This window comes from Notamacropus eugenii, chromosome 1 (genome assembly GCF_028372415.1).
Source record: "Notamacropus eugenii isolate mMacEug1 chromosome 1, mMacEug1.pri_v2, whole genome shotgun sequence".
Taxonomy (NCBI): Eukaryota; Metazoa; Chordata; class Mammalia; order Diprotodontia; family Macropodidae; genus Notamacropus; species Notamacropus eugenii.
The window spans coordinates 607,015,932-607,069,677 of NC_092872.1; the positions used below are offsets into that span (position 1 = coordinate 607,015,932).

Genomic DNA, 53,746 nt, shown 5'->3' on the forward strand with positions numbered 1-53,746 from the left:
CTTTGAAACCTTTAAACCATTCAAAACTTTAAAATTCTATCATTTGCTAGGCACTGGTTTAATAGTAAATTTCCTTATTTCTCTCATTTTTATAAGAGATGTGAGAAATTCAAAGTGGCACAAAATGAATCTAAATTGAAAATTGATTGAGGATTGGAAGCCTACCAGTCAACTCTTAAAAACTAACCCTGGCATATTGACCCTGATGATTTGCATAAAAATGTTTGTAACATTTTTTGTTCTTTTTTCCAGGTTTTGATAAAGAGGAAGAAAAAGGGAAAGAATGAGAGTTGGCTACTCAGAGTGTTGGGGAAAAGACAATGATTGTCTGATTGGTCTTTTTGAATTTTGGAGGAGCTTTCCTTTCCTTTTAAATATCTCTGGAGATTCTAACAGTTGTCCTGCTCACATGTATGGTGTTCTTGCAGTTGGAGAGTTATCCTTTTCTCCTGGGGATTTCACTTCACTTTCCTTTGCCTATAAATATATGTCTATTGTACTGGAATCTCTTTTTTGTTTATTTTTTTTTTAGTCACCCTCTGGTTTTTTTTGTAAGATTTTCTTAGAAATTATTTCCTTTTATCTTTTTTTTAACTGGTTTTTTACTCATTTCCTACTGTGCTGTTTTGAGGTGATGGAGGAGAACTTGTGCTTAGATGTGCCCCCTCACTGGGTGATAGTAATATAAGTGATGGTGGTGACTATGGGTGTGACATGTTGAATACCTTGTTCTTTGCAGTCACTAACTCTTTTTTGTTGCAAGAATGTGTTTTCTGGTGGTCTTGGAAGCTTATCTGAAAATAATGGTGATGTAAAAATAAAAGGCATAAATTAAAAAAAATTGAAGGGGATAAGTGGAATAGTGATGAAAACAAATATAAGGTCGTGAGATTTTAGAATTAGAAAGGATTATCTGGTCCAACCTCATCATATTTCACATGTGGACACTTCATCACTTAGTGGTTTTTCCTCTGAATGAATGAGAGCATTTGCTGTCTCTCAATTTTTTGTCTTTTGCTGATTATCTTTTGGTTTTATAACCCAAGGATGTTTGGATGCCATTGCTTAGGAGGCCATAGGAAGTATAGATTGTTTAATGAATTCTTATCCCTATACTGGCCCCTACTGGCGCAACAAGATATTGGAACAACTGGAAGATAAAATTCCTTGGGCAATTGAGTTTGACAACTTACTCTTAGATCTCTGAACCTTCTTTTCACAAACTCTGACAACGATCCTGGAAGTTGAACAGGAGAGTAGAATGTGTGATGGTAATTACTGCAGTACAAATTATCTTTTAATTTCACCTTTATCCTGGCCAAATTCTTTCCCATTGTCATTTAGTGATCTAGATTTGTACATGGGAGGAGCTTGTATATGACTGGGCAGCTGGCCAGATGTGTAAAAGAAAGAGCCCAGAAAGCAAGATCATGTGTCCGTGAGAAAGGGAGGGTGGAGCACTGGGCGAGGCGGAGCCTAGCTTCTGTCTGGTATCAGAGGAATAAGATTTCCATTGAAGCAGCCAGCTCCTGGGAGGTGCCTTTTTTTTAAAGCAGGTACAATGCCTATCTTGTAAGCAATATACACATGCATACACCGTGGTATAGTCTCTGGAAATGACCAAAGAGACTGTCTGGCAGATTCAGTCAAGGCTGACGAAGAGAAAAAGATCGACAGATAAGGCAAAGGATAATTGGGAGTTATGAAGGTTGAAGCTACTCTGTCTCTTTAAGAAGTATGCTTGTGATTTCACAGACTGTAAGTAAATCTTGGTCTTTTTAAGAGTAACTCTGTGGTGGGATCGTTACCTCAGGAAAGTGGGATGGGGTGTGGACCTTAGAGTGAACTATGAAAAAGGTAGTAGGATGGCTACGGATGTGTACCATTCTGCTTTAAGCATAAGATTGTTATGCCTTTTTGTAATTTTAATGAAGTCCTTAGAGATGGAGATGAGAAATGGCAACTCTAGTTTTCAAATGGGAAGAAAGTTATCAGATGTTTAGGGAATAACACACATGAAAAAATCTATCTCCCATAGTCTTTCTTTAGCCATAGTATTCCCTGAAATCCTGATGGGAGTGGATGCTCTTGACTTTTGTTTTCATTTAGTGATCAAACTAGTCGAAAAAGACCTGGGTAGCAAGTTTTTTCAAGTAACTTCTTGGAGTCATTGCTAGAGCCAGTGTACATAGATAGAGGGCACACAACATAGCAGCAAGTCGTAGAGGTGGCTGTGAGTACTGTCCATAGAGGCCATATGAGCTGTGTATAGAGGATACAGATGATACTTCAAGGGTGAGGTTGGAGATAGATAGGCAGAGCAATTGTGATGTCACAGGTTAGGCAGAGAAGAGGTTATGAAGTCAAAAAGGAAATGCCATTGAACAATCAGAGGTTAGGCTGTCTGGAGGTGGAAAAGGCAGCTGCCTAGGCAGATTCAATGCCTTTTGCCAGGGGGAAGAAAGTCGCTAAGATTAGCAGGGCATATCTGGTTTCTGTGGTGGACTTCTATGGTTGAGACCACCTTACCGTGAGGATACCCACCCAGCTTATAAAGGAATGGGAAAATTACCTACCTCCCCATGATGGGAGGTCTAAATATTCTCCAAACCATGTAGAAGAAAGCTATATATATATATATATATATATATATATATAAATATATATATGTAAATATTCCTTTATCCCTATTCTTTTTAATACAAAACTCATCACAGGAAGATAGCCCCTATCCGTCTAGTCCAAACTATAGAATATTCCTCCTCCTTCTCTAAACATGTAGTCATCATCCATGATTTTTGGTACAGGTATCTGGGGAATATGCAAGTAGAGAGAAAACAAGCTGAGAAGATCACTACTTACTCCCCTACCCTCCTACCTCTCCAGATGCAGTGGCCTCCATGGCTATGATAAGTTTCCTGTTTGTGACGGTGATGTACGTTGTCCAGCACCTGATATTTGTCAGTGACCGCATGGACCTGGACACACTGGCCCGAAGCCGACAACAGGAGAAGGTAATGATGGAAGAGATGCGGCAGCTAGAGCTGGAGTTTGAAGAGAGAACCCAAGAGGAGAAGATGCGGCAAACAGTTTGGAAAACATTGGAAATTGAGGAAGAAAAACAGGAAGAAACTAATGAAGAAAAAATCATCAAGGAAAACAATGTAGCAATGGAAGATTTAGAGAAGACCCGGGCATTCCAGTCTGAAGGCCCAAAGGGACCACTAGGCTGGATGCTGGGGAACCTGTGGAATGCAGGGCTCTTTGGTCTCTTTCTTCTCTTTGAGCTTTTCCGGCAGAATATGCAACATGAACCAGCTTTTGACTCCAGCAGTGATGAGGAAGAGGAGGATACCGTTGGGGAGACTGTTACCACATGCAGTTGGTTATCTGACTTTCCTAAGCAGGAGGACTTGGATTTCTTTTTTGAGCAGAACCTCCAAAATACCACCCGTGACTTACCTAGTACTTGTGAATTTGTGGAGAGCTTTGTGGATGACCTGATAGAGGCCTGTCAGGTGCTGGGCCGGAGGGAGATACACCCCCAGTTGGAGGATTGCCTAGGTGTAGGCCCTGCCTTTGAGAAATGGGGCGTTGGTCAAGATGCTCACAGGTTTGAAGTACTGGTGCCTTTATCAGCCCCACAAAGCAACTCATTCCACCTAGAGATGAGAGCCCCGGAATCTGGTCTGCTCCGTTGTGGTCGAGTGTTGGTGGAGTCAGAATGCGTATGCAAACGAGAAAAGCTTTTGGGTGATGTGCTATGTCTTGTCCACCACTGGGACCATTCTTCAGGTACGGGCAAGCCTGCCAACTCCCTGAAGTCCAACTTTTGTACTGGCTCAAACCTGGATGTATACAAGAGCCTGTACTGGTTCCGAAACATAGTGGGGAGTGCCTGGGCTCTAGTGGCACATAAGTATGACTTTAAGCTTAGCCTCCCACCTTCAGTCACATCATGTAAACTGAGGCTGGACTATCGTTCAGGTCGATTTCTCTTAATCAACTTGATCCTGGGAGTGCAAAGGGATGACTCTCTGGTTTATTTTGTGAGTCAGTCACCTGAACATGAGAAGCTGACTAGTTTGGACTGGCCTGAGTCTTTTGCAGCCTGTGAGCACCTATTCCTAAAGCTGGTTATGCGATTTGCCCCAGAAAAGACTTGCCATCTCAAGTGCCTCCAGATCATTTCATACCTCCAAAGTCTCAAGGCCCCGCCCCATGGGTTACATCAACCCATTCTCACTTCTTACCACTTCAAGACAGCTCTCATGCACCTCTTGTTACGGTTGCCTCTCACTGACTGGAAGCCTGAATTATTTCCCCAAAGGCTCCAGGACATCCTCTGGTACCTTGGCCGTGGGCTACAGGAGAGATGTCTTTATCACTTCTTGATTGGAAACACCTTTCTACCCCTTACCATCCCAGTCCCCAAGAACTTTCGGAGTGCTAAGCCTGTCAATCTCTTTCGGCACCTCGAACTGGACTCTGCGGCACATTCAAAGGCAGTGACAGAGTTTCATGACCTTGTGACCCAGGTGAAATCTTTGCCCGGCTTACCAATATCTGGTAGGGTCATGTAAAGGCCATTAAAAATGGAATTTCTGATTTTCTGGGCTCTCATAGAGTCTGTTTTTCAGATGTCTTGCAGCCAGTATCTATGCCCCTTGACTTGTCATGAGGCTATGTAGATCATGATCCTGGGCATAAGGAGCAGGAGCAGATGCTTCATGAAAAGAGGGTATAAGCTATCCAGCACTAACTAACCTAGACTGTGGCTTCTAAGGTTTTTCTACTGACATAAGTCACAATATAACCAAAAGGAGATCAGAATGCCCAGGCACACGTGACCACATGTTGTTGCAATTGAGATCTAGAAAGAAAATAGGTTCTAAAGCTAAACTGAACATTTGTACTGAAAAAGGGGAGAACTTGAGAGAATACCCATTTTAGCTTGTTCCTGTTTATGCAGCTTACTTAGTTTTCCCTTTGAACTGATTCCCTTATGTGAACAGATCTATTTAACTTGTGCTGAAATTGATCACATTCTGTAAAGTGTTTTTTAATCATAAAGCACTGTATAAATGGGAGTTACTTGTTATTGGAATAATTCTTTAGCATCACTTTATCCCAAGCAAATTGCTGTCAGCTTTTTTATTTCAAATTCATAGATTTTAGGGTCCAGTTTTTCCTGAGTGTTCCCTACTTTCAATATCTCTAATATGGAACCAAGAAATAAGACATTTTCTTCTTTGTTGCATTTTTCAGTTATGACTCCCAGTTTTCTAGTTATTATATCTCTGACATCACCAGTCCTAATCAAATCATGTATTAGCATTGATTCTTCAACACTTATAAAAAAATCAGAGGAAGGCTTCTAGACCATTGGAGTGATCATTTATTGGGAATTTATGGAGATGTAGGCAAAATTCAGGATAATAACATATGAACAGGTTGTGATCTATATATTTGGAGGAGAAGTAGCCACACTATTGTTGAAGTGTAAGATTCTGAAATTAATAATCTACCCTACAGCTAAGATAATTTACTTACTTTATTTGAGGCCATAGCCTGTATCAGATAACTTTTCCAGTGCTTAGAAACAATAGAGAGTGCTTAAGGAGGATCTTTTAAAAACAGGGTTACTAAGACTAATAATTGCTGTGTAGTGTTATTAATGAAGGAGAACATCTCTCTCAATTTCAAGAGATAACCAACAATTTCCATAGAGATACTGAGGAAGAGCTTTTTACATAGAAAGAAACTTTAGTCATTAACCTTTAATACATTCGGCTTTTCCTCAGATTGGCAGTTCTTTCAGTTTGTTTTAATTCAGATTGAAGAATTATCTGAACATTGTGGTTTTTCAAAAGTGAGGTCATTAAAAACCCAGGTTTACTTACAGCAAAGTGTTGGTTCTAAAGATGTTATGGGTTTGCTTTTGCCTTTTTGAACCTCAGGTATTAATTTATGTAGGTTTGTGGGGGGAATGAATGAGGGTGGGGGTCATAGTCAGAGATTGTACATGCTATTTCTTCCCCTCTATTATAAAATATTCTCCATGGAAATGTGGTTGACATGACACTAACACTACTGCAGGGTATCAGATGTTAGCTAGCTTCCCTGGGACTATAGTCACAATAACACAAAATAACTCAAAATGTTTGTCAAAGTCCAATGCTAACTCACATTGGTCTCTGTAGTCCAAGGGTAGCTCTTTTTTTTTGTTCGATACCCTCTCCAATATGCCAGAAGTTTCTTTGAAGTTACGAAAGTTTTATGATGGTGGAAGATAATTGTGTTTTGTTGTTTTTTTTAAATACACACACACATATACTTGTTCGGTAAAGTTCAAAATAACTTGTGTTTTATTTTTGAATCAATAAAGCAAACTTATTTTCTATACAAATCTGCATCCTTTTTGTACTAAACATGCCTAACTTTAAATACTCCCAAGTTCCTCCCAGCCTATCTTAGCCCATGCTGGCATTTCACAATATACTTTATACCAATCTGCCTTGTGGATATTTCCTAATGGGGATGGCCAGTGGCCAGGAAAGAGCAAAAGTTAAACATAGCATATTGTTATTGTGCCATGAACGATTTCTGTGTGCCGCAAACACATAATCTCTGCAAAATTAAAAGGCCGAAGTGACCACAAACAGTATTTATAAAAACTATCAAGTATTGGTCCATAGAGAAAGAGTGAAACTGGTACAGTATTCTAGGTAGTTATTTCCAGTCTAATAGGAGCCATGAAAGAGATTGTAAATTTGTGAGTGGGTGAAGGAAACAAAAGAAATAGTCATCAAAGCTTGGGTGGAACTGAGGGTGTGGAAAGGGGTACAGGAAAATAAAAAGATGAATAGAATGACATCTTTACCAACAGTTTTAATGATAAAGAGCATAAAGCTTTCCATCAGAAACCAAAACCAAAAAAAAAAAAAAAAAAGCCCTAAAACTTTTAAGGCTCTAAGGATTTATCTGTAGGATACAGTTAGTCTCTTATGAGTCACTGGTTATAATTCCATCTAGAAAAGTCACAAGGTGTTACAGAAAAGAGCCTGGTGAGATTTTTGGCTTCCAGTTAATGTTATCTGTCATTACCTAGGCTGTATGACTTAGGCAAGTCATTTAGCCCTTTGTTTCGCTTTAACCATGTAAAATGGGGATGATGTCCATTTTAACTTTGAAAAATTAAAAGTACTATTATGGTTCACACACACTATGAGAGAGGGCAGTTATTATCTGGTAGTCATGGGAGATGTGAATTGTTGGTTCTTAGATTATCACTTAACAGAGTAGGAATTCCTCAACATGCACAGAACCAAAAAATATTTGCTTGCCAGCCAGGATGAATGCAAAGGTGTTTTCAAAGTTTTCTCATACAGACTCAATTTTTTATGTCATGAAATACATCATCAAGATAGACAGAGTTTAGAAGCCAAAAATGACACTGCATGTTATCTAAGAGCATCCTCCACGTAGCTTAAGGATATTTCATGACTGAATTATTCCATTAAAAAAGAGACTAAGGTAGGGTTTGCTGGAGACCTTCCTAAAGAGCAATATTTGTGGACCTGGCCTCTCTGCTACTTCCTCTTTATACAGAGGTATTGTGTTTCAGACATTAATGATAAATCATCGTAACCTCTTTGTACATACTTTAGCCCCAACCAGCCAGAAACAGATGTGGCATTCCAAAGAGACAAAGACAGAGAAACAATATGCAATGAGAATACTGTACACTTGGGTATTGAACCATTCTTAGAGATGCAAGAATGACCAGGTAGTTAGGACAGGACAAAAGTATGACCTTAGAATCTTGTATTGTTTCACTTAACCCCATCATGGACTCTAACTCAGGCTTTTCCAAGGCTTCTCTAATGCTATCCCAATTCTCATCATCCATATCCTTCGTATTCGGCTCATTAGGGGACAATGGAGTGGGGTAGCAAACAGGAAACTATATGTTCTAAGGCTAGGAAAAAACAATAATCCTCTCTTTCCCTAAGATAGTCAAGTATCAGAACAGATTAGCCAAATATCACACTCTACACATGAATTACATTTTGGAATAATTACTCCAAAACATGGTTAAAGCAGAAAGTCATACTAGGTTTAGAAAGGCTTAGCTAAATGAATATAAATGAGCAGGAAGGGACTTTAGAAATAATCTGGTCCAAATCCCTCATTTTATAGATGAAGAAACTAAAGTTTAGGTCCTAGAAAGATGAATTGAATTACCCAAGGAAAGAAACAATGGACTCTCAATCCTAGGCCTCTTGATTCCAAAGCCAGTCAGTGAAGAGGGTTCCTCTATGGGGTTAAAGATGCTCAGAACCCCACTTTAACCTTTTGACATCAAAGTCATGGCAGACAACTTAGAACTAGTTTTGTTCAACCAACATTTATTTAGCATCTACTCTGTACAGATGTTAGTCAGAAAGTCAATAAGAGGCTGTCAAGCACCATGTACCAGGCACTGGGCAAAGTTCTGGTGGTGCAAAGAGTTCACATTCTTATCAGGGAGAGAACATGAAAATAATTATGTACATGTGAAAATAATTATGTACATACAATATACAAATAGTGTAGATAGAAGGTCATCTAAGAGGGAAGGCATTAGCAGTGGGAGAAACCTAGCAACCGCTGTTGGAGAAAGACTGGATTTGAGCTAAGTCCTTAAGAAGGCCAAGCACTTAGGGGAGACAACATTTAGACAATATGAGATCTCCGACTTTAAGGAGTTTACAGACTAACAGTAGGAGTTGCTGAAGTTCTGAGTGAGGTGTGTGTGTGTGGGAAGGTTGTCAGGGACCTTCACAGAAGTCATACAACAGGGATTCTTAACTTGGAATTTGTGGGGAGATTTCAGGGGCCCCAGGGAAATTAGATGGCAGAAAAATTGTCTTTATTTTCCTTAACCTCTGAGGTTCAGCATTTTCCTCAATTATTTTAAAACATAAGCACTTAGCATTGTGTCTAGCAATCTAATAAGTGCTTAATACATGCTTATTGACTGAATTATATTATTCTGAGTCCATAGACTTCATCAGGCTGCTCAGGATATCAATGACACAAAATTGAGTATCTAGGACCTCCTCCCTTATCCCATAATTATCACATATTTCCCCCTTCCTGACTAATGAATCCTTCATTTTTCCTAATCCTCCTTTATTCTAGTGCCTTCCTTTTACTTCCTATTTATCATATGTACATGTAGGCATATATATACATAGTGTATGCACACGCATATACCTGCACATATGCATGTGTGTGCATATGTTCTGCATGCATATATATATACATATGATAAACTGGAAATAATCACACACAAAACCGGAAAATACAAGGATTATATATACATATATACCTTGTTTGTATATAACTATTTACACGTTATCTTTCCCTTTATGGGTATGTACACATACATGCAGATATCACGTGTATTTGTATGTTGTGTTTCCTATATATAGTGTATATATACGCATAGGTCATGTTTGCATGTCTTCCCACATCTGCGTACGTGTATATTGTTAGATAACTATTTGCATGTTATCATCTCCCCTATATGTGTATATCTAGTGTGTGCGTTCATCCTTCGTTGCCGAAGAAGACCATGCCATCAGAGATGTAATGACATGACTTGCCCTTGACTTTGCTCTGAGTGAGGGAGGGCTGTGCAGGTCACCAGCCTCCCTTCTCCCCCAGAGCCATCTGAATCCAGGGACCAGATACTCATCAGGATGACTGGAGATGACCCAGGATGGCGCTGCCTTCTGTACCCTGCTGGAGCCCGGCTCGCTCGGGGTGCGGGAGCTCGGCTCGGGGTGCCGGAGCATGCCCCAAGTCCAGGCAGGTCCCCAAGCCCAGCACCATGGACTCGAAAAGAGGAGTAACGGTGGCAGCGGCGGGGTTGGCACCACTGAGGTCACAGAGCGCTATCTAGGAAACTCGGCTTCAAAAACAGCCTCGCCCCGCCCCTCCTCCCAGATCAGCCAATCCCGAACAGGTAAAGGGTCTCGAGTCACGCCTCCGGACGTGCGTCACCCCCGCGGCCGTTACACCGAGTCGGCGGGGCTGGAGCGCGCGAGATTTCAAATCGGTCCTGGGGAAGGAGCGGCGTTGGACTAGATGGGACAAGTCGATCTGGGTAAATGAGGGCGTCAGGGAATGAGGCTGGGCCGGAGTGTTCGGCGCAGAATGGAGGAGCGGGGGAAGCGGGTTCGTCTGCGAGCCTGCGTTCCGTTAGGGCTCGCGGATAGCCTGGGCTAGGTCCGGCTGGGAGGCAGGCGGGCGACTGGAGCGGGAGAGGGTGAAGGGGAGCCCTCTGGGTGGGTGTGGCCGGGCGTGGTCAACCAATCGAATAGCTAACATCTGCCTGACGTCATCGGGAAGCCCGCTAACCCTGGGACTGGGCCCTGGGAGGCCACGCTCGCACCCTTTGCGCGGGGAGCGTGACTACTGGAGTTCTGACTTCTGCAGAAAGCCTGAGCTTAAAAAAAAAGTTTTTTATTTTACCAGAAAGGACTCTTCGTCCAGAAAAGCTCTGTTTGTCTGAATGTATGCAAAGCCAGGAGGGGGCGAGGAGGGAGGAGGTTGGGGAAACGAGAGGCGGGGGCGCCGAGAGAGGTCTGGGAGGAGTCTGCTGCGGGAGCTGGTCTGCCCCGGCGGGCTGGGAGGGAGCCGCAGCGTCTCTCCGGGAGCTGAGGGGAGCGTTGTGCTCTGTCGCCTTTGCCCACCTACGAGGCAGCTCAGGCTCCTGGGAGCAGGCTCTGTGTACCCGCCCTCCCGGCCGGCTGACCTCACCACACTATTGCCTTCTCCAGGCTTTTGCAGGGGTTGGCAGTTTGCTGCTTCCTCCTCACCTTCACTAGGCCCGGAGCCTCCCTAACCCCAAAAGCCCCCCTCCTGAACGGTGTTAAATGCTTCTTGAGCCTGGAGTTGGAAACCTGAGTTCAGATCCTCAGAAGCTTCCTCGCTGTGGGGTCCTGGCCGAGTCACTTAATTTTTGTCGGACTCAGTTTTCCTCATCTGTCAAATAAGGAGAATAATAGCACCCACCTCCCGGTTGTTTGTGAGGATCAAATGGGAGTAGTTTTTTTCAAGTGTTAACTAAATTCCGTATGCTAGAAGCCTTTCCCTCCTGTTAATTGTTTCCTGCGCTTGTTTGCTTGTTTTCCCTCCTCCTTTAGACTGTAAACTCCTTGAGGTCAGGGACTTTCTTTTGCCTCTCGTATCCTCATTACTTTTTAAAAAAAGATTAATTGATTTGTTTTCAGTTTTCTACAATCACTCCCGTGTATCTTAGATTTTTTTCCTCTCCCTCCCACTCTTTCCCCCCTTCCTCCCAAGAAGGCTTGTAATCTTATATGAGTTCTACACATACATTCTTATTAAACACATTTTCGCATTAGTCATGTAGCATAGAAGAATTAAAATGAATGAGAGAAACCATGAAAACAAAACAAAACATAACACAAGAGAAAATATTCTGCTTCATTCTGTGATCCAGTTCCATAGTTCTTTCTCTGAATGTGGAAGGTATTTTGCCTTGAGTCCATTGGGAATTTTTTTAGGTCCTTGCATTGATGTGAAGGGCTAAGTCTACCAGAAGAATTCCTCGCACACTGTGGTTGTTACTGTATACAAAGTTCTCCAGGTTCTGCTCTTTTCACGCAGCATCAGTTCATATAAGTCCTTGTAGGCCTCTCTGAAGTCTTCCTGTTTATCATTTCTTATAACACAATAGGATTCCATTACATTCATAGACCACAACTTGTTCAGCCATTTCTCAATTGATGGGCATCCCCTTCATTTCCGGTTTTTTGGCCAACACAGAGTGCTGCTATAAATATTTTTGTACATGTGAGACCCTTTCCAATTTTTATGATCTCTTGGGGATATAGTTCTAGAAGCGATATTGCTGGGTCAAAGGGTATGCACATTTTTGTAGCCCTTTGGGCATAGTTCCAAATTGCTCTCCAGAATGGTTGGATCAGCTCACAGCTCCACCAACAATAAATTAGTGTTCCAGCTCTCCCACATCTTCTCCAACATTTATCATCTTCCTGTTTTGTCATGTTAGCCTATCTGATAGGTGTGATGTGGTACCTCAAGAGTTGTTTTTATTTGCATGTCTCTAATCAAGTGATTTAGAGCATTTTTTCATATGACTATAGATAGCTTTAATTTCTTCTTCTGAAAACTCCCTGTTCATATCCTTTGACTATTTATCAATTGAAGAATTACGTATCCTTGTTGCTTAAGCATCTTATGCCTGGCATGTAGGCTCTTAATAAATATTTCTTGACTGACTCATTAGCACAGTGGCTGGTATCATAGGTGCTTAATAAATGACTGGCTCAGTATAGTGATCAGCACATAAAAGGTGCTTAGTAAATGCCTTTTCTCTCCCCCCTCTCCCTTCCTTCAGCTGTTTTCCTTTTGTTTCCTCATTGTCTAGTACTGTGCACATATTAAGTGCTCATTGGATTGAATTTCCTCTTCTGGTGTGTGTGTGTGTGGGGGGGGGTCTCCTCCACTCCTACCCTCTAAAGGGGAAAATCAGCTTCTGCTTCTTCTTGGTATTGCTGTTCAGGTTGCTTCTGCTGTGTCATTTCTCTACTGTTTGCTTGCTTGTTTCCCTCCAGATCAGCCCAGCTCTTGTCATCTCTGGTGTTTGCAGTTGGGGGCAGACATTGAACTCCTTGATACATGTCCCTTGCTCATAACAATGGATAAAGAATTGGTGAAAGTACAAGGAGGAAAAATGGGACTTCGCCCCTAATCATTCATGGGAGTCTTCTAGACTTGTGTCCTTTCAACAATACAATTAAATGCAAGTTGATAAGGAAACCACAATCCATCTGTAGGAAAAAAGAGCTAAAATGATCAAAGAGATGGGGTTTAGGGCTCTTCAATGAGGAAGAACTGAAAAGATTAGGACATTTCAGTTTAGAAAGAGGGTATATCATTGGATGATTCACACTTATACACTTCAGTTTACAGTGTTTTTCTTGCAGGAAACTTGTAGTTGGAAATAAAAATATTAATCCCCATTTTAAACATAAAACAGAAGTTAAGTGACTTGCCCAAGGTCAAATGATATAAACTGTAGAAACTGGGTCTAGAACCTAGGTCTTTCTGACTCAAGTCCAGAGCCACTTATCAGTTTGTTGTTATTGTTCAGTCATCTGAGTCACTTTGTGACCCCATAAGGGGTTTTCTTGGCAAAGGTGCTGGAGTGGTTTGCCATTTCCTTCTCCAGCTCATTTTACAGATGAGTGTCAGGCCTAGAGGCCTAAGGGCTACCCGAGTCTTACCTTACCTATCGAAGGTCTTCGGCTGGCCAAACCGGATAAACGCATGAGAGAAGAGACTTTCCAGAGTCGAACAAGGGTTAGGCTTTATTCAGGGTCTTGGTTACATGTGCAGGGGGAATTCTTCCTGAGGAGAGAGGAATGTCCCAAGGAGGCAAAGATCTTACAGTAAGAGAATGGAAGCGGGAGAGGGAAGAGAGAAGAGAGAAGAGAGGAGAGAGGGAAGAGGGGCCTTCTGTCCTCTAAGGGCCCCTCAGCACTAAGAGTGCCTTCAGGCTTTCCTGACCCTACTTAAGCTCTCCCTGAATAGCTTGCACGTGAATACCGGGGTGCTCTCAGCCTTTTGTTAGTCGACAACAGGTGTGCTCATATGGGGGGGGGGCAATCTTGAGGGCGGGATGCTCTCCCCAGCACATATCCCATGGAGAAGAGGTGGAGATGCACGAGATAGCCCCGGTCTCACACCTCAATTCCCAGCTGTTCCCTCAGGGGCCTCATGAGAACTCTAAGGTTTAGAAGTCCTCACTTTTACCTGCCCGAGACTGTCCACATGGAACTGAGCTTACACCCCCAACAGATGAGGAAACTGAGGCAGAAAGGGTTAAGTGACTTGTCCAGGGTCACACAGCTCGTAAGTGTCTGAGGCCAGATTTGAACTCAGGAAGAGGAGTCTTCCAGACTTCAGACTTGGCTCTCTATGCACACTGCCACCTACCTGCCCTCTCTCGTCACTGCATTATACTAAATTCAATAAAACAGTAAAGTCTGTGGATAGGGTGGGTGAATCTGGGATTTGTAATAAAAGTAACAATTCATATTTGTATAATGTGCTACAGTTTACAAAACACTTTGCTCACCCCAGCCCTGTAAGGTGGTTAGTACAAATATTGTTATCGCCATTTTACAGATAAGGAAACTGAGACTTATAGAGGTATGAAGTGACCTGCCCAAATACTAAGCGGTAAAGCCAGAACCTGATTTCATGTCCAGTGTCTTTTGCATTATCCATGGTGATTTGAACAAGTGACAAATGATTGCAGGTAAGTTTGGGTCCAATAAAAGGATGTATTACTTTAGAAAGAAAACAAAAAGTGTTTTTGATGCCATTTGTTTTTCATCATAGTCGTTTATTGGACATGCTCCTCATCTTTTTGGTGAGCAAAACCAGTGAACACAGTAATCATAAATGACAACTTATGCAACATTCTATACCCATGATCCCCCACCAGCTGAGGTGGAGGAGTGGGAGCACATTTCCTCATCCATTCTGGATTAAGATTGCCCATTACTATTATATAAATTATATAGCAATCTGACATGTTTAAGCCCCATGAGACGCAACTAAACCAAGCAAACAGACTCCATTTAGGCAGCCTCATTTCTCAGAAGAACGAAAATAAAGCAAAATGACAATTAAAAAAAAGTTATTTATTTTTAGTTTTCAACATTCACTTCCACAAGATTTTGAGTTTTAAATTTTCTCCCTTTCCCCAAGTCAGCATGCAATCTGATACAAGCTCTACATATACGTTCATATTAAACATATTTTCACATTAGTCCTGTTGTAAAGGAGCAAAATGACAGTTTTTAAATGGCCTATCATTGTCTGTAGGTTTTAAAATAAACTCCAAGAAGTCTAAGATCATTGCATCATGCACAGTGAAAAGTGTTCAGAATTTCCTGGGGAAAATAATTTTAAGATCTGTGAAGAAGAGGTCATAGTGTGTGCCAGGATTTAAGGTCTTTGAGATTTTCAGCGTTCCTTTATATTTTTTTTAAGATTCCCCTCCATATAATCAATATTGGACAGCCATAAACTGTAGTTTATATTTTTATCTAGAACTCTTTCCCTACTCCTGTGTAGTCTTGTTTCCGGAGGTAGGATGAAGACTTCATGTTACATCTCTTTGAACCCTTTCATTGTAAGGTCTTATCAGAACATTTTCTTCTGTTCACAGCTCTAAGCCCCCTCCATGAGAAGTTTTAATAGAGCCTTTCTTGGGGGCAGTATCTGATGTTTCTCCAATTTTTTTTGTTTTTCACTCTCACTTCCCATACATAGTGAATGATACAGCTGGATGTAGTCATCTTTGTATTTAGCATCAACATCAAATAATATTTATTAAGTCATACTGGGAGAGAAGAGACCTGTTGATAACAACATTGCATGTATACCTAATACATGCAACAGGGAACTGTTATGCTGAAGTTTGTTATTCTCTAATTTCAAATAAATGATAGGTTAAGTCATATCCCCTAAAACCTAACTAGATAAAATCTGTTACCTAGAACACAGTTTTTGTAGACTGGATCTTACTTCTCCTCTTTCCTGACATCAGTAGTCTAAAACAGGCTTTTTTTGTATTAGCAATGACAGTATCTTTACACAATACTATCTTCGCACAAGCCCACAGTAAGGATTATTCACCAGACTTGCCTGTAAGGGAAGGGTGGTACAAAGAAAGGAGCAAACATTTATTAAGCATTTGTTATGTGCTAGGCACCATGCCAAGTGCTTTGCAAAAATTATCTCATTTGATCTTTACCACAGCCCTGTGAAGTAGGTGCTATTATTATCCCATTTTGCAGTTTAGGGAACGGAGGGAAGATGAGTGAGTGTCTTGCCCAAGATTATGGAGCTAGTTAAGTATCTAAGGCTGTATTTGAGCTTAGGTCTTTCTGACTCCAGACCCAGCATGTTTTTTGCCTCTTTTTTGTATCCCCAACATTTTAGTCCAGTGCCTGGTACGTAATAGGTGCTTAAAAGATGTTTATTCAATTAACAATCTGTTTGCTACCTGTGGAATTGCTATCTATAGTAAAGGTGGTCTAACTCTGGCATATAGAAAGTATTGAGAGTCACTACCCTTCTGACATTAAACATTGTGTATAATATGTCCTGAGTACATGATGTTTTCTCTCATTTAGTCACAATGAGCAGCGCAGGGCTTGATATTGCTGGCCACCCTCGCAGCATTTCATCACCCGAGAGTGTGTTCCTGACCCCCACATCCAAACAGCCACCTTTGAATATTTCTGGTACCCCTGTCCTTGAAGACTTCCCTCAGAATGATGATGAACGGGAGAGAAGGCAAAGACGGCGCTCCAGAGTTGTTGACCTGCAGCTCAGTAACACAGAATCACCACATTCAGTGGCATCCCCTTCCAGTAGGTAAGTGTAATCTTAGGCTTTCCACCTTTAAATGTGTTTTAGGTAGCTTTTATTATGTGAGATTGTTATGTATATTTGTATATCTCCAAGATGGTTTTGTGTGTATGCGCGCGTGCGTGTATGTGTGTGGTTAATGGTGTTTTCTATCTGCTTAATAGTGTTATCCTTTTAGGAAACCTGATACTCCATCACTACTGGTCCCTAAATTTACAAATACACAGATTGCAGATCATTATTCCACCTGCATCAAGTTATCAACTGAAAATGTGAGTATCTATTATCCCACTGGCAAGTAGAGAGATATCCAAATTTCTTGCCTGGAAATCTGGGGCCCTTGTTCTTCCTTTAGTGATAATGATAGGTGGTTGCGGTAATAATAAACAGTTTAAAAATATTGCATCTCTGCTAGCTCATTTGATCCTTAAAACTACTTGTGGACACTATCATTATTCGCATTTTATAGACAAGGAGACTAAGCCTCAGATTTAGTGACTCTTAGTGGTAGAACCAGCATTCCCCTCTCAGACTTCTGACTCTACCACATCTATTACTTTTTCCTCTGAACCAGAATCCTCCTCTCTGTGATTAATCTCCTCTGACACTTTGATTTTCCTCTGAGACATTGATCAAGTTAGTCAAGTGTTTTTTCCTTCAGTTTCTTCTCTATAAAATGGGATGATTGATACTACGTAGAATCAAGTTTATAATACTAGCTTTAACATTCCATTGTAAAAGCAGATGATTGGTAATACTTTTGTAATTTTATTCCGTATTTTTCTTAGTGTGTTTGTATTGCTATATGTCCCTTTTAGCCACTTCCTGACGAGTTGTCTGTTTTGCCTGTCAGTTAACTATGATGTATGTATCTGCTCAGTTATATTTGGGGAGGTTGTCTGTCTGGTTAAGCTGTTTCAAGCACTTCAGGGTGTAGTCAGGTCTAGGGACAAGAACCATGTTCTTAGAGTCTTCCTCTGAGGTGGCATCATCTGTAGGGAGCCTCACTTAGGAGTTAGAACAAACTTTTTTGTAATTTTCTGGGTTTTTTTTCCTTCTTCTTCAGAAAATCACCACCAAGAATGCTTTTGGTCTGCACTTGATTGATTTTATGACTGAAATTCTCCAAGAAAAAGACTCTGAACTGACCAACTTTAAGGTGAGGATAACATGTCAACCTTTTGTGTCTTTGAGCTGAAGGAGAGGGTTTATCTAGGAATGCTAAGCATACCTTTTCTGAAGTGGGGCTGTTTTGTAGTCATTGCTTTAAGTGGGATGGAATACCTTATCTTTTGTAGCTCTGCTTCTCTGTCATCATGCCTAAACACTTTTTTTTTTTTAAGACACTGGAGTCAATAGCTTATAGCCTGCAACTTTTCCTTCATGTTCTCACATGCAGCTCTTGCTTGTTTCCCCAGGTAGCTGCCGGCACACTGGATGCCAGCACCAAAATCTATGCTGTTAGAGTAGATGCTGTCCATGCTGATGTGTACCGAGTGCTTGGAGGACTAGGCAAAAGTGCTCCTTCGGCAGAGGGAGCAGACAGTCAGGAGGCAGGTGGGTTGGAGTTTGTGATCTTAGGGGGGATGACACAGAAGTTTATTCTGTGCATTTTTTTATCAGGTCAATTATTTTCAATAGCAGAATGAAATCAAGCATATCTCTTTGAAGAAATGTGACTGATTTTAGAACATAGAAGAGATAGAGTTGTTTTATCAGAGGGATTGAGGGACTTGCACAAGAAGGAGATGCTCAGATGCTAAAATTATTTAGCCTGGAAAAAACATGAGAAGCCATTAAACTTTGACCAATTATGAAAGTCCCAGTCCAAATGCTTTTTAAAAATTGTAAGCCTGAAGATGCCAAAGAGTATCTAGACTCCGATATATTGATTAGAAAAAGATACTTAAGCAGGATAGCTTTGAAAGCTACAAGTTGAATCTGTTTTATACTAAATGCATACAAACTGTAGTAATAGAAAACTTTAGTTTCATGTAATCCTCTTACTCTAGTCTACTATGTATATGGAAATGCCCATTTTATTTGGTGTTTGTTCAGTTTAGAATAAAAATAAAATTAAAAAAAAACTCCAAACCATCTAGTTGGTTAGTTACTGGAGGGACCTGTTGATACATGAGTTGGTTTTGAAAGGATTTAGTAATTGTGAGCATTTGGTGCCTGCTCAGATCATCTCAGCTCTAGGGCACAGACTAAAAGCTTTCAGAAAACAGGAATTCCCCTTCTAACAATGAATATCCTATTACCTACTAATGAGTGAGCATCTTGGTCTCTGAGTCAGAAGGTATGTCTGTGACAAAAAGCTTATCTGCAGTATGTTGAGAGATATACTAAACTGATGTAGTATGTATATAAGTTTTTATGTTAGTATACTATGGATTAGCTAACCTCACATGCTCAAGCTAAGAACCCCTTTTATAACAAGGTGCCTTTATGATTCTCTGGCTCATTTATCTGCTTTGTGGTAAATCTGCTTCCTGGCTGTACAGTCTTCTCTTATTCTTTTAGATGAAGACCCAGCTGCACCAGGGACCATCAAAAAAGTCCAGAAACCTAAGAAGAAGCACCAGGGTAAAACTATTGAACAGAATCTAAACAACATCAATATCTCGGAGGCAGATCGAAAATATGAGGTGAGGAGATAGAGGCATAAAATTGGCCCCTTAATCACTAATCAGATCTTTAATTACTTCATTCCTTTCTCTCTGCCCTGCTTGTATGTCTGCTCATAGATAAGATGTTTATTAAACCTATGATCTCAAAATAGATAACAGAAACATGATCTCAGTAGACTAGAATAATGAGCCAAATCTAATAAGGTTCAGTTTCATCCAGGATTAATATAAAGTTCTGCACTTTAAAAATTTATTTGTTTTCTTTCTTAATTTTTAGTTTTCAACATTCACTTGTATAACATTTTGAATTCTAAATTTCCCCTCCGCCTCTCCCACCTCCCCAAGATGGCATGCAGTCCGATATAGGCTATACATGTGTAATCATATTAAACATATTTCCACATTAGTCATGTTGTGAAAGAAGTATCAGAACAAAAGGGGAAAACCATAAGAAAGAAAAAAAGCAAAAAAGAAGAAAATTGTGTGCTTCAATATGCATTCAGACTTCATAGTTCTTTCTCTGGATGTGGATAGCATTTTCCATCATGAATCTTTTGGAATTGTCTTAGGTCATTGCATTGCTGAGAAGAGCTCAGTCTAACAAAGTCATTCATTGCACAGTGTTGCTGTTACTGTGTATAGTATTCTCCTGGTTGTCTTCACTTCACTTAGCATCAGGTCATGCAAGTATTTCTAGGTTTTTCTGAATTTGCCTGCTCACCTTTTCTTATGGAACACTAGTATTCCATTACATTCATACATCACAACTTGTTCAAGCCATTTCCCAATTGATGGTTGTCCCCTCAATTTCCAGTTCTTTGCTACCATAAAAAGAGCTACTATAGATATTTTTGCCCATGTGGATCCTTTTCCCTTTTTTATGATCTCTTTGCAATACAGATCCAGTAATGGTATTGTTGGGTCAGTTTTATAACCCTAACAGCATATGACTTAAATTTTTAAAGAAATGTTGTTCAGTCATGGCTGACTCTTCATGACTCCATTTGGGATTTTCTTGGCCTAGATATTGGAGTGGTTTGCTGTTTTCTTCCCCAGCTCATCTGACAGATGACAGAACTGAGGCAAACAGGGTTAAGTGACTTGCCCAGGGTCACGCAGGTATTAAGTGTCTGAGGCCAGATTAGAACTTGGGAAGAGGAGTCTTTTTGACTCTAGGCCCGGCACTTTATCCACTTTGTGCCACCTAGCTGCCCTTTAAAGTAATAGACCATACACTTATAGAACGGGACCAATGCCTAGATATGATAAGAAGACCTATTTCAGCACATTATGAAGAACTCTTTAAGAAGTAGAGCTGTACAACAATGGAAAGAGTTGACTTGTAAGGTCCTGAGTTCTTTGTTACTTGAAGACTTCACATATGACTAAGAAGACAGCTTAACAGTGATGTTGCAGAAAAGAGTCCTCCACAGAGCATTTGGATAAGACTAAAATGCCTTTGAAAGCTGAGATTCTATGTTTTCTAAATTTGGAGAGCCTGGGATTTGACTTGTAATGTTCATCTGTTCTGCCTGTTTATGAGTGTTTATGTATTATTAACAGTAGAGTCAACAACTTAAGTAATGTGAATGGAAAGGGCTGTCATTGCCCTGTACTAATTGATAACTTTTGGAGAGAATGACATTCTAAGTTAATGACAGTACTGATTGACAGATCATAGTTTTACCGATCTCTGTAGCAGCTCTTACAGGAGCTGGGCCTATTGCAATGAAAATTTTTTTGGGGGGTGAGGGAACTGGACAAGAATTGTTTGTCATTAACATTTTAATTTTTAAGTGCAATTGAATCTCAAAAATGCTGTTGGCTTCTTAGATAGGCTAAATTCTGTCTCTATAACATTGTTCATATTACAAATAACTTCTCCCCAAATGAATTCTGAATGTTTTATTGGAGTATGTATAGATTTCAGAAATTTTGTCAGACTCTTAATACTTAAAGTTAAATATTTGTTACCTAATCTAAATGGTAGTTAATTAGCAAATGAAAAGAAACTCTTTGAGCTTTCCTGAAAGGAAAAGAGAGAACAAACTGCCCAACTTGCTTTCCTTCTCATCAAATGATAAATAATAATAATAAATCAGCTAACATTTATATAACACTTAAAGGTTTGCAAAGCTCTTTGCAAATATTGCTTTATCTTTGTAGTAACCCTGAGAAGTAGATGCTGTTGTCATTATTAGAGGCAGCAGGTGCAGAGAGTTCTAGACATGGAGTCAGGAAGACTTGAGTTCAGATCCAGGCTTAGACGCTTGTTAGCTGTGTGATCCTAGGCAAGTCCTTTTTGCCCCAGTTTCTTCACCTGGATAGTACCATCACCTACTCACAGGATTGTTGTGAGGATCAAATGAAATATTTATTAAGTAATGAGAATAGTGCCTGGCACATAGTAGGCATTATATAAATGCTTATTCTCTTCCCTCTTTTCCCTTCCTCATTTTACCCATGAGGAAATGGAGGCAGACAGAGGTTAAGTGACTTACCTAGAGTCATCCAACTAGTAAGTGTCTGTCGCTAGATTTTTTTTTTTTTTTTTTTGCTAGCAGTCATTTCAGTGAGTGGTTTGCACCAGGTGAGTCTTCAGTTTTGGGCAGTGGGGAAGGATGAAGGGAATTGAAGGACAGTTGCTGTTTGATCTCGAAAGTGGTTTGGGGAGACAGCATGGTACAGTAGAAAACATTGAATTTGTGGTCAGATGAGGACCTGGTTTATAATCCTGGGGCTGCCACTGTACCATTTTTGTAACTTTGGACAAGCTGCATTACCTTTTGGGGCCTTAGTTTCCTCATTTGCTAAGCGAGGGAGTTGCACTAGATGAGCTGTAATATTTCTTCTAGCTCTAAATCTCTGTTGGGGAGTAAATGCTTTGAGAAAATCGAAAGGCTAGGAGACAAGATAACTGGGCTCTTGTCCTACCTCAGCCACTGTGTGACCCTTGACAAGTCATCTCCCTTGGCTCAATTTCTTCAACTGTACAGTGGGAATAGTAATGTTTATACTGTCTCTGTGTTATTATTGCTTCCAAATCTTGCATTTTGTTTCTTTAAAAATTTTTATTGATAGTTTTTATTTTTTATATCTCCAAGTATATCTTCTTCCTGGAGACCTATTTTTTGGAACAAAGAATTAAAAAGAGAAAAAAGCAGTTCTGCTCAACTAATCTTAACTAGTTTGACAACATTCCACACCTGTAGTCTTCTACCTCCCTCAAGGAAGACAGGGAAGTGCATTTCTTCCTCTTCAGGCAAGCTTAAACATCGCAGTTACTTATTGTTCAGTTTCTTTTTGTTGTTATTCTTTCCATTTACATTATTGTATTCATATATATTATTTTCCTGATTCTGTCTGCTTCACTTTGTGTCAGTTCATATATCTTCCCATGTTTCTCTGTATTCTTTATGGTCATCATTTCTTGCCTTCAAATAAAATTTCACTTCATTTATATACCACACTTTGTTTAGTTGTCCCTCAATAAATAAGCAATTACTTCCAATTCTTTGCTACTGTGAAAAGAACAGCTACAAATGTTTTGGTGTGTATTGGACCTTTCTTTTTATCTTTGACCTGCTTAACATGTATATCTAGGAGTGAAATCTTAGAGTCTAAGGGATATTACTTTCTAGAACCTTGTAGATTCATTGACTTCCTTAACATATATATACCTAGGAGTGGAATCTCAGAGTCTAAGGGATATTGCTTTCTAGAACCTTGTAGATTCATTAACCTCCTTAACATGTAGAGTCTAAGGGATATTGCTTTCTAGAATCTTGTAGATTCATTGTAGAAAGAGGCAGTATATAAAGATATAGATACAGTTTTTAAGAGGACTTTTTCCTACCAAGCTTAGCCCCTCACTTCTGGCTGGGCCCCTTTTCAGCAGTGTTAACTAAAGTTTGCACTGGAGCCTCAGGATTTAGATTCTGTAGCTGGCAAAATGCTCAATCTCCTGGCCCTCACTCCAGGGTGTGGCTGTAGTTGTAGCTGACTTGACAAGGAGAACCCAGTGCTGATAACAAAGCAGATGGGCAGTTTTGATGTGTGTTCTTATTCATTATTGCAAGTTATTTTCTCTGTGGAGGGTAGAAAAATGCCTTTACCACTAATAGGAATGTCAGGAGGAGGACCTGACTTGGGAGAACAGGAGGAGATGATGAGTTTGAGTTTGAAGTGAGAGTGGGACATTCAGATACCACAAGCAGCCTGAAAAGTAGGATGGGGCACTAAGGTAGCAGAAAGATGATCTCCCAAAGCCAAGGCACCTTCATCGTTTTCAAGGGCTTTTTTTTAGTGGTTACTGTGTTCTCAGAGTGTTGCAGTTCTCTGGAATTTAGGACCATTATCCTCATCCCATTGGAGCCCATCCCTGCATCTCCTGTTCCTTTTTCCTCTCCCAGCTACTAGATCTGGTCATCATTTTGCTCCTTCACTTAGACACACTTCTTTTCCTTTCCGTTTCTCCTTTCCAGCAAATTGTATTGGAAACCGCCCCCCCCACTAGATTTAAAGTCCAGAGACCTGGGTTCAAATTTCAGTTCCATCACTTACTAGCTGTATTTCCATGAGTAAATCATTTCATTTCTCCAGGCCTCAGTTTTTACACCTGTTAAGTGAGAACAGTCATACCTGAACACCTGCCTTGTGTTAGATGGTTATAAAGTGCCTTATAAGTGTCTTTTGTTGGTATTATTATTATTTGTCGTTATTTTTTCTATGCTTGGTGCCCTAATTTACAACCCAGTTACTTGTATGTGGTATTGTGCTTACTCCCAGCACTATATTTCTGTTATTTCCTCACTCTTTCCTGTTCTTGGGTTTTACCGCCTTTCCCCCTTCTCAACTCAAAAATGTTTGCATCTGTGTTGTTAATCTCAAGATTAGAGGTTTATAGCAAGAACGGATCTTGGAAAGTCATCTTTTCCAACTCCCTCCTTTTATAGATGAGGAAACTAGAGAGAGTAAGTGCTTTGGTCAAAGTAGTCAGCAGAGCTGTGATTCAAACCCAATTCCTCCTTCTCCAAAGCCAGAACATTTGTCTTTCATTCTGTAGCACCCCTCTCATTTTCCAAGATCTTTCACAAATAACTGCCTCATTTAGAAATGAGCAAAAATTGACTAATTCTTTCAGTACCCTGGGATGTTGTTTATCTGGCCTGCTGACTGACATTCATCAAGGGCAAGGAGGTCCTCTTATTGTCTCCCTGCTTCTCTTGGAACCTTTTTTGTTCTGTCCCATTCAGTTAATCAATCATTTATTGAGCACCTACTCTGTGCCAGGCACTGTGGGTCATTCTCTTGAACAGAAGCAGAATAGAAGTGGAGTTGTTCTGCTTTCCTTCAGTTCGCATCCTTTCTATTTGGAGCAGTGGGCCTATACCTTTTTTGGAATCTTCTCTTTTCCCCAATATCACTTAAATTCCCTTTTTGCTTATCTTAATGCTTTCTCATTAGCTCCATTGATTTTGAGCTTTAACTCTTCTTGAAGCTTTTCTTAAGAACTTAACAATACTTTTGTATTAATCTTCTATAATTTGTACTTGCTTCTGTCTTCTGCACATGCCTTTTAAAAACCTCCTTGGTCGATGAATTCCCTGTGTATCTATATTGATATCTTTGGATTCCCTTTCTCCCCATTTCTGCTCCTTTTCTCTCTCATCAGAATTGTTTTTCCTCTTCATTTATTTCTAAGTTCTTATCCTGCTGAATCTTCCACATCTTATCTGGGCTCCTATTTTATTTCCTCTAGTATTGGATAATATCTTTTTTTAATGAAGATTTTCAGAGTTTTGTAGATTTTTTCTTCAGCAGAATTTATTATAGCAGCATTGGTAAAGAAATATTAGAATGAATTATTAGACATAGGAACAATTTATTCCCTAGAACTGTATACTGTAATGGTCTAGTTTGAAATAGTACGATTGTTACCTGGACAAAGAATTGAGAAAGCATTTGTTGTATAGATTTTATCTATTACAGAGAACCAGATTGAAAAATTACACAATGTTACTATTGACATCTGCCTGAGCTTTGTTAGACCCTTTTTAATTTTTTAAATGGTATTTGTTTGGAAGGCATTATTACCTGTATTTGTTTGCAGATTCATTTGTTTCAAAGTGCCAAGGTGAACCTTGACCCCAACCCTATCCGAACATGTTGCTGTTTTTAGTTGTGTATGATTTTTTTGTGGACCATATAGCACTTCTGTCCTCCACTATCTCTCAAAGTCTGGCCAAGTTCATGTTCATTCCTTCTATGACATTATTCATCTCATATTCTTCTGTCCTCTTCTTTTGCCCTTAATCTTTCCCAACATCAAGGTCTTTTCCAGTGAGTTCTATCTTCGTATTATTATGTGGCCCAAGTATTTAAGTCCAGATTTGAGTGATGTCCAAATGAATGAGGTTTTACTATGATTTTATTTGTCTTGTCCTCACTGTCTGTTTCTTAACAATATTATTATACCTTTTGTCTTTGCCCTCAGATTGATCCCATGTTTCAGAAGACAGCTGCCTCATTTGATGAGTGTAGCACTGCGGGGGTGTTTCTCTCTAGTCTTCACTGTTCTGACTATAGGAGTGAGCTCCTCTTTCATTCCGATGTCCGGCCTCTCTCCACTGCAGAGCCTCTTGAGTTCCCAACTTTGGGGTCGGTGGAAGTAGCAGATTTAAAAAGTAGGTACAAATACAAAACAACTTTTGTTGCCCCCAACAAGAGTATTTATGTTAGAAACAAAACTGATTCCAAGTACTTGGAATTAAAACCCTGGGTTTTCAGGTTCCAGCACTTCCATGTTATTAGCTTTATGACCTTGGGCAAGTTGTGTTTAAATTCTTTGAGCTTCAGTTCCTTCATTTGTAAAATGGAAAAAATACCTGCCTTACTCACCTCATAGGGTTGTTGTGAGGTTTAAATGTGATAATTATGTAAAGGACTTTGCAGCCTTAAAGTGATAAATAAGTTTCAGAGGTTACTATTGTGAGGATCAAATGGGGTAATAAGGTATGTTAAAGTGCTTTGTAGGCTGTAAAGTGCTTTACAAATGTCAGTAATTGTTGTGATCTCAATGCCACTAGTTCCTTTGTGGCCTCTGTTAAGGATCAGAGAACCTGCATTAAATTGTGTATCTTGTTTGCATCAAGTATTGTAGGGACTCCAAAGGAATGGTCAGTCAAATCACATATTTTTTCCCTTGGCATGTCAAGCCTCAAACAATTGCCATGAGTGGTTTGATTGCTATTCATTGCAACTTGGTACAAATGTTCATTATAAACCAGGGCTGTGTTGAAGAATCACTCAGAACACAGCAATTTCTAGATTAATTAGAATGTGGTTTTATTACTTGCCACAAAGGTGAGTGCATTTCAGCATAGAAAGGAATACTCTGAAGAAGTTTCTTATCCAACTGTACAAGGCTAGACATTTTTATACCCCTGGAATGATAAAAATTAAACAGGTTTTAGACAAGATGAATGAAGAGGAGGTACAGAGTTGGGAGATAATGGAATTACACAAAATAGAATACTGAGGCTCACCAGCTGTGGAGTAGGTGGATATTGGGATGTTCCAAGAAAACAGAAAATACTAGTGGATAATTAATAATTAGCAAATAATACAAACACTTCTGTTGTGTTGAAGAATACAGAATTTCCCATGGGAAAAAATAACTTTTTTCTACTTAAAGTTTTTCCAGGTTAGCAATACCTACCTTACCCATATGCCTTTGCAGTGATATCCAGGTCTCTAGAACAACAATAAGACAGACTTAAAGTTCTAATTCCATAGCTTCATAGGGATTAGTTTCCATATTCATTTTGCAGAACTTTCAGATAACTATAGAACTTTAGAGTTTGGACTTAGAATAGGGACCTCGAGATATAGGTGGCTGCCTGTAAAGGTTTTCTTATATTGAAATGTATGCCAATCAATGCAGGAGGTTCAGAGGAAATGAGACTTGAACATCTCTAGGGTGATTTAATTCAGATCATTTTGGGACTTCCCATTTACTAATCACAGAGACCCTAGAACTGACCCACATCACCTGAAGATTCCCTTAATCTCTTGTTGATTCTCCAGTCATACTGGAAGAACACCCTTGTTTCCACGCCTTCCTCTCCCCCTGGCATTCCCTGGTGTTTGTAGAGTAGGGAAAAGATCTCCTGTGCTTAATTAATAGTCCAAACCCCAGTGTACACTTTTATGTTAGTTTGGGCTTGTCTTGGGGATATAGTAGTTAGAAGCCAGAGGCATCTTGTTCACAGATATTCACAAGACAGGCACTTGGGTTGCAAATCAGCGCCCTGGTTCACATTTACACTGTGCATAAAATTTATGTAATATGCCATGATGTTTGGTCCACTGCCGGAGACTACCCAACAGGTAGAGTCCCTATGCTTTTTCTTGTTTGTGTCTCTTTTCTAAAGCATGACTTCTGCCCAAAGTATTTGCAAGTATTCATTTTAAATTTAGGTATCATCATGTTTCCTTCTGAGGTAGACAAGCTTTAGCAGATTTAAGACTAAAAATAGGATTCTAGGATTGGCTTCAAATTTTTAAGGCATCTTTTTAGGTTCTCTAGTTCCAGTGTAGGGCTTACAAATTATTTGGAGGAAAATGTCTGCTTGAGGGTGCTTTCTGAGAGTAGTGCATTACCTTCTCCCCTCCCCCCGCCTAGTTCCCTTCCCCCAGAATGTGTACACGTGCTTGCATGTGCACATTGCAAAAGGCCAATTCCAGCTGACTAAAATACACAAAGCTGGCTTTCAGCCACCTTTGTTGGTAACTTTGATACAATGCCCTCAGCCAGAATATAACAAGTGTATCATTTTCATTTTGACATTGGTTTGAAATAGATGAGGAAAGTAATTTATCTGACTTTGAATCCCTGTGATCTTCCCGCCAGCTGCCCTGATGCAATGTGTGGAGGAGCGCCAGATTTGCCCTTCGTTGGCTGAGTTCCAGTTTTCTAAGTGGGACAATGACGCTCTTACAGAGGTATAGAGTCAACTTTTGGTGTAATTGCCCTGGGTGAGTCCCAGAGCATGTATTTGTGGTTTGGTTGAATGTGCCCAGCATTCTCAGTGTCCAAGATTAGTTCAGTCAGATGGGAACCAAAACTCTGTGAAACTCATTCTTACTAACCAGTTGTAGGGAAAATATTTTCTTTGGCATGTTTGTAGGAACAAAAACCCAAAGGGTAACACAAATAGCTCTATGTTATTATGAAATAAATGAATTCTGGAATTTTTCTCATTATCTTTCCTCTTCTTCATGGTGGTGAGGTGACTACTTAAGTGAAGCCTTAGTAGGATTAACTCTCTGTTGCTGATTATCCCAATAGCCCCTGTGCTCTGAGGCTGCTCTGTAAGCTTCAGGAATTTCCTGCTCTTTGAGGTTATGTCCCTTGGCACAGAGTTTCCTGAGAAATCATGATGTGTAAAGCTTTCCTTTGTTTATTTTTAGCTTGGCCCCTTTAGCCTCCTCATTAAAATTAAGAAAACAAATGGTCTCCATGGAAAATTGTTTTCCCTAAAACATGTAGTTTGTGGATTTGAATTCCTGTTTCATGTTCTACATTATGTGCCTGGCAACAGTACAGCTCCAGCTCCATTCTGTATTGTGCCTTATAAACTTCCTTAGCTCTTTATTTATGGCAAGAATGTTAGGCTTGGAAGTAGAGGTGGGACTGGTATGAAGAGAGCAGTGGAGTAATTAAGAAGTAGGCAAAGAATAGGATTTTTAACTGAAATTTTAAAATGGGAAGATGCAGTGAGTCTATTGAAAAAATAATTACCAGCTCCCTGGGAGAAGAGTTTCTAGGTCACTCGATCAGGGTTCTTTTTTTCTCTCATTTTATTTTGTTTTTTTTCCTCAATTACAAGTAAAAATTTTTAACATTCTTTTAAAAAAAATGTTTGACTTCCAAATTCTCTCCCTTCTTGAGAAGGCAAGCAATTTGATATAGATAATACATGTGCAATCATGCAAAACATATTTCTATCTTAGCCATGATGCAAAAAAAACCCAACAGACCTCCCCCCAAAAAAACCAAACCACAAAACAACCAAGAAAAATAAAGTTAAAAAAAAGTGTGCTTTGATTTGCATTCAGACTCCATCAGTTTTTTCTTTGGATGTTGGATAGCATTTTTCATCACAAGTCCTTTGGAATTGTCTTGGATCATTGTGTTGCTGAGAATAGCTAAGTCCTTCACAGGTGATCATCATACAATAGTGCTATTACTGTATGCAGTGTTCTGGTTGTGCTCACTTCACTTTGTATCAGTTCATATAAGCCTTCCCAGGTTTTTCTGAAGATATCCTCCTCATAATTTCTTAGGGCACAATAGTATTCCATCACAATCATATACTACCACTTGTTTAGCTCTTCGTCAGTTGATGGGCATCCCCTCAATTTACAATTCTTTGTCACCACAAAAAGAGCTGCTATAATATGTTTGTACATAATTTGCATTTCTCTAATATAAAATGATTTAATGCATTTTGATCAGGGGCTCTTAACCAAGAGTCCTCTGACCTTTTGGGAGTCTTTGGATAGTTTTTTTGGGGGGAAGGGCTATAAACTTAGGGGGAAATATTGCACATTTATTTTCACTGTTTTATTCTATTACTGAAATTACCATTTCCTTTCATTGTGAATTAAAAAACAGCGAAACACAGTATTCTGAGAAGAGATCCATGGGCTTCACCAGACTACCAAAGGGGTTCATGACACAAAAAAGGTTAAGAATCCCAAGCGTTGATATATTCTTTCTGTTCTTTTTAGTCTTTGTCAGTTCTGGTGGACAAGTTCAAGAAGAATGATCAGGTATTTGACGTTAATTCTGAGATTGAAGATAGTGATAGTGAGGAGTGTGCTGGTGTGCCTATGGAAGATGACTTTGATGCAGACATGCATGATCAAACAGCAGGAGGGGATCATGAGTTCAGAAGTTGCCAAAAGTCTTCTGAATTCCAAAATTCCAGGTAAAATTAAAGAAAAAAGTAGACTTTTGGAGCAAAGGAAAAATTTTTATGTGAGCTCTTCCTATCAGTTTTTAGTAGATTTCCTTTGAGGATATTTGGGTCCTGCCATATTTTGTTGGGAGGTGGTATGCTATATTTCAGATAGTGCTAATTTGGAATTTTTTACCTTCAGTAAGATTCAGTGTAGACTGGTAAGAAGTTGTATTGAACTTTTCGTCTGTGAAAGACAGCACCATCCTTATGAAGAGCTCCATCACATATTGTGAACATGCAAAGCCTGTACCTGATTGAATGAGTCAAACAGCTGTCGGGGAGGGAAAAAGGAATCTACAGGATACAGTTTAGTGGAGCGGCTACCCCCGAAGTTAGAATGTGGGACAATCTAGCTTAGAGATGAAAGGGATCCTAAAGGTCTTCACACAATTGCCAAAGTAATTTTCCTAAGTTTGATCATGTAATTTGCTTGATTAAGACCCATCAGTGATTCCTCATGACCTCTAGGGTAAAGTAAAGCTCCAGCATTTATCGCCAGAGTTTGTTTCACATTATTTCCCTTCATATATTCTGTTTCAGCCAAAGTTGCTGTTACTGAAATTCAGCATTCCTCCTCCTACCTCCATGATTTTATATAATTTGTGCTGATTCCTGAAAATACTCCTTCCTTATCTTCACCTGGTGGGATTCCTAGGTCTCTCCCATCAAGGCTTCACTTATGTGTTACCTCCTATGGGAAACCTTTTGTTGTGATCTCTTTAATGTTTTCCTGAGCCTCAAATTAACATAGAGTTGTGTCTACCTGTTGTATCTCCTCGAGTAGAACATAATATCCTTGAGGGCAGAGGCCATTATTTGCCTTTGTATCCCCAGAGCCTAGAGATTTATTTATGTGGTATCCTGGGGTCTCTGTACCCCAGCCCCAACACACACACACACACACACACACACACACACACACACACACACACACACACACACACCCTATCAAGTGCTTTTTCCTGCCTCTTATCCTAGGTTAAAAAATTCTCTGCCTTCAGTGCTTTCACTTACTTTTGAAAGATGGAATTATCAATGAAGTGTATCAAGAATTGATCAGATTTTCACACAGATGGAGATACATCTTTTTGTTATGTAGTTTTATTCTGTCACTTCTACACGATCTTTTCTTTTCATATCCTTTTATTACCAGTAGTGATGCCAACAAACAAAAAATATAATCCCATAAGGGTTGTATTTTATTCTTTAAAAGAAAATCCCAAGTTCATTGTATTCATTACCCACACTTTATACATTGAAATAGAGATATCTGAGGTTGTAAATGTTATTTCCAGTACCTAGTTATTTTTTCCTATGAATTGTTGATTATCTACTTCACCGTTTTTATCTCTTATCTGATCAACTTCCAAGTTTGTTGTTGTTGTTTCGGTGTGTTTGTTTTTTTGATCCCTGCCACATGTTTGGCCCCTGCTCAGTGTAAGCTCCTTGAGGGACAAGTACTGTTTAATTTTTTGGCTTTGTATTCCCAGCATCTAACATACCACCTGGTAATAATAGGTGCTTAATGAGTAGTTGTTGAATTAAGTTGAAATGAATGGAATCCAAGTAGTGGGCACTGAGGATACAGAAAGGAAAACTGTACAGTTTATATTCTTAAAAAGCTTATAGTTGAGTTGGTATGATTAGGTAAGACATAGCTACATAGGCATGATACAGGGGAGAATTTGATAAGGGCAAAGAGAGGGGTCTAGACAAACTACAATAAGAAATATCAAGAGGGAAAAATTACTTTTTACAGGTGGAATCAGGGCAGATTTCAAGGAGGATGTGTCATCTGTGCTTGGCCTTGAAGGAAGAGAAGGATCAATAGGCTGAGATTTACAGAGACTGTTCCCAGGCAAGGAACCAGGAGGGGCAGGATTCATTTGGGGTTAAATAGCATCACTTTGTAATGGACCCCCTTAGCATGGTTTCATGACTTCCCTTGGTACCACTTAATAAATGGTAGTAGCGTGATGTTGATGTCCTAGGGTTTCAGCCCTTCTGTCTCACTCACCCACATATCTAATCAGTTGCAAAATCTTGTGATTTCTCTTTCCTCAGTCTCTTGCATCCATTTACACAGCTTCTTCCCCAGGATGAGCTCTCATCTCTCATATCTGGACAATTGCAATAGCCTCCTGATTGGTCTCTCAGCCTCACTCTCCTTTCCAGTTCATCCTCCCACAGTTGCCAAAGTGACTTTTTAAAATTGTGGTTCCTAGTTAGCTCAGGTGATAGTTATAGTCTAATGAGTCTAAAGTTTTAGATTTGATTCCTTTATTGACCAATTTTTTAAAAATTTAAGTTAAATTTTTTTCAATTAGCAAATCTGTTTTCTCTCCCCACCTCTCCTTTATTGGAAAAGAAAAACAAAACCCCTTTAACAAATATTCATAGTCAAGCAAACAGATTTCCATGTAGTTTATGTCCAAAATACATGTTTCAATCTCATCCTGAATCTTTAACCTCTTTCAGGGATGAATGGCAGGGGTCCTCTGGAATCATGGTTAGTCATTGCTTTGATCACAGTTCTTAAATCTTTCAAATTTGCTTGTCTTTATAATGTTATTATATAAATTGTTCTCCTGTTTTGCTCATTACTCTTCATCAGTTCATACAAGTCTTTCCAAGGTTCTTTGAAACCGTCCCCTTCATCATTTCTTACAGCACAATAGTAGTATGTTACATGCATTTATCATAATTTGTTCAGCCGTTAGTTTGCAGTGCTTTGCCACTACAAAAAGAACCATTGTAAATATTTTTGTACCTATTGTTTTTTTTCCCCTTTCTTTGGTCTCTTTGGGATATAGAGCTAGTAGTGGTACTGCTAGCTGACCAGTTTGACTTAATATCATAGCCTCCTCAGGGGTTTAGGAACATTTGGTGCATTTGCACATCCAGGCAGCACCTTCTTCCTTCAACTGTGTCTTATCTGTACCTTACAAGAGTTCTGTAGGGGAACAAACTTCCTCAGGGAAATGAACTTTATAATCATGGATGATGCGTGCAATAAATCTAAGCCTTTTTGTTCAGCATTTTACCATAGAATCACCAAACATTAAAATTGAGAGGGACCTTAGGGATCATTAATTTAACCCTCTTGAATGAGGCATCTGAGGTCTACAACCTACCTTACAGGGCTTTTTGAGGAAAACACTTTGTAAACCATGCAATGCTATGGAAACATGCTTTAGATAATAATTACAGTTGTATAGCAGTTTATGGTTTTGAAAATACCTTGATACTGATTAATAAGTTTAATAAGTCCAGTTTCCTTTATGATCTTGAAGGGCAATTCCAGTTCTAGTCATAACATAGTTCATATTTATACAGTGCGTCAGCATTTACAAAGCCCTTCTCCTATAATGCCTGTGTGACAGAGGTAGCCCAGGTATTGTTACCCTCCTAGTTCTGTCCTTAGGACTAAAAGAACAAATCTAAGCCTTTTCCCACATGGCAGTCTCTTGGATACTTGAGGACAGTGAGCATGTCCCTCCTAAGTCTTATTTTCTTCTTGCTAAATTTCTTTTATTCCTTCAGAAATTAATATGGCATAAACTCAAGGCCTTTCACTCTCTGGGTTTCCCCCTTTTTGGAACACTTCCTAGTTTATCAATATTCTTGCTAAATAGTAGTGGCTGGAAATAAATACAGTATTCTAGAGATGGTCTGACCAGACCTTACTTTAGTAGAACTGTTAATTCCTTATTCCTGGAAGCTATGGTTTTAGAAGTGGTGAATCCAAATATACTCCAAAATGTAGCAGGCATAAGAAATGATGATTATCATCACTCTTGCTAATTTTGTATCAGAAAACTGAGTATTATCCATGAGGGAATATAGTAGTACTTGGAATCCTGTTTTTCTATGGGGACCCTCTGACCTGCAAGAAAAAAATGAAAGTTTGAGAAGCGGGGAGGTTCAGATATATTTGTTTCAGAGAAATTAGCTACTTCCATTTTTCTTCTTTTCAAATTAAAAATAGAAAACAACTAAAACTGTTAAATAATAAAAACCACCTTACATTTATATGACTGAGAGGCAGTGCAGTATAATGGAGAATAGTGGATTTTGAGTTGGGTAGACCTGAAATTCTGGCAAAATCCCATTGTAATGAATATCATTATAAATATGTGTTCTATATGAGAAAACTCTTTCTGAGCCCTTGTATTGGTCTACAGCAGTTCTGCTATGTGGGACTAGTTACAACAAATTTTATATAAAGAAAAAGTTTTAAGAAAAATTTAAACTTTTAAGATGACCTCAAAACTGATTGAACCCAGTCCCTTCATTTTACAGAGAAGAAAACTGACCCCAAGAAATGAAGTGATTTATCTCAAGTCACACAAAGTAGTTAATGGTAGAGCTGGGACTACAACCTTGATCTCCTGATTCTGCATAAGAAGTATTTTCTTTAGTTCTGGTCCATATGATGCCATACTCTATATCAAATTTTACATAATTTAACTGTTCAGGTAACACTATAACAAATTAACTTTATATTTGTACTTTTTGAAGACTGGGAAAGAGATGTCAAAGTCATGACAATTTTTGCCCTGGAAAGAAAACGTTAGGCTTTGCCTTTATTTTATAGATGAGAAAACTGAGGCCTGCCTGAGAGCAGAACTCACCAGAGGCCCAGTCCAGGGCTCTTGACTGGAGCCTGTTACCCCTACTGAGCCATTCTTTACTCTTCTTTTATCTTCTCATCATGTAGCAATCCAGGTAATGATTGCCCTTGACTATCCCTTCTTGCTTTAAGCATCTCAAAAATGTGAGATTTCCAAACCTACTAAGACCAAAAAAAAAAAAAAAATTATGAAGCAAGTTTTGTGAGCTAGGCAGAGAAAGGCAGTTGACCTGACATATGCATCCAACATTTACCTCAATCAGGTAGGGAGAGGCTTAAATCAAATAAGCTTTAACAAATTTCTGTTAAGGGTCTACTTCATGTAGCACGTTGTGCTAGACCTCAGAAAGGAGACAGTTTAGGCGAGATGTGGTCAGTACCCTAAAGGAGCTGACAGTTAGTGGGGGGATAAAGCACATACCTATTATATATGACATACAAGTCCATTAGAAAAGTGCAAAACAGTGCTATGTGTTAGGGGTCAATTCTAGGCCTTGTAGATTGGGACTGAAATTTCTAGAAACATTTGTTTTAACAAAATTCCACCAAAACAATTTGGATGTTTTGTGGAATTGACATAAAGGAATTTTATCTGTATAGTCCATATGTTTATAGCATTATTTTTTTCCTTCAAATTTATTTATTTGTTTTTAATTTTCAACAACCACATCCATGAGTTTTAAATTTTCTCCCCCTCCATCCCCAAGATGGCATGCAATCTTATATGGGCTCTACACCTAGATTCTTATTAAACACATTTTCACATTAGTTGTATTGCATAGAAGAATTAAAACAAATGGGAAAAAGCATGAGTAAAACTAAACAAAACCAAACATAATAAAAAATAGTCTGCTTCATTCTTTGTTGTGACTCCACAGTTCTTTCTCTGAATGTGGATGGCATTTTTGCATCATGAGTCCTTTGGAAATGTTTTAGGTCCTTGCATTGCTGTGAAGGACTAAGTCTATTGATAGCATTATTTCTCCAAAATTGCTTCTTTGTTACCTTAACCTTTAGGTGGCAGCAGAGTAGCATACTACCAACATACCTTGAGATCCTTGCGAGCCCAATTCATTCATGGTCTCAGATATCCTTATTTCACTACATTGAATAGGTTGTGTAAAAGATCTTTCCTGCCCTGCTATCCGTTCTGTTATTGTATAAGAGCCAGGGATCAAAGCTAGAGGGAACAATGAGCAAGCCATGCTGGGCAGTTGATTGTGTGAGTTTAGATGTGAGATATTAAGTTTAGACTGTCATCTTCCCCCACCTTTACTGGTGAGTGTGTCACTTTACTATGGAGACCATCTAGTTGCGTGAAAGCAAGGCATGAGCACAACAGATGTAGATATTTTGAATTGTAGAATTTTTCTGTATCAGAGGCAATTTGATTTTGTGGAAAGGACCCCATGACTGGGAGTCAGGAGACCTGTTCTGCCATTAACTGACTACCTTTGTGATCTTGGACCAAGTTATTTAACTGGGCACTTAGTTTCTTCATTTGTAAGTAGAGGGAATTGGACCAGGTCTTTGCTAAGATAGCTTCCTACTTTAAAACTGATTGATTTTGTGACTAGCTATGCAGCTATAAGCAAATCACTTATGCATCGTCAATTTATGTGGCACTTTATACTTTCAAAATAATTTAACGTCCCTCTTTTTATTTGCTCTGCCTGCCTACCTCCCAGAATTTTATGAGGATAGAATCAGAGAGCTTTACAACACTGTAGGTATTATACAGATGAAGAACACTTTTAGTATTATTTAGTAGAATTCTATTTTAGGAATTGTGCTTTTGTGGTGAAGCAGCATGTATATGAAATCATCTGTAAATAGACTAATAAGCTGTAGCTTACACACAGATTCTGATTTTTTTTGTGTGTGGCAGGCAAGAGGTGATTTCCCTTGGAGATGGAGACATTGGGACCATGTGCCTCCACTTATCCATGAAACCTGGAGAATATTCCTATTTCAGTCCCAGAACCATGTCTCTGTGGGCTGGTCCTGACCACTGGTGCTTCAAACCCCATCGCAAACGTATGTATTTATAGTAGTGGTATTAAGGAAGAGTCTGCAACTTCTTTTTAGTAGCCCTACATCATTTCAAGTGATGAGAGGGAAAGGAAGGTCATTAGAGCTTTTCGGTATGTCCTGCTAAGCTAGGATACTGTGTTAGTCCTCTGGTTGAAGGAATAGTTGGACCACAAGTGGGATTAAGAGTAAATTAGGATTAAGGCTGCTTTTTCCTTCTCATTTTATCCCAGAAAGGTAGAGGCTAAAATTTCCATTCTTTAGTTGTGCTTATTAGTAGCAAGGCAAATTGTCCCTCAAAATATAAGTTCAGAGCTCAAATGACTTTGAAGTTTACCTTTCTTAACATTACCAGGATATTAAGATGCATATGATTTCTTGATATCAATAGAATGATCAATTCTGAGTGAGGAAAAAAGTATCAGTCCATCAGACATCTTACTGAGCTCACACTGTTTAGGTCCCTGAAGAGTACAGCATTGTCAGGTTTTATGTGCTCATCTCTGCAGAAGACCCTACTCAGCAAGAGAAGAGAAAGAAGACTGCAAAGAAAGTATTTGAAATCAACTTTGAGGAAGAGATTGATTTTAATGCACATTTCCGAAAAACTAGGGTTTGTACTGTATCACTTTCTTACCTTCCCTTGAGTGCTCTTTCTTGTTACTTTAGAGATGAAGTTGGTTTTTTTATGTCTGCCCAATAAATCTCCTTTTTAAAAGAAGTAAAATGGTAGCTTTATCAACCAGATCCCTACATATAGGGGAGAGTAGGTCAAGAGTGGTCCAAGGTGAAGGAACTAGGTAATGGTTGAGAAGAGTAAATGAGACCTAGTGCAGAGTACAGCTTTGTAACGATTGATTTCTTACCTAGTATCCAGGGAGTTTCACTGTAGTCTTGGACTCTAAATGACTTGGCCTCTTTTATTTCTATGTTCTCTTAATGGGGAAAAAGTGTCTTCTAGTCGCAGTCATTAGAGATTCTTGAAAATTTATTTTTCATCACCAGGCTGCTACCACACTGGCCAAGTCGACTCTGGATAACCAGAGTAAGAAAGCCACCACCCTTCCATCTGATTTCCACTATGAAATAGAGAACATCGTCCAGTTGAGCCTGAAACCAGGGAACAAGGTGAGGCTACTCAGGCCACTCAGGACAGGGTGTCCATGGGTTCTTTAATATTTCTAAAAGCTTCCCTCACAGGAACCTAAGTATGCTCTGTTTGGCAGGTGAGAAGCTGGCCTCGGGAGATTCAGTGACTTAGTGCTTATGATCACACAACTCGTAAGGAGCTGGACCAGAGCTCAAGGCCAGGTCTCCTGGTTTGATTCCTACATTCTGTGGTGTTTTTCCCCATTACACAATTTTGCCTCTAAGCCTTTTAGGCCTGTTAGTGATAAGTTGGTGAAATTCTGGAAATTTCACCAAGTAAGTATTAAGAAGTGTTTGTGATTGAAGTAAGAAGATTTGGAAGAGCTGATTCAAGGACTCACAGAAATAGGGCTATTATAGAGGAGACCCTCAGGAACATAGCCCTGGAAATTTGGGGCTTCTGGGGTATATGAGCACATGTCTGTTCCTGCCTTAAGGCAGCCTTGTGCTTCTGCAGGTGCCTTGATAATCCTCCTCAGTCCTGGCTTCTGTCTCTTGGACTGGGAAAAGTCACTCTCAGGTGTTTCATCTTTAAGCAGTGTTCAGAAAAGGAAAAAAGAAAGGCATAGGTGGCCAAAAGCACTGCTCGAGACTGATAGACAAACATGACTATTTCTGCCTCCAGGCAAGGAGGCAGAAAACATTCGAGGGTTTTAGAAGAAAGGAAGAAAGGAAAAGGTGAGAAAGACCATATCTGGAGCATTGTGCTTGGTTTGGTACACAATATTTTAACAGAGACATTGACAGACTAAACTTTCAGAGAATGGTATCCAGAATCATTAAGTATCTGGCAGTTATGTCACAAGAGCAACATTTGAAAAAATGAGATATTTTGCCTGGAGAACCGAAGACGAAGAGGGACACAACAACCATCTTCAAATATAAGAACTGATTTGTTCTGAGTTGCTCCAGAGCACAAGATTGAAGCTAATTAGTGAAAGCAGAGTTAGAGGAAATAAAATTTTTTTGGTCTTGGTAGAAGGGTGAATTTTTTTAGCTATTCTAGCTGTCTCCCTATGGAATAGGCTACCTTGAGGTGCTCAGTTCTCTGTCCCTAGAATAGGGGCTGGGAATGTAAAGGATTCCTGCATTGGGAGAGAGGCTGAAGTAGATCACAAGATAGAAGGCTAGAATGGACCCTAGAAGTCATATACTGACAGATGGGAAAATCAAGGCCCAAAAAAGTCAGCAACTTGCTCACAGCTTTACAGCTTTACCTTGGACACTATTCACCCCCTCGTCTTCTGATTCCAAACCCAGCGTTCTCCTCACCACACCATGACTACCTCCTAGATGACCTCTAAGGCCCATTCTAACTGTTGGGATCTGAATTTATCTCTTCATCTTGTAGTTTTAGTTTCCCTTTTGGAAACTGCTTTCACCGCTTGCCATTCTGATCTCTCTTTGGTAGTTAAGAAAGATGGCTGCACAGACTTCTTTGTCGGAACAGGATGATGAGATTGAAGAATATGATTACAACAATCCTAATGATACTTCTGAATTTTGCCCTGCAGTGCCGGTAAGGAGTGATGGAGAGGGAAAGGGAGAGGAACTTCTTTTTTCTTTTCTGCCAGTGAGAAGGGAAGGTTTCTTCTACTTGCCTCGTGTCCTCCCCTTTGCCTCCCTTAAGTGGTGGTGCCCAGCTGACAGCCCCAATCAAGTGCACATTTGGTGTGTGCATTGCTCAGCAGCAGAGAAAAACTGAGAGCACCCTCAGGAAGAGACTGAGCTATTACAATAGGAAACTGGGAGGTCCAATAGGGAAGCCTTGTTTTCTCCCATCAGACTGAAGGTAGGAGCTGTATCTTCTCTCAGGCCTGGGGTTCCCTGAGGTTGGGTATTGTATGTTATATCTCCTATACTACTGAGGGTTTCCCCTGACCAGGAATTATTTCTCCCCATCAGAGTTATAGCACCGGCTCACCAAAGACCAGGAGGACCCAGGCTTCCTCTTCATCCTCCTGACCCAAAACTTCCCCAGAGGGCGGGGACTATGTCTGCTTCTAGTCATTCTTGTTTTAAACCATTTGTACCAAAGAGTGTCCATTTGGACCATAGAATCAATCCATCAACCAATACTGAGCAACTGCTGTCTACAAGATGCTTCTAGGTGCTATAGGAGAGACTAAGATATTTAAGACAGTTCTTATCTTTGAGGAATTTACAAAATTGGGCATGGTGAGGCACACAAGGAAGAGAGAGAAACTAGTAACAGAAGGCAGGAATGATAAGTAGCTGAAGCAGAGGGATGTGATCTAGAGTGCCTCCACTCCTGCAAGGGAGGAGCAGGAAGGATGATCACTCTCCCTAGTTATATCTTGAGAAGAGAGAGGTTTTTTTACTTTTGTTTTTTAATCTGGTAAAATCTTATAAATCTTTAATCTTCTTATAAAATCTTCTTGATCAAGATATCAAGCTAAGAGAACCTTTGGAAGGTTTTTGTTGTTGTTTTTGGTTTGGTTTTTGGTGAGTTTAATGATGCATTTTATGTTTTATTTGTATACTTCAGTTATGTTTATTGAGCAAACAGTGGAACTATATAGCTCAGCTAGGCATCAAAGAGAACAGTTGGTATTTGTGGCCATTTATTTCCTTTCTGAATGTAGCTCTAAAATCTTTAGAGGTGTTAAAATAGGATAGGCACCTGTTAAAATAGGATAGGCACCTGTTTGTCTGCGGTGGTTTTAGGTTTGGTTTGGCCTGAAAGCAAAGGGGGTGTGATTGGCAGTCCCTTCCAATTTTGGGTAAATTCATAAAACATAAAACTTTCTCCTTCATTTGTTTTGAATGCATCTTTTAAGCCTAATGCCATTTTCTACAAAACTTGAGCAGCTATTTTTCTTTGCCTAGGCTGCTGACAGTGATGATGATGATGGCGCTGATGGATTATTTGTGGGAGCAAATGGTACCCAATTTGATTTTACAATTAATCCCAACACCGGATTTGAAAATTCACAGGATAATGAAAATGATGCTGATGAAAATGGATTGGATAATCCGATATATGGGGAGTTAAAGTTAGTAGCTGAGCCACAGAAGGTAAGACTTAAACATTTAACGCATAGATACAATACCGATGGCTTGGTATTAATTTGTTTACCATCCAAGTTACAAACTAGATAGAGTTGTAAGATATACTTTTTTCCCTGTTCATTTTTTGTTCACTGAGGGGCTGAGTGAGGAATGCCCCAAATCTTGGGGAAGGCTGGTGGGTGAAGGAGGAACCGTTTATTTATTTTTTTCTCCAAATTTATTAATTTATTTGTTATTTATTAATTTATTTGTTTTCAAAGTTCCAAATTTTCTCCCCCTCCTTTCCGCTCTTCCTCCCCAAGACAGCATGCAATCTTATGTGAACTCTACATATACATTCCTATTAAATATATTTTTGCATTAGTTGTGTTGCATAGAACAATTAGGAACCTTTTATTCTAGTGTTAGCTGTTGATAAATAGATATGAAGTGGAACTGACCAGTTCTCCAAGGGGGCTCTGGTAACACATCCAGCTGGAGGAAGAGCTTTCATACCAGGCATGTTGATGGGGTTGATGTTCATAGAACTAGTCTAGATAATGTTCTCCATTATCAAGCCGTGAGTCAACAAAATGTTGGTCTTCTAATTCATCAGACTTCACTTCCTTAAGTATAGTTGGAAATTTTTGGCCAGACTAGGATTTTAGGTAACCATGGACATGAACATAAAAGAAAATGGGTTTGAAGTGAGAGACTAACTGTGTTTGCTTCTAATATGTCCAGAGCAAGATCCATAATTCCACTATTAAAACTTAACATGTGCTAATATGCCACTTTTTCATGTCTCTGGGTATTCGTTTTTATAGTGGCCTGGTAAAAATCATGACAAATTCTTCTGTCTTCTTCCAACTTGTAACCTGTCTGTTTAAGGTGAATAAAATTGAAATTCATTATGCCAAGACTGCCAAAAAGATGGACATGAAAAGGTTAAAGCAGAGCATGTGGAAATTGCTGACTGATGGCCAGGAGAAAGAAGCAGTTGCAGAGGTAACCTGTCTTTCCTTAGTCTTAATTTGTTTACTCAGAATCAAAGAGGCATGTCTTAGAAGAATAGACCTTAGGTCTACTCTTAGGTCTTGGCCTCTGGAAAATAGCTGGGCAATACTAGGTTGGTTATTTCATTTTTCTGAGCTTCAGTGTCCTCATGTGTAAAATGAAGGAGTTAGACTGTGAAGGGTCTCATATCCTTTCTAGTTCTAAACCTTATAATCCTATGAAACAATTGTCAACCTTTTGTTGTTGTCACAAAGGAGCCTAGCAGCGTCTTTGTTGCCTTAAAGATAACTGGATCCAACCTTTCCCTTACTTGATAGCTGACATCTCTAATGATCACTTCTGTGATAAATATATAGGTAAATATAAATATTAAATTCTAGATGGGAGCAGCTGATGTTCAGTGTTGTTTACTAATTCATTGAGTCACCTAGTAATTACTGTTTCTTGGGTCCACTCACTGGGCCACTTCCAAAACCATCTCTCTAATTATCTTGCCCATGTATCTCTCCATCTTTTCTGAAACCATAGGATAAGAAACTTTGGTAAAATCTAAGTAGATTGTCTGCAGCACTCTCTCTGATCTTCTTGTAGAGGTATCCTTTTAAAAAAGGAAATAAAGTTAGATTGACATGATCATTTTTTGAAAGTAAATTTTTCTTGGTGTATTTTGTTTTTGCTTCACCTGCATTTCCCATTATATCCATCTTCTCACTTTCTCCCAGAAAGCCATCATTTCCAATAAAGAAGAAAAAGGAGTAAAATTCTAGGCCGCTGGTTAACAAAACAAATAATCCAAAAAGTCTGACATAATCAGTGTTCCATACCCATGGTCCTTGACCTCTGCAAAAAAACAGAGGAGGGTGGGAATGGCTTGTTTCTGACAAAGCTGTGATAACTTCTCAATCAAATGTGTTCTACAGTTTTTCAGGAGCAGAAATTAAATTCATGACTTACTTTTTGCAGACTCTACTCTGTTCCTTTTTTGAAAGTTAGGATGACATTTGGTCTTTATTTGTCCTATAGCTTCTTTGCATTGTTTGCTGTCTTTCAGACAGGACAGTAACAGCTTAGTAATCACAGTTCTTTTTAATTCTCCAGCATAGAGTTAGCACAGGCCTGATTACTTGAATTCATAGAAAGCAGTTATATGTGCTGCCTGACTGTTTTCTCAGTCTAACTTTTTTAATTTTTATTTTTTAAATGGTTAAGTTTTTATTACTGAAATATACCTTCTCTCTCAAGCATGAAAAATCACAAATGTACAGAACAGGCCATGGAGAGAGCCATGACTTCCAAGGAAATAGTTACTCTTACTTTGGATTTCTGTATCGTGCTAAACATTTTGGTTCTTTACTTCCCAAAGCAAAGATATCCTTCTTGGAGGGGAAAACATAAACAAAATAAAAGAGGTGAAATTCAACTCTCTTCCATTATTACTATTCCTTCACCCAGAAAAGCAGGCTTAGTCTGACATCTTTGAGCTTTCCAACATTGCTGCTAAGAAAAGAAAGTAAACCTACTTTTTCTCCTCAATGTTTTTTTCCTTTATAAAATTAGAATGAAACTGAGCCAAAAGGGAAGTTGGACATGGTACCAGATGAGAAGATTTTCAGTGATCTCACAAAGGACCTTCTAAAGAAGTAAGTATCAGAGCCTCTAGTTCAAGGGCTGCTGAAGGCCACATCAGGTTAACTGCTGGGGCCATGATTGTTGTGGACTGATTAATTGCTTCTTTGTTCTCACCTTTTACAAAGCTTAGGGCACAAGTGTTCCAGCTTATTCCTTGACTGAAAACAGTAAGTAACAGATCGTGTGACAGGACAAAGGAGCTAGTTATTTGCACTGACTCACGTGATCTAAAAGCAGTCTGCTTTTTGTCCCAATTGTATGTTACTTACCAGTTTTGACTCTGTACTGGCATATTGGTTGACATATGCCCAAACCAGTAACCTGAGAAGTTATTCCATGCCAAGGGCTAGAATAAAAACAAAGGTTTGGGATTTCTCAACCCGCTTGTTACAAACATTTGAAATATTTCTTTGTTTCTCACTAGCTCATTCTTTGTTTATGTGTATTATTCATGCTTAATGAAAGAGACTTTGTTCTTAGCACCTACATCATTACCATTTCCTCCCCTTTGTTTTACAGCCTGCCCCCTCTGATGGCTCAGAACCTTTCTGTACCTTTGGCATTTGCCTGTCTCTTGCATTTAGCTAATGAAAAGGTAGGTAAATGATTTGGTAAGCTCGGTGTCACTGGATAGCAAGAGCATCCCATTTTAACTTCTTTCCTAAACAGACAAATTTTGCCTGGTTTTCTTAGATTACAGTAGGAGTAGCCTGGTTATCTAGAAGTTAGCAAAATAGAATCCAATTATGAACAGCAATGAAAATATCCAAGAAAAATCCTAACAATTAAGACCATGGATGATATGTTGTGGTTGATTGGTTAATTGGCCTGAAGAAAAATCTTTTCTCTGGCTAATAAGTAACGGAAAACCCAAACTTCTTGGCCACAAAGCCAAGGTACAAGAACTCGAAATGACTTTGGGATTCGCCATGGAGATAATGTCAGTGAAGGAGTGAGAAGACAGAGGAAATGAGAAATAACGAGTGGCATGAAGTAGAGCTGCTTGTGGTAGTGGGGAGGGAGCGGTGATGGTCAGAAGAAAGAAGACAGAATAAACCACATCAATTAGACTAGAGTGATAGTTTGGGGCCTTCACTTTTAGAGATCAAGATAAATCCTGCTGGTGATTTAAGATTTTCTACATGCCTATGATTGTATCTTTATGGATCACAATCAGCATGTTCTATGACACTTGTTCATTCAGTTCTCCAGACCTATGCTTTGATTGTCAGAACCAAAATCCAGGCGTCCTAGAGTGCTGCCCATCAAACACTTAGAAAGCACCCAGTTCCCAGCTATATTCTCACCATAGAGTGAAATTGGGTAATGTGCTCTCTCCTTCCAAAGAAAGAAAAAGTTTAGTTGGCAAAAGAGAACCTTGATTTTGATTGGTTGATGGCTCACAAGGGGGTTGGATGAGAAGACTTCTTAGATCCTTTGTGACAGTAATTCTAGAAACCTCTGTGAATATTTGAGCAGTACCAACATCTGTGGTGCTTCCTCAGCACTCTGCTCTGTGGCTGTGAAAGGTGGACCTGCTTAATGTTTAATGTGTGAGACCTGTATGTACAAAGCCATAAACATAGAAAGGTATGTTTTTAGATCAGTACCTCAGAAATGTCCTATTAGTGGAACATTATTATTTTAGTAGAGTTTGTTGGGTTAGAAATGTCTAGCTCAGCATGAAGTTTAAAGAATGTTGGAATCTCTGAAAGAATCCGGAATGCCGTGCTGTCTGGTGCAAAGCATGATACACAAATATGCTTTGAAGATAGCCTTAAGAACATAATATAATTCCTGGTTATTAGGGGCAAGACTGAAAATATGACTCATGAGGTGCATGAAATTCCAAAAGCTAGGCCAGTTGGAGAACATGACAGGAGAAAAGGAGTGGATGAGATAAAACAGCACAAAAAAATGCCATATTGATATCAGTGTTTTGCAGGTAGCTTGTGGCTCTAGAACTGGATTATTTTCATATCAAAAGAGCTAATCCTGAGAGCAATTGATCCTCAGTTTAAAAGTAAATTTATTTGACTTCTTTGCTGCATTTGATCATGATTTATGTGGCTCTGTTACTGACATGTTCGTTGTTGTCTCCCACTATATTTTATTCCAGCCCCACTCCCTCTTATAAAAAAATGGTAGAACAGAGAATGAAATTTGGGTGTAATAGAGAGGATCTCTTAAGATATATAAGATAATAAAGATTATTTCTTAAGATATCTTTCTTTAAGAAGTGTTAGGTACTTTAGAGATGTAGAGAACCCAAATGTAGTGACCTCAGAGACCATCTGGTCCAATCTCTTCACTAGTTCATGAGCATAATATATGTTTCCTGGATTGTACACCCTCTTCTCTCCCCTACCTCCATCCCCCCGAAAAAGGGAAAATGAACATTGTCAATTATTTCTCCTAGTTGAACGTTGCCAGAGAAATGGTACAGAAAGCCCTTATGAATGAGCAAAGAGGTGTCCCATAAAGAGGCATTCTCATAGATTCACAGCATCTGAATTGGAAGGATTCTCGGAGTTCATTCATCTAGTCCAACTCAGACCAGTGAAGAAATCCATTCTACAGCATATCTCTGACAAATGGTTTCCAGCCTTTATTTGAAGACATCCAATGACAGGGCATCTTCTGTTTTTCATATATTTTGGTTTAGGATTACTCTAATTATTGAAAAGTTTATCCTTGCTTTGAACTGAATTCTGCCTTTCTGCATCTTCTGCCTTCTGGTTGTTCCTGGTCCTACCCTCTAGGACAAAATAAAATGTGTAATTCTTCTTCTACAAGACAATCCCTCAAATATTTGAAGACAGCTATCCTTTCTCCAATTTTTTTCTTCTCTAGGCAAAAACATTCTCAGCTCATTAAACTGATCCTCATAAGGAAGGAGACCCTTCAACAGCATGTTTGCTCCTCTGTAGAGGCTTCTGAACTTTTATCAATGTCCTTCCTAAAATATAGCACTCAGAACTAAACACTAACCCAGATGTAGTGTGACCACTGATTATTACTTCCCATGATCTGAACAGTGTGCCTCAGTGAAACCCAAGTTTGCATTAACTTTTCTGGCTGTCATGTCATAAATTGTATTGAGCTTGAAAGTTATTAAATTCCCCTGATCTTTTTCAAACTTTCACTTTTTCACGTTCTTGTACTGTGAAGTTGATTTAAAAAAAAAATTTCAAGTGTAACACTTTCTCATTGTCCCTTTTAAATTTCATCCTAGTTTTGTACCAGTCAACTAGCTTGTTGCAATCTATTTGGATCCTTACTATCTATTACCTAATGTATTAGCTATTCCCAGTTTGATGTCACCTTCAGATCTGATTAAATGTGCCATCTATAGTTTTAGCTAAGTCATTGATGAAGAGTGTTTAACAGGACAGGGCTAAGAATGACTCCTTCAGGCAATCCACTGGAGATCTCTCTTTCAATTAACAGCTCTTTGGGTCATGCCACTAGAGCTGTCTACCTAACTAAATTTAAGAACAGCAGAGGAAATTTTATTCATTGCTTTGTTGTAATCTAGATATACTCTGTTTAGAGTAGCCCCTTGATCTACAAATCTGTGGTAGTCCTATATAAAAAAAAAAATGAAATTATGCAGACTCCTTGGGTTCACCCCTTTCTTTTGTAGAGGTTCACTGTAGCAATATAATATGTTATAGAGTTTTGCCAGGAATCAAAGTCAAGCTCACTGGACTATATTCTGGGATCCATTCTCTAATCGTTTTTGTAAATTGGGACAAAATGTATGTTTTCCTATTCTCTCATTTGCCCTTGTCCTTCCCCAAAAGTGTACTTTTCTAATTACTCCCTTCTCCCATTTGCTCTCCCTTCTATCATCCTCCTCATTCCACTTGTCCATTTTTCTCCTGCTTTCCTGTAGTGTAAGATAGATTTTCATACCAAATAAAGTGAGCATGTTATTCCCTCCTTAAGCCATATGTGAAGAGAGTAAGCTTCACTTTTCCCCTCTCACCTCTTCCCTTTTTTCCTCCATTGAAAAAGATTTTTCTTATCTCTTTTATGAGTGATAATTTTACTCCATTCCATTTCTCCCTTTCTCCTCCCAATATAGTCCTCTCTCACCCCTTAATTTTATTTTTTATAGATTCATCCCTTCTGATTCAATTTAGCCTGTGCTCTCTGTCTATGTGTGTGTGTGTGTGTGTGTGTGTGTGTGTGTGTGTGTGTGTGTGTGTGTATGTGTATGTAATTCCTCCCCCTACCCAAATACTGAGAAAAGTCTCAAGAGTTGCAAATATTATCTTTCCATGTAGGAATGTCAACAGTTCAACTTTAGAAAGTCCTTTATGATTTCTCTTTCCTGTTTACCTTTTCATGCTTCTCTTCATTCTTGTGTTTAAAAGTCAAATTTTCTCTTCAGTTCTGGTCTTTTCATCAAGAATGCTTGAAAGTCCTCTATTTCATTGAATGACCATTTTTTCCCCTAAAGTATTGTACTCAGTTTTGCTGGGTAGGTGACTCTTGGTTTTAATCCCAGTTCCTTTGACTTTTGGAATATCCTATTCCAAGTCCTTTGATCCCTTAATGTAGAAGCTGCCAGATCCTATGTTATCCTGATTGTATTTCCACAATACTGAAATTGTTTCTTTCTAGATACTTGCAATATTTTCTCCTTGACCTGGGAACTCTGAAATTTGGCTACAATATTCCTAGGAGTTTCTCTTTTCAGGTCTCTTTCAGGAGGTGATCGGTGGATTCTTTCAATATTGATTTTACCCTCTGGTTCTAGAATATCAGGGCAGTTTTCCTTGATAATTTCATGAAAGATGGTGTCTAGGCTCTTTTTTTGATCATGGCTTTCAGGTAGTCCCATAATTTTTAAATTATTTTTCCTGAATCTGTTTTCCAGGTCAATTGTTTTTCCAATGAGATATTTCACATTATCTTCTATTTTTTCATTCTTTTGGTTTTGTTTTGTAATTTCTTGGTTTCTTATAAAGTCATTAGCTTCCATCTGTCCACTCTTATTTTTAAAGAACTATTTTCTTCAGTGAGCTTTTGAACCTCCTTTTCCATTTGGCTGATTCTGCTTTTTAAAACATTCTTCTCCTCATTGGCTTTTTGGACCTCTTTTTCCAATTGAGTTAGCCTATTTTTAAAGGTGTTATTTTCTTCAGCATTTTTTTGAGTCTCCTTAGCAAGCGGTTGACTTGCTTTTCAAGCTCTTCCATGGCCTGAGACCATTGCATATTTATTTTGGAGGTGCTGGATGCAGAAGCCTTGACTTCCTCTGATAGTATGCATTGTTATTCCTCATCTGAAAGGATGGAAGGAAATACCTGTTTACCAAGAAAATAACCTCATTTTTTTTCTCTTTTTTTGGGCATTTTCCCAGTAAGTTACTTGACTTCTGAATCCTTTGTCAAGAGGAGGGTCCTAGTGCTCCTCCTCATCCCAGGACCATGCTCAGGGCTGAGATTCAGATCAGCTGCTCAATTCTCCCAGGGGCTTTAGGTGGAGTGCTTCACACATGGACACTGCAGCTGCCACCAACACTGTGCCCCCTGGGGCCAGTGCTAGAGGGGATCCCTGCTCCCTTGCCCAGTTGGGGAAAGCCCTCTCACTGACCTTTGAAGCTTTCTTTGATGCTTGAGGGTTGAGGGATCTTAGACCCTCTGCTCCTCCTGGGGATTCTGCCCCAGAGGCCTGTTCCAGTCCTGTTCCTCCTGGTGCAGTGGCCAGGGCTGGGCTCTGCTCTGTGTCCCGTATGATAGACCTTTCCTGTCAGCCTTCCAGGATACCTTTGGCTGGAAATCTCTTTCATGCTCATTCTGTGGCTTCTGCTGCTCTTGAATTTGTTGAGAGTTATTTTTTACAGGTATTTTATGGGCTGTGGGGGAAGAGCTGGAGTATGTCTGCCATCTTGGCTCTGCCCCCCCATGTGTGTTTTTCTTATCCAGTCACATCACTCCCGTTCTCCATGATCTTTTTTTCCTTAGTGATCTTTCAGAGATTGCTGCAGATATTTCAGAGTCATCTCCCAGTTTTTTCAGTCCCCTCTGATGTAGTTGAACTGGTTCTGGTGATTTGAACTTTTCAAAGATAGCTAGGTAAACCTTAAACTGTCTCGTTCCTTAGCTTGGGTTTTATTTCCCCAGGAACCATTTGCATTTTGCTTTTTCCAGTTTAAAGTCCTTTGATCCTCTTCTTTTTCTGAGTAAGGCCAATAAAACCCTTTTGGTCATCTTTAGCTTTCTTTACCAAGTACAGCCCATTTTGAGCTTTAGTTCTTTAGTCACAGTTCTCTCATGTCACCCATTTGCATGTCTTATTGCTTAGCTACCTCTATAAGTTGATCAGTGAGTTCCCTATGCGTCCACATTGGCCTAGTTAAACAGTTCCCCCTTGTTTCTTATGACTCTGTTTCTCCTCTGACTTTTCAGTGTTGCTCTAGCACCCAGACTGGCACACAAGGTAGAGTACAGAAGAACCCTCACTTCCCTAGTTCTGGGCCTAATATTGCATTCACTTTTCTGGCTGCCCCGTTGACTCATCTCAAATGTATTGTCCATACAACACAAAGAAAATCATCTAGTGTAATCCCTTCATTTTACAAATGAGGAAACTGAGGCCCAGAGAGAGGAAGTGATTTGCCTAAGGTCACATAGTTAATGGTAAAGCTGGGACTACAACTCAGGTCTTCTGGCTTCCATTCCAGTGTTCCTTCTTATAGCAATGTAGTTAGTTACTTCCTAAGCAGTTTAAATAGTCATTTGCTCTAAAAAACAAGGACTTTCAAAACAAAACACCCAATAACATCTTGACAGAACTGCAGTTTCTTTTCCCCTTTACAAAGCCACTCTCATAGACTTCACTTATTTGCACAAAACCCTCTTACTTCAGCTCCACTAAAAACATAATCAACGCTCTGCTTTACCTAGGGTACATTGTGCTTTGATAAACCAATTTCCACTGGAGCAGGATGAAACTGTAAAATATGTGATAACAGGTTTGAACTGACTGCAGAGATTCTCTGACCACAACATTGGCTCAGCTTCTCCTAACAATATGGGCCTTGTTCTTTTTGTTGGACAGGTCTTTCTGGAAATAACCCCAGAGCAGTCAGCATTTGAAGAATGAGGGGAAAGTTACAGACCATGACCTGCCTGGGTGAATAGTAAGGCCTTTATCCCAGGCTGGCTTTGGGCTTATTGAAAGAGTTTTTCTTTGTAATGTTTGCCATGATGTTCAGAATCACAGCCTAATGTGATCTATGAGAACTCAGGACTTCAGGGCACTAGGAAAATACACTTGGCCCACGTAATTTCCACTTAGTACCATTTCAGCCTAGTTTCTTGCAATTCTTTCTCCTCTCAAGAGGCACTGTGCACTAGCTGCATAATCTTAGGGCCTTGGCACAGTTCTTACAATGCCAGTAGAGGTTCTCTGTAGATAAAGAAATAACTGAAAGAGGACCTAGTTGAGGAGACCAATAGGAAATGGAGATGAACTCAAGACCGTCAGTTATATATGGAATACCAGCATTCTGACACCTGTTAGGGAGTAGCAGCCTTTCCGAATCTCCTACAGATCAAGTTTCTCCTTTTTGGCAACCCCCAAACACCCTGTTATTTCTTAAAAGCAAATCTGCAGTAAGGAGGGGGAAGGAAGGAAAAAGGCACCTTGTTTAGAATTTAACCCAATGTTCTAGTACTTTTTTTTAGCTACAGCTAAACATGGGAACCACAGTCTTGAAAATCACTGTCAGTTGAGACCAGAACTGGTAGAATGAAGCTTAGAGGCCTATGATCAAGATTCAGATTATTGGCCCTGAATGGGATGCTTAATTCAATGACAGCGTTTTGTTTCATATTTGTTACATTCTTTATTTGAAGATTAGAGGGTGCAGGGAAGAGTATGGGGGTGGGCTTAAAGACTTGGAAGAGAAAAAACTGGTGAGTTTGAAGGCAGAGAACCTGTGTGATGTTGAGTAAAGCAATGAATCTCTCTGGGCCTCATCTGAAAAACAAGAGAATTGGATTAGATGGTATCTAAGGTTTCTTCTAGCCTAAAATCTATGACCCTATTCCCTTTTCTTTACAGTTTTATATAGAGCCATACCACCTTCTTCCCGGAGACCATGTGAAAAAGAATACCAGAAAGCCTAAATCTGAATTCCCATTCTGCCAAGTTGTTACCTATATGACCTTGGGCAAGTTACATAAACCTGAAGTCTCACATTTTTCATTTGTAAAATGAGAGACTGGACTAGATGCTCTTTAAGGGCCTTTCCAGTTCTAAATCCTTTGATTCTGTGACCTATATAGCTCTTACCTTTTAAAAATGGCACCTAAGAGGGAGAGGATACCTTAAATGTAAAGTGAACTAGGGATTAACTTCCTTATGTCTTGAAGATATTCTACTAGTTGGGTACTTACTTGGGTTGGATACTGCCCCCTTTTTAAATGCAAGTAACCCCTGGGAGGAAAGTTAAAATTACTGTAATTTGATTTCCTATGTATGTAACCTATGGGGAATCAAGAGTCTTTTGGGGTGAGATGGAGAGAGGGACAAAAGGATGACTTTTGGACAATCAGAAGGTAATATAGGAGTGGTTATGAGGTACTTCTGCCCATCACAGGGCAGAAGAAGGGAAAGTATCATGGAGGGAGCCATGGACAAAGCAGCCATTTAGGAGTTATGAAGAAATCCTGCATGACACCACTGCTTAGCACAATGCAGAAGATGAGGTCCAGGCCACAAATCTGTTTAACCTCAAACTACAAAACTTTCTAATAAGGGATGTCTACTTGATAGCAAAACAAGAATACTAGGACTAGTTCACCTACACTCAGTTCACCTCCCATCTAAATGCACATAGCACAGACACAGCCATTGTAGAGAATGACTGGATATGGACAGAACCCAGGGAACGCATTCTTCATACATCATTTGCCAGGACCTGGAAATAGCTCATTTAATGTAACTCTTCTTGGTAGTGGTAGTGGCTATAAGAGGATTTTATCTGTAATCATGATGGCAGCATTCAGACTGGGCCTTGTCACTCACCATTTTCTGAGGGCTATTTTGATTTTTGCTTTCTTTTATTCTGCTGTAAGTGATTTTCATAGCTATTTTTGTGTTTGTTTCTTCAGAATTTGACATTAAAAGTAGTGGAAGACCTTTCTGATGTTCTTGTTATGCAAGGGAATTGATCCTTCACTGCAGAGAGATCAAAAGGAGGGCCTTGTCTTGCTGTGCTAAAAGGAGCCAGAAGTCACTCTCTGCCCTGGTGACAAGATGTTAATGGACCACATTTGGTGAGGAATTCTCAGCAAAAGCTGAGGTAAAAATTTGGATGGACCCTAACTCAGGTGCAATATTTCTTCTTCACTGTGGTAATTGGCACCTTGAAAACATCTTCTGGGATAATGAAGGGTATCTGCCTTGTATTTTTTCTGCATCTCCCAGATAGGGGAAGAGAGGTCTGGAAGGGAAAGAGTGCTACAACCTCATAGCTATTCTGACTAGTCACTCCTAAGTTGTGTCACTCATTATTTCATCATCTAATGTGTGATTCCCAAACAAATTGCAACTCTATATAATTCTTCATTGGATTCTTATTTGATAATCAGTTCTGTACATAAGAACTTTTAAAAAAATTTTAGATACTCTCCCTAAATATGTATGTATAGATAATGTTTATGAAATAAAATTGATATTTAGAACCCTTTGTGTATTGATAAGATAATCATTACTTGTACTTAATTATTTCTATAGCTCAAGGAGAAAAATGTATGGGTACAAATTGTATATTTATGTGGGGGGGTGTGTATGTGTGTGTGTGTGTGTATTTGAATGATTTTGGTAAGTCCAGAGTACCATTACTGGAAGCATTTAGCACCGCTCCTGGCACATAGTGAATGTTAATAAATGCTGTTGACTCATTGGCCCACTTAAAATATGGGCCTTTCAGCTGACTTAGAGATAAATTGGACTTTGTTGATTTAGAGGCCTTTTGTGCAACGCAAAAGTATAAGAATATAAGACAAAAGTGTGAGGTTTGGAGTCAGAAGACCTGGGTTTGAATTCTAGCTCTGCTATTTACTACTTGTGTGACATTGGGCAAATCACTTAACCCT

The 53,746-nt window shown here is 39.4% G+C and overlaps 2 protein-coding genes across 4 annotated transcripts; both read left to right on the plus strand.

Annotated features, from left to right (window-relative positions):
* The first annotated feature begins 1,487 nt into the window (after positions 1–1,487).
* On the plus strand, positions 1,488–4,611 carry ITPRIPL1 (ITPRIP like 1). 2 transcript variants are annotated; one of them, XM_072634785.1, is made up of 2 exons: positions 1,488–1,758; positions 2,887–4,611. In XM_072634785.1, exon 2 carries the CDS (start codon positions 2,901–2,903, stop codon positions 4,581–4,583), a length of 1,683 nt encoding a protein of 560 aa, XP_072490886.1. In that variant the 5' UTR covers positions 1,488–1,758; positions 2,887–2,900; the 3' UTR covers positions 4,584–4,611. The 2 variants fall into 2 exon arrangements, with proteins under 2 accessions (XP_072490886.1, XP_072490885.1); XM_072634784.1 differs by having other exon boundaries at positions 1,673–1,758; positions 2,808–4,611.
* Positions 4,612–10,034: 5,423 nt separating this feature from the next.
* NCAPH (non-SMC condensin I complex subunit H) lies at positions 10,035–53,332 on the plus strand. 2 transcript variants are annotated; one of them, XM_072634782.1, is made up of 19 exons: positions 10,035–10,156; positions 14,233–14,365; positions 16,254–16,497; positions 16,670–16,763; positions 17,558–17,650; positions 17,910–18,048; positions 19,018–19,142; positions 25,621–25,810; positions 28,039–28,130; positions 29,922–30,121; positions 36,676–36,824; positions 37,328–37,431; positions 37,824–37,946; positions 39,379–39,486; positions 40,818–41,006; positions 41,871–41,987; positions 43,554–43,636; positions 44,145–44,220; positions 52,760–53,332. In XM_072634782.1, exons 2-19 carry the CDS (start codon positions 14,356–14,358, stop codon positions 52,817–52,819), a joined length of 2,196 nt encoding a protein of 731 aa, XP_072490883.1. In that variant the 5' UTR covers positions 10,035–10,156; positions 14,233–14,355; the 3' UTR covers positions 52,820–53,332. The 2 variants fall into 2 exon arrangements, with proteins under 2 accessions (XP_072490883.1, XP_072490884.1); XM_072634783.1 differs by having other exon boundaries at positions 40,926–41,006.
* Positions 53,333–53,746: the final 414 nt, after the last annotated feature.

Excerpts from the sequence above, each read along its gene's own strand:
- ITPRIPL1 (XM_072634785.1), top strand. The coding sequence starts at position 2,901 with ATGGCTATGATAAGTTTCCTGTTTGTGACGGTGATGTACGTTGTCCAG.
- NCAPH (XM_072634782.1), top strand. Across the intron at positions 16,764-17,557 it reads TCAAGTTATCAACTGAAAAT|AAAATCACCACCAAGAATGC; the intron begins GTGAGTATCTAT and ends CTTCTTCTTCAG. Across the intron at positions 41,988-43,553 it reads AGAAAGAAGCAGTTGCAGAG|AATGAAACTGAGCCAAAAGG; the intron begins GTAACCTGTCTT and ends TTATAAAATTAG.